The sequence below is a fragment of the Amborella trichopoda genome, chromosome 4, assembly GCF_054954075.1.
Source record: "Amborella trichopoda isolate Santa Cruz 75 chromosome 4, AtrichopodaSantaCruz75HAP2 v2.0, whole genome shotgun sequence".
In the NCBI taxonomy this organism is placed as follows: domain Eukaryota; kingdom Viridiplantae; phylum Streptophyta; class Magnoliopsida; order Amborellales; family Amborellaceae; genus Amborella; species Amborella trichopoda.
Genome location: NC_142339.1, coordinates 57,765,353 through 57,826,300, shown reverse-complemented (window position 1 = coordinate 57,826,300; position 60,948 = coordinate 57,765,353). Strand labels below are relative to the sequence as shown.

Here is a 60,948-nt window from a genome sequence, read left to right as displayed (position 1 = left end):
TTTGGGTACCTAAACACCTATATCACACCATCCAAAGATCGAATGGTCAGTGCACAATGCTAGGTTCTACGCTACGTTCAACAAAGCCCATCCCCAGGCTTTCGGTGCTATGCCTGGCTAGGGTTTTGCCCCAGGGAGCAAATGCACATTTTGCTCCTGCGGGAGCACATAGTCTTCCCGGTTTTGTCCAAGCACATGATTGCCTCTTAGAATTATTCTCTGCGCGCATGGGATTTGAATAAAAAAGTTCAAAAAAAATCCCTGAATTTCCTCTAAGAATTATCATTTGAAATTGCAAGCCAGGGCCTACCTTGAAGAGTTCTAGAACACATTGATATGGTTCAAACTTCAATCTCTCAGTTTCTCTTCAAAATTTTCATAATAGAAAATAGAAGGGATGGAAAAAGTAAAAAAGAAAAGAAAAAAGAAAGAATGAAAGAAATTCGAAATTCTCTGCAACATTGACAATAAAAATAATCCCAATTTGCAAACCAGTCCACTCAAATTTCATCCAAACTATAGATGCAGCTGCATGCTAATGTAGTTAGAGAAAGGCAGGCAAAAGGCAGGCAATGCAATAAGCACCTTACTTTCTCTTTCGTCCTTCAGAATTCTTTTAAGAAGAAGTTTAGTCCATGGTCTGTACACACCACTGTCAAGTTCGTGGACATGGTGCAGGAGGGAAAAGGAAGGGCTTCACTGATCATGTGTTGCCCCTGAACCTTCTGTAAACAGAAAAAAATTTACAAAGTCACTGCTTCGTTAGTTGTATCATTCTAACACTACCTTTTTTTTTCCTCACTCTTTTTCATGGTTAATCATTCTCACAGTACTCAATCGCCTTTTGGAAGCGAATCCTCGGAGTTGTATCCACCTCTCTCAACCACACAAAGCGATTGGCTTAGTAGTTCCTGAGCCTCGGCAATAGCTAATTCTCTATTGTCTGAAGCATATAGTATCTTTTTTATAGCCACCACCACCTATGCATGCCATCGTTGATATACATGAAAACAAAAAGCAACAAATAAGACATGAAACATGATCGGTTCGCAAAAAAAAACAAATTTTTTTTTGCAATGTTTGCTTAACTCTCACAGTAAGTCTATAGTGACATGTGAAGTCTCATGTTAAACTATTTGTTAACAAAGGTTTTTCTTTTTTGGTGCATTAATAGTAGGCAACATGTTTGACCAATAAGTCAGCGTGTTGCACTAACTGTGCATGTGTTTTTCAACTGCAAGATTCCACTAACTCTTTCGCAAGCTAACCATAGAAATTGAAAGAGAAAAGTTAAAAAAGAGGATGAATAGAAACAAAAGTTGCTCCAACTCAAGAGTCAGGGCTATGAAACTTAAAAGTATCGCAAACTTTAAGCCAGGAACATCACACTACAAAATTTTAGAAGCAAACGAACACTTACAGGTAGATTCTCCAACTCAGAGGTTTGGCAAAGAATTTCAATGTCACGTAATTTTCCAAAGTAAAAATCTCTCTCTTTCTCTAAATGGTCCATAGAAAGCTTGAGATCTGCAATCTGCACAATTTCACCAGCAGTGCATTGCTTAATTCAAAATGATGGGTGAATAGGGTGCATTCTAATTTGTAAGCATATCATTAGCTTCCTACACCACGTGCAACCAAAACTTATCCTCTTCAAGCTTAATGTTACACAGCTAGGACCCAAATTTCTCAATAAAAGAGCAATGCTGAGTATTATAAAAATTACAGTTCACAAATTGAGAGCGAAACAGTTATTGGAGCATCATTCAGACCAGATTACCTTCACTAAAAATGCTACCTGTAAAAGTATACCCTAGTCCAATGGACTACATCACCGTCCAATAAAATGAGGGACAGTGGTGCGCAGAGAGAATGGGACACACCAGAAGAGTACATACCACAATGATGACCCCCCACTCCCTCTCCATCACTGTCCATCATTACATTGCATGTTTATGATGTATCTTCTATTGGGTTCCCCTAAAGTTACAGACAAGTAAATAAATAATTGTGTGGAAAAGCAAAGTCAATTAATGAAGCCTTCAAATACACTTGCCTGCTCAGACATCGCCTGGATCGTTCCTGTAGCATTTACTGCACCTGAAGCAGTAGAAACTTTTCCTTGCTTTGTCCGTCCCACTGAAGCAATTGCAAAAATAATTAAGTACAAATATTCCAAAATGGAAAGTATATTATAGCCCAAAGGTCTATGGAAACCATAGTGCATTGGATGATGATGAAAAGAGAGTGGAACCCAGCATTGGGGTCATGTCCTGCTCTAATGGGTACCATTCTCTATCCTTAGTGACCAGCAGTTTCATCAAATTTGGATGATCCAATGGACTATGGTTTTAGCCAACTGGAGTATAGGATACATTTTCAACATCTAGAAGCATTAATATTCCGAACGCTAGAAGCAAACCCGAAGTGTTCACACCCGAATTGTCTACACCACCGACAGTGGATAAGCTGTTTGTTAGCAAGGAGTTTGAACTTTTGTTAGAACCTTTGGTAAAATTTGATGCTCCCTTTCGCTCCTTGGTCCCTTTGCATCTTCTCTCCACAGGATTGTAGTTCCTAGGACCAAGAAACTGTTCTTAGGATCTCCCACATGCCTAGCTATCAGATTACTAAAAACTCATGTGCTTTTTGATAGAAATCATTAAATAAATCCAAATCTTGTTAGGCTTAGAAGGTCTTAATACCAAGTAAAAAGAATAAAGTCTTTCAAATATTATAGCTGCTAACGAGCTAAGCAAAACACATCTTTAACTGATGAATTTGACTTTATCTACAACTATTATGAACAACTCAGGGTCCTGAGTAAATGAGCATTTTTTCAGAAGGGAACGAGTAAGCTGCACCTTCTTGTGACTATTTTGACATATCCTTCTTACCACTACCTGTAGAAGGCAGCAAGCACTACCGACCTTGAATGCAAAGAGATGACCATTACCATCAGGAAACAAAATATAATGGAGAAGAACATACTCATTCATGATACCACCATTTACTGAATCACAGTAACGCTTTAGCCATTGTAGGAATTCCAAGTTGTCCAAAGGCCGCCCTTTAACAAGCTTGTTGACTTCTATGTGCTAAGCCACCCAACAAAAAGAGAAGTCAGCTAAAAGGAATAGTTCACAGAAAATTTAGGAGAAACGACATGACCAAGATCAGATACCTTCTACAAATAATTTTAAGTAGAATAGTTATATAGCATTATTGTTGTCACTAAAAGTAATTGTAACCCAGAACAACATGAGTCCAACAAAGCTTGACGAGTTTATAGAATTCTTTCATATTTCTTACTAAATCCGCCTGCTCGTGCACCATCCACCATTATTACTTAAGCTGTCAAAGAAAGCAGCTTAAAGATCATAAAGGAACACCTTTAACAACACTAGAAACCGAATGAATGAATTCTATAGAAGAAGAAAAAAGTTTTCTGATCGAATTTTTTTAAGGGATGAAAATCAGACCAAAGAGAATACCTTCTCTATCTTTAACTTGGTGAAAACTTCCTGCAGCAATTTGTAGTTTTGGATCATATCATACTCCGTCTTTGTATCGAAGTTTACCTGGAAAAATGAGTAGTATGCTAACTTTAATTAGAAACTAAGGCTCCTCAAGGCCAAATTCACTAAAATGAAATTAAACTCAGAAGAGAGCAGTTCACAAACCTTGTGCATGGGTACAATTCCTGGATGGATCATGTCCATCATTTGGCATTGGACAGCACCAGAGGCAGCCTGCTCAAAAACAACAACCATGCTCATTCAAAGACAATTATTGAAGTCCATGAGTGTGTATAATTTGGAATCTGAAAGATTAGTCAAGTTTCTTAAAACACAGATTCAGGCTTTGGATCAGCCCTCCAATGAACCAATCCGGATCAGCCAAATCTGGAGAACATATTAATGAAAAATAAAAATGGGCAGAATCATGCTATTCTAGGGGCCGTATACCCAGATCACCCACCCACCGAACCCAACCCGGATTTGGCGAGCACAAACTGACCACGTTTCTTAAAACCTTGGGTTAGTCACAAACCAAAACTATGGACACCTGAGTACCACTTAAGTTCTTTCCACAGATTGCAATGCCTAAAACCCTAAGCAAAATACAAGAGGCACAAGATCTTTAAATACAAACTTGTTAATAAAACTTCACATGCACACACCAACGTAAAATGTAGAAAACTTTTTAACTAGCAATGGAGGTCAAGATCACAGAAGAGAAGGAGACGTGGTAAGATTTAAAAAGTCACAACTCTTCATTTAAATGCAGAAAGGATCTAGAACATTTGCATAAAATATTTAAGGCTGATGAAATTCCTATTTGTTATCCTCCATACACCCCTTCTCTAGTACTCTAACCCAAAGACTGCATCTTGATTGACCTTCCCTTATTACATGACAGAAAGGGAAGAGAAATCCAATTGCTTGCTAAACTCTTACATCTAGTACCACTTGATCATGGCATTCTACTGTTAAAGGCTTAGATATCTTTCAGAAATTAGGCATACATATCTTAATTTGTGTGCAAGCAAGTATCAGTAACCTTAAGCATGTGCAAACAAATGCAAGTCGGGAAAGGTGTATGTGAACTGGTTCAAGATTCCATTAATTCAGAAAAAATACCACCCACATATTGTACCTACCCAAAAATACTAAATATATAAACAGAAAAGGAGAAAAAGAAATACGCAAGTGATGATAGATCAACATTTAGAAATATCACAGCAATTGAACCCTATTACTACAATAATGTGAACCATTGACTAAATTCATAAATGGAAAAGGCGAAATGAAACTACAAATTCTGAATAAGATGCATGCTTTAAACGCATACATGCATCACCCTTTTCAGTTCCATGTTAACAAATACAGCACGCCATGGACTTGAATTTCAATCTAAAATTCAATAACTGAAACATGTAGACTCCAGGATTTGATCCTTCTCCAGAAAAATAGTTATAATAAAAAGAAGAATTTCATGAAATTTCACAGACTAACCGATTAGGGTGCTTTCAATTTTATTCTCAGAAAATCATACTCATACTGTAAACTTAGTTTTCTTAAAACAGTTCATTCAATGCTAAAAACTTAGCACTAACACTGCTTCAAACCTTGCCCAAATTTCAGTAAGCAATACCTTTGAAACTGTCCTAAATGAGACATGTGGTTAAATAATGTGGCAATGCCTCTTCAAGCACCTAAGAGCACTCACATCATTCTTCCAATCCCTTACAAGAAATGTTCTTTCTCTTCACTTGAATAATAGATACATGCATATGAACTAATATAAAGAGAAAATAAGGCAGAAAGAGGGGATTTTGGAGCCAATGGAAAAAAAGAGGAAAACTCCCCATTGACAAATGGAATCAAAACTAAAAGAAAAATATCAGACCTTCATTTGAAGTTTCACCAAATTTTAGCTTCTTTTTTGCCTAGTCGAGTCAAATTTAACCAAATTCCCAACTAAATTCAGAAATTCTGTCGATGATTTGGCGGAACCCTACCAATAATTCCATTAGGTAAAACAAAAAATGAAACAAACATGACCATATCTACCAAAGATTGAAATAAAACACCCCAAATTCAGCCTAAAACAACTAACCGCAGATCTCACCACTTCCACCAAAATCAAAGCAAACCAATATCTTAAGCAATGTTAGAAAACGTGCATTTTCTTCTGGTGAGACTAAATGCAATATTTATATAAAGTAAAAGAATAACGAATTGCCTTATATAAAGTAAAAGAATAACGAATGACCTTCATCTGAAGTTTCACCAAATTTTAGCTTCTTTTTTGCCTACTTGAGTCAATTTTAACCAAATTCCCAACTAAATTCAGAAATTCTGTCGATGATTTGGCGGAACCCTACCAATAATTCCATTAGGTAAAACAAAAAATGAAACAACCAACCGCAGATCTCACCACTTCCACCAAAATCTAAGCAAACCAATATCTTAAGCAATGTTAGAAAACATGCATTTTCTTCTGGTGAGACTAAATGCAATATTTATATAAAGTAAAAGAATAACGAATTGCCTTATTATGGTTCATGCAGATGTGCATCATAATGTAAAATATGATCATGCACAGTCTGTTCTATTTAATCCCATGTTAACAAGCATCTCATACCAGTGTTTAGGGCCAGGCCCTTGACAGATGCGAGTTACTCGGCCACGGCCTGTACAAGGCCAAAAATCCCTAAAAACTTTTTAAAAAATAATACCAACTATGAAAAAATAAAGGTATTAAAAGTAAAATAAAAACAAAAGCAACCTTAAAAAGTCCAAATAGGCTTAAAAATGTATAGAAAAAAATGGATTTAAAAAAAAATGATTTACATAGTTGGAGACAGGTTCAAAAAAATCCAAAACAAATGAAATATTAAAATAGGGATTATCGCAACAAAACAAACACCAAATCATGCCGAAAACATCCAAACCATCTACAAAAAAATTATACAACACACACACAACATATTTTTTGGAGTTTTTGAAATTTTTATGTGCCTTGAGTTGTACACACAACTTGCTGTAACTCAGCCTAGCCAAGGTCGAGTTTCTCGCCCGAGTCTGTGTGGACTTGGGTGAGTCCCATAACACTGTCTCATACCATGGACATGAGTTTCAATCCCAAATCCAATAAACATTTAAACCAAAAAACCTAATCCTTGTCAAATATCCTATAGTCGTAGAATAAAATTATTTTTCATGAAATTCAATATATAAACAAAATCAACATCAATTGTGAGTTCAGAATGACTAAACTAAGCCTACATTACATGCACAGACAGGTTCTTTCCTATTTTCCAAAACCATACTCACATTTGATGATAAACTTAGTTTTCTTAAAAATTTGCATTAAAGAACAACAAGTTAGCACAAGAACTAGTTCTAATCCTTCCCATATTTCGCTGAGCAACCAAATTCTCTCATTCTATGTCAAAATTTCATAAAAACCTACAACGAAAGCAACATTTACCCCGTCTATTTGAGCACCAAAGATGGGGCGCTCATAGTAATCTATAAGAATGCCATGCTTCTAATCCTATACAAGACACATCCACGTCCTCCACTTTAGTAAAATGCAAATGCATACGAAGAAACAACGAGAGAAAAATTGGATGGTAGAGAGGGAAAACATTGTAGTAAAAGGAGGCAAATAAGGCAAAACAAATGAAATTTGCACTTACAAAAAAAAAAAGTCCAATTTTTTACCAAAATGGGCATTCGTTTTTCTTAATTGAGTCAATAAATCAACTTAAATCCCAGATAAATTCGGTCCATGATTTGGCTTAACTCTTCAGAAAACTCAATGAAATAAAGAGAAAAATGAAAATTCAACAATGTTCTCAAAATTTGACCCAAATGCACAAAATCAATAACCAAACCAAAATTTCAATAAACGTAGAGAAATCAAACCTCTTCAACTTTGGTGAGACTAAGCTGGAGTGTGGCATTAATCCATGCCAAAATCTCGTTTCTTCCAACAAAGTACGCTCCATCCATCATACCAATGCTTGCCAAAGCTGATGAAGCCCTTTCCTCTGCAAATTTCCAGAGAATTTTGCATAGAACCCACGATTCTCTCAGAGAGAGAAAGAAAACTAGAAAGAGGAGAGAGAGAGAGAGAGAGAGTAAAAAGTAAAAGGAGACCGAAAGTCGAAATGTGGAAGCAATCTTGTGACACAGGGGAACAGTTGAGAGGGCGTGAGGGCCCTTACAGGGTTTTAGTGGGAGAAAGAGGGGACAAAAAAATTTAGGGTTTTCATGGAAATGCAGAGAGAGAATAAGAAGAGATGGAGATAGAGCGCATTACCTTCTTCCGACGAGTGTTCAGAATAAGTGCGCTTTTATTTACACAGGCGTGCCAATAAACTTTGAAATTTGAATACATAAATAATACACAACATTAAATATATAGAGCGAGGAGTTAAATAAATTGGCTTTGGAAAGGGACACGTTTTATTAACAACTTAGGGAGAATGACCATAATAATCAAGGGTGGGGTGCGGTTTCTATAGGGTTGCAGCCTTAAATAATAATCAAGTGTGGGGTGCGGTTTCTATAGGGTTGCAACCTTAAACAATTCAATTATGACGCACCTTAAAATTTTATAATAAGATGTAAATTTATTGTAAAACATTCATAATATTATTTTAAAATCTATTTTCATACTTAATTAGAAAATTTTAAATTTCAAAAATAGTTAAAATCAAGTAAATCTATAAATATATAAAAATCTTGAAAATGGACGGCCTAGATAATTATTGCGAGATGCACTATTTTTTAGACTCAAAAACTTTTTCTTTTCATATTCATACATTTTAATGTCGAGATGATCGACTAGAGTGTTTTGTCAACATTAAAACAATATTTTCGATATATTTTTAATGTGCATCTTTGATTCTACATTTTAAAGTTGCAATCTTATATAAACTTTTCCCAATAATCAATGTTATCAACTTCGCCTCGCTTCGGCTTGTTTCGAGCCAATTCGGCCTCTTGGCCGTAGCTTCGGCCGAAGCCCATAATTTTTTTTAAAAAATACAATTATGTACTTTGGTCTGATTCTAAATCTTTGGTAGAACACATAATTGTATTTTTTATTGTAATTATTTTATGTTTTTAAAAAAATATATTATTTACATATATTTTTATATATAAATATGTACTTTATTTATATTACATTTTAAAAAAAACTGAAATCTTCCTCCAAATCATCCAAAGCACCGAATTGCTTCATTTTTTCCACCAAACCGAATAAGGCTACGAAGCAAATTTGACAACACTGATAATAATTACTACAAATAGTTAGTATAGTTTGATTTAATGAGTAAAAGAATAATTAGAAATTTTACTATGCATTTCTACCCATGTATGGTTTATGTGTGTAAAAATCACAAGCTTTCAGCTTTAGGGGTTGAGAGCAGCGGTTTAAAAAACGGATCGATGCCCTGAATCGGGCACTCCAAAAAACCCATCCGGATTGGTGAATCGGCAGTTCAGATCGGGAATCGGCTGAATTTGTTGGATTCGATAACAACAAATTCAAAAAAATTATTAAAAATCATTATAAATGTTTTCTTTAGGAATCCAATAAAAAATAGGGTATTACATTATTACCTTTCATTTTTTTTCATCAATATGCGAATATTGAGATGTTCTTTTCTTGTATTAAGTCTAGATATATGTATAACTATTAATGATAATATAGTATTATAATATTACATCAAAACAATTTTAAAATATTAGAAAATATTTCCATATAATTTAATTGCATCACACCTAAGTAGATAGGGGATAACGTCATTGGTTGTCAAGTGGGGTGGGGGGGTACATTAAACATACTTTTTAGTAGAAAAAATAGTACGGACGCCCGTTATGTGTCGTCAACAGGTGACCCCGTGACATGAACTCGACGATTCAAGATCGAGAATCGGCCAGATCCTGTTTTATGAGTGGTTCCGACACGGTCTAGACGATTCCCGATCCGAACCGGGTGGCAGATTTTTAAAACACTGGTTGAGAGTGAATAGAACATTGGGCACAGGAGAGTGAATAGAACGTTGGGTCACGTAGAGCACTGGGTCACAATTTTTGTCAACTGTATTTGTTATGTCATGATAAATGCATAAAGTTGTTGTAAGCTTGCTTCCAATTGTCCCACGATCGATACTAATATGTAATATTATTGTCAATTTACTATCAACCACTTTTTAATATACGTAGAGACAAGAAAGTTTATCTGAATATTATAGGCAAGTTTTATCTGCCTATAGACCTATTTATTACGTCTATGGGTAGGGATTCTACAATTATTTGATCTTGCTCAGACTGGCAGTGGCTTGAATAATGGCATGTATAACTTTGGCCTGACAAAATAGTTGATGCTCCTACCATTACAGTCAATGATATCTCTGGTTTACTTATGGCTCTTGGATCTATATCAAATTGCTAAGTGCACAAATGTGGAAAAGGTATAGTATGTAGCAAATTGTATATACTGAGTTTGAGACTTTTACATTTTGTAGACAAATGTCGTATATACTCTTTAGTTATTGTTGTAAAATTGGATGGTTTGGTTGAGTCACTTCTCTACTCAAAATAAAAAGAATTTTTTTTAGTGTGATAAAAGGTATAGATCCTACCATTTGATTTCATATCCGACAAGAATAAGATATTACGTTTTATATCAAAATCACAGATAAACAATCTGGTTGCATACTTTCCCTTGGGTAGTTTCCACTTTTAAATGTATATATTTAAAAAGAAGCCAATGAAGAAATCATACTAAGGGCCCTTTTTCTGCTAGTTATGTGCTCATCTTGCATGGAAACTCAAAAGGTAAAACCTTGGAGTTTTGCATCTTCATTGATCATCTCTTATAGAGATCAATAGGGGCTAAGGTTTGTGTTTCCCCTAGATGGAAAACCATGTGAAGAAGTTAAGGTTGATATATGGTTTGAGGTGAAAAACTATGGAGCTAAAGTATATGTTAAAATTCTATAGTAAGAGTAAAGAAAAAAACATGTATATAATGAGACCATTTACTTTTGATACAAAGACCTCACGATCATTATTGACCATTAGATTTGAAATATGAAGACAGAAGATGTGGCATTGTTTGGGCAAAATCTGAAGACAGAGGATGTGGCATTGTTTGGGCACAAAGTCGAAAATAAAATGTTTCAAATGTTGTGACACACTTTTAAAGGAACAACCACAACCACTTGATTTACTTGGCCTCTTCACATTGGACTTCTCTCTTTTGTTTCATTATAAATATTTCCTTGGAATTATCATTTTATGACCATCGTAAAATAAAAAAATAAGGGAAATTATAGAAAAAACCTATTCCTTTTTTTAAATTTTAAGTTTTAAAATTGGTCCCTTATATTTTATAGTTTGCACTCAAGTCCCACTCTTTGAGAACACATAGTGTTTTTTAATTATTAATTTTGTTCATGTATAAGATTGGGCTCAAATTTTGTATGTCTATACTTTTCATCGATATGCACATATTTTTTTTAAAAAAAGAAGAAAAAGAATAAGAAGATTTACCAAATATTCAAACTACTAAATCACAAAAAAATATCCCTCTAATATTTAGTGGTATTTGATGCAAAGAAAAATAATGATTTTTAAATTTTTATTTATTCTTATATTTTTCTAGGACTTTGAATATTTGGATTTTAGTTTTCTTGAGGGTTATTGTTATCTTTTTTTTTAGTTGTAGTTTTAACGGTAGAATTGGATGATTAGTTGTTTTTTAAATAAGATGGATATGGATAAGGATTAGTATGATTGGGTTGGTAAGACACTTAGAATATGTTAGACTTGTTTTTAAGAGATAGAGTTTAATTATTATTATTATTTTTTTTTTTTTCTTGTTCCTTTTAGTTTGGTTTTAAAGAGAAGATGTCTCTTCTTTGTAGAGATGGCTATTGGATAATAAAGAAATAGTTTGATCTTTGAAAAAATATTGGTGTAGACTCCCTTGCAGACCTAGATGTAGTATAATCTCTCAATCTTTTTTATTTTATTTTTGGACTTCCTTGCAGACCCAAAAAGGGTATAGTCTCTCAATCTTTTTATTTATTTATTTATTTATTTTTCCTGCATCAATTGATATCAGAGCATGGGGATTAAAGTTCCATACACCATATAGAGTGTTTTGATCAATTTGATCAAATATTTGAGCGATTGGATCAACAATTTGAGAGACACATGGAAGACCTTCGCGGAGTAAATACAACAATATCTACAAGATCCACTTAGTAGATTACGAGAAGATAAACAAGAACATGAAGAGGTAGATCACGATACAAACGACGATGTTAACAACCCAAAAGCGCAAAAAAAATTGAAAATCAATTACAAAGAAGAAGACATATGTGATGTAGTATTCAAAATCCAATATTGTGAGTTTGAAGGAGTAAGCAAGATTAAGCTCGAAATCTCAGTGTTCTACTTCAAGTTGCGCTCAAGGTATTTAATAAATTGGTTTACCGGAAACAAAGTACTGAGAAGAATGGTGAGACTACATTATCAATTATTCCATTACCTTTGAAGGATGTAAGCTTGAAGTCGAGCTTCTCCCAACGCTGAGAGAATAATTTTATTTTTTATTTTTTATTTTTTATTTTTTATTTTTTATTTTTTTAGAAGTTAGAAAATTTGTTATTTAGATTTTTAGTTTTCTTTAGGGTTATTCTTGTCTTTTTTAGTTGTAGAGATTTCAGAGATAGAATTGAAAGTTTAGCTTAGTTTTTTTTTATAAAGATGGGTATGAAATGTATTAACATAGTTGGGCTAGTTAGGATATGGTAGACTTGTTTTTAAGGGATAAGGGAGAGATAGAGTTTAGTTATATATTTCTATTTTATTTTTATATATTACTGATTTTAATTTATATTTAAAAGGAACATGTTCTTCTTTATAGAGATAGTTATTGGAGAATAAAAAAAAAGTTTGATATTTCAAAAGATCTTGGGATGAACTCTCTAGCAGACTTAAAGAGAAGGTATAATCTCTCATTTTTTTTATTTTTATTATTTATAATTTTCCCTACATCAGTATCTTAATAATTTTATTTATTTGATATCATTTTTTTGCATTTCAATATAAGTGTGATGGTGAGAAATATCGACATATCAAATTTGAGCTTAATCTGATGTACGAAAGAAAAAAGGCAAATTAAAATACACCATACCAACTCAAATAATGGGGCTTGAGTGTCAAATATGAAATAGAAAATATCGTTTTAAAAGTTTGAAAACAAAACACGATTTTTTTATAAATTTCCCAAGAATAAAACTCTCAACCTAGTTTGATCTGTATATATGAATAATACACTGAATACATGTGTAATGCACTGACTATACATATATGTTGGAGGCTTACAAATTGTTTGCTGAAAATATTTGTTATTTGGAAAAATGAATTTTGGATCTAACATTTTGTGGGGCATATCATCAAACCACCACATTCATAAATATGGGAAAATGTATTATAAATTTTTTTAAACATGACGTTTAGTATTTTTCTCATCGTTCATTTGAATTCTTCGGAGGCCAATAGTTTACACTGTCTTTAGAGTTCCAAAATCAGGAATTTAAGACCTTAATGGACTCGTAGTAATTTAGTTTAGGAAAACTCAACTATGAGTCAGCGGGTGCAAGAGCCCGCTAACCCTTCAACATCCATCTTAAAGATGGACGTTGTATAAAGCGCACCTGATCAAATAAAATATGGCATCTATCTTAAAGATGGACGTTGTGCGTACCAGATCATGGATGGTGGCCAAAAAAAAAAATCCCCAAAAAAACAAAAATTTAATCTTTAAAAATGTATTTTTTCATATTCGTGATCAACTTGGCCTAAATCACGAATCTCTAAAACTTTGGATAAAAAATCAATCAAGGTAGATTTCGGGCCCACATGTGCATATATAAGTCTGCTAAATTATAGAATCCCCATCCTTTAGGTAGAGTTTAGGTGCTTTCAGAGACCCCTCCCAAAATTCAAGCAAGCCATGATATGGAAAAATGGAAAAGAATGTAATGTTAATTTTAAATTGATATTGGCTATCCTTTGTACAAAATATTATTCTCTTCCTCAACTTCTTTAACACTTAATACTTGGCCTCTCAATGCATAATATTTTTGTGACCGTTCGCACTTAGAATGGAAACTTTTCATAGGAGATACTTACTCAAAAAAATAAAAATAAAAACTTTTCATAGGAGATTACCAATTGTTGGGCTAACTCTGGTTACTAGAATACCGTCCTTCCACCACCAAAGATTTGTCCATTTCCAAATATAAAATAAAAAAGGTGCCCCTAATAAATTAATATCTACTTATATGAAGTTTAAATTGACTAATATAGAAATTATGCTGATTAACTTTTAGAAATTATGCCAGTCGGCCCTTTTTTTTTAAACATACATTGTGTCGTTTTATTTGGCCGGCCACAGTATGGGTGGCAAACAAGCATGTTCCAGTGCCACCCATGGGTGTGGGATGGTTGTAGAAAATTTGAGTGGATGAATCTGTCCATTTCAGTGAAATTTTTTATTTATTTCAGAAATCAATGCAATTAACTTGGACCTAGGGCAAGTCTCCAACCGGAGAACTTTTTATATTTATCTCACCAATCTAGACCGAACCGCCCAAAATCGGTGAGCCTGCTAGTCCCAGTCTTCCAGCAAGTGCCCGATTTTAGGTCTTTAAACGCTAGTGGAAACCACCTATGCAAATTGTATCCATATTCTCTGTCCATCTATACATACAGGAAAAAGTTTATACAGAGGGTCGACCTTATATTGCAAAAGCAAGGTGGACCAAAAAAATTCACTCAAAAAGCTATCCTGACATCAAAAATTTATGCAATTGATCATCTTAATACGGAGATCTTAATATGGAGATAAAAGGATTTGAAAATAAAAAAAGATTTCGAATGTTAAAAATAGCGCATTTTTAACCATAACTAGTTGCATAGTGAAATAAGTGGTCGTGTAAAATAGTCTCTCTCTCTTTTCTATCTCCCCCTCTCTCCAAGTATTTTAAGCTGCTGATTGAGCAGCAAATTTAATAAGAGTAGGTTCATTTAATAGTTTTATGGGGCTCATCAATACTCGATTCCAAACTTGTTTGCCTTCTTAAATAGACTAAAACATGCATTAAATTTAAGAGTTTCACAATTGTTTAAAGTATAAAGAGGATCGATCATTCTAATTTCCAATTATCCGTATTAGTTTACTGTGTCATTTGGTTATTTCTCTCTATATCGGATTTGAAAATACCTATAGAATGCACCAACATCTTGAAGTTGCAATACCCTTTTATGAGTTACTAAGAAGTAAGAACACATACACTTCAATGTGATCTTAGCTAACATTCATACTTCATGAAATCATAGAGACTTAGCGTTGCCCCTAATTCAAACATAGTTTGGATCTACCACGGAATATGTAAAATGTGTTAGAGCATATGTTGAGGAACAATAAAAAATCTCAATGAATATATATGATAATTTGCAAACATTTCATACATTGATAAAATTATTTTGTGAGATCGCATCTAACCAGCATCATCTGTTGTCAGAATAGGTCTCTCTTTCAATGTGTACATGGATTCCAAGTCCCACATGACTGCAAGCAGATAGAATGGAAACGAATGTAACTTCACCTGGTCTAATTCTTCTCTCTCTTATTTTGTTTAAAGCTCTAGAGCTTTTGAGCAATTGCCATGTGAACCACATGCTCTTATCATTGAGTTCCAGGTCTCTTACCTCATGTTCATAAATAGATCTTCTGAAGCCTCAAGCTTCCCACATTTTGCATAGGTAAAGATGAGAGAGTTAATGATGCTGGTCTCTCTCTAACCGAAGCTTATACATACAAGCATGGACTTCTTTTACTTTTCTCGAGAATCCGAGCTGAGACAAAGCCTGAAGGAGGGTAATGGTAGTCATTAAATCAGACTTCTCTCCAGTTATTATTTGCACCATTTGAAACAATGATATGGCTTCATCTCCATTACCTGATTACGCACCTCCAATTCTCAATCGAATCCATACTTCAATATGCAACCACGATGACATTTCTGATCTTATTCTCATTTGGCCATGCCAAGATCTTTGTAGTTGGAATTGGTGAAGTACCAACTTCCTCCGATCTCTCTCATCAGCCCCCGATTGCTCTGTTTGGGCTTCTTCACGCACTCTTCTCAGAGGAGACTCACGTGGTAAGCTCTCTCTCTCTCAAATTGTGGGTTTCTCTCTCTCTCTCTCAAATTTCGTTGCAAGCTACAACAATTACATGCAATGAATTGTAGAGAGAGATCGGTAGATATTGACCAAAATACAAACACCCAAATAATTCATATATGTAGCAAGGAACAAACTGAAACTCCATACCATGTACTTGGTTATTAGGAAATATTAGAGAAAACGTCTGTTAAAGAGAGAAAGAAAACAATGCAACAAAGAGAGAGAAGTTTGAGATACCACGCACCTGATTCTTGGAAAAGATTGGAGAAAAAGATCTATCAAAAAGGAAGGAGTGGTTTTTGGGAAATATTAGATAAAACCTCTAGCAAAGAGAGAGGAAAAATTATGCTGCAAAGAGAGAATTGACACTTAATGAAGAGAAGTTCTCTCCACTACGTATTGATGATTGATGTTTTGTATTATGAAGAAATATATCTGTCAATGTGGAGTAAAAAAGACGACTCCAGAAAGCCATTAAAGGGACTTTATATGGGATATTTCGGTAATTTGTATCATCTGCCTGTGACATTTTTTTGTAATACAGAAAAGAAGGGGTGAGAAAGGGAGCTATTGGAACCTTATTTTCCATTACCAGTAACAAGCTCTCATCTCATGTAGGCACGTTGTTAAACAATGTATATCTTTCCGTTGTGGTTTATTGTCTCTTTTTTTTATTATTATTCTTTATTGTTTCGTGGATTGTTATTTCGTTTGCACATATCTCTCTCTTAAAATTTGGGAAGCTACAATACGTGTGTACTCTGTCTCTTTCTTTCCCTAAAGATGAAAGTGTGTCCTACAATCTCTATAAAAATAGGCCTTTTCTTATTTTCACAACACGTGTCTCCTTTAACTCTGGTTTAATAATGTATAATAATAATGTTATCTAGATTCTAGATGGCTCATGTTCAAAACTTTTAAGTGTTCATTGCTCCACGTACACTATTTTTTTAGGCTCTAAAATTCATAATTAAGGATGAAAATAGAATTTTAGGTTATTGTAAGGTTTTGGGCACCAAAATACATCTTTTAAAAAAAAATCGGAGATGTGTTACTTTGGTTCTTCAAAGGTGACACCTTACACAAACCACAAAAATGCCAACTATTAGAACATCAAGGGATTTTTGTAAGTTCAATAAAGTTATATTCTCGATTTAAGGTTCATTTTACTAAGTCGAGGCAACTTAGGAGTCCTTAGATCAAATTTAAAAACAGACGTGAGTTTGAATGGAGATTGGGCAAAATATAGAAATTAGGATTTGGTCATTTATATCGGCAATAAAAAGTTTGCGAAATTTTCGGGGAAAAAAAATAGATTGTCTTAATAATTATCCAACCTTAATCTGCGGGTGCCCGTATTAGTTCTCAACACCCTTTCAATACTTCAGGCTTATATTCTTTTTACAATGGATTTGCATTGTTTTTAGTGTCACTTTACTTTTTTTCATTTTCAATAAATACTAAGTTTTTATGTCAACATGGACACGCGTAGCATGTCCAGTTTGGTATGATACCATTTAAACCAAGGATTGTATATTTCAAGACTACTTACTTTTATACAATGAGATCGCAATCATTTTTAGCCATTGGATATTTAATGGATTGAAGTATTTCATGACAATCGAAAAATTTTATTTTGACATTATGCATAGTCACTGACACATCCCCAACCTTCTCATTTCACATCTAATAGCCAATAATAGTTGTGATGTCTTTGTATTAAAAATAGTCATCATCTAATCGCCAATAATAGTTGCGATGTCCTTGTATTAAAAATAGTCTTATTGTATACATTGCTTTTAAACCAAGTGAGGGAGTTTAAATTCATATACATACACGGATTTTAAACAAAAGACATCTATATCATTTTTTTTTTGAAATAGTTAAAAAACAATGGACCAAAAATAAATCCAAAAAGTAGCTCCATGCAAACATCGTGAAATGATTTCAATCAGTAAAAGCATCGAACATTTTTATTTTGTTATTTTCCTCTAAAACATATTTCTCAAGGGTACTTAAATTCCTATATATACAATGGATTTCAATTGAGATATATACATGCATACATATATATATATATATATATATATATATATATCTGCGTGTATATGGAATTGAATATCTTGACATCATGTTATATATATGTGCGTGTATATGGAATTGAATATCTTGACATCATGTTGTAGCACCGCTCTTTTGGCCACTGTGCAGAGGGCCCCACACCCATCAAATGAAATACATCCATATCTTCCAAAATGAAATAGATTCAAAATAACACTGTGAAATATGTTTCATAATTTTTTTTAGAAAGTAAACATTGAACAAATAAATGAGGCATTTAGAAAGTAGAAACTAGTTCCATATAAATACTGTGAAAAAATTTCACTTGGTAAAAGCATAAAAAAGTAAGATATGCATGGCAATTTCAAAATTAAATGTAAAAGAACAACGAAATAAATTTTTAGACCACATAATACCGATTCAAATTTTTATCGATTTGGAAATTTTCTAAAATGAAATAGTTTGATGCTAATATAATAAATATACATTCAAATAAGATGATATTATTTTAAGAGGACTAAACACTAGAACCATATGTATAAAAATATAGCGTAAAAGAGGATTCAATAAATCATTAAACTAAACACTAGAACCATATGTATAAAAATATAGGGTAAAAGAATATTGAATAAATCATTAAAAAAAATGAATAAATTATTAAAATATATACATGCGTACATATATATGTGGGTGTATATGGAATTGAATATCTTGACGTCATGTTGCGGCACCGCTCTTCTAGCAGTTGTGCAGAAGGCCCCACACCCATCAAATGAAATACATTCATATATGCCAAAATGAAATAGATTCAAAATAAAATTGTGAAATATGTTCATAAAAAGTTTTAGAAAGTAAACATTGAACAAATAAATGAGGCATTAGAAAGTAGAAATTAGTTCCATATAAATATGTGAAATAATTTCTCTTGGTAAAAGCATAAAAAAGTAAGATATACATGGCAATTTCAAAATTAAATGTTAAAGAACAACGAAATAAAATTTTAGACCACATAATACTGATTCAAATTTTTATCCATTTGGAAAATTTTAAAAATGAAATAGTTTGATGCTAATATAATAAATATACATTCAAATCACATGATATTATTTTAAGAGGACTAAACACTAGAACCATATGTATAAAAATATAGGATAAAAGATGACTAAATAAATTATTAAAATAAACACTAGAACCATATGTATAAAAATATAGGGTAAAAGAGGACTCAATAAATCATTAAAAAAAAGTGTTTAAACCTTAAAAGAGGACTGAATAAATCATTTAAAAAAGTGAATAAATAAATCATTAAAAAAAACAGTGAATAAATAACCGTATGAAAATATAGGGTAAAAGAGGACTGCATAAATCATTTTAAAAAAAGTGCTTAAACCTTAAAAGAGGACTGAATAAATCATTAAAAAAAAGTGTTTAAACCTAAAAGTGTGTAAACCTTAAAAGAGGACTGAATAAATCATTAAAAAAAAATGAATAAATAAATCTTTTAAAAAAAAGTGAATAAATAAATCATTAAAAAAAAAGTGAATAAAAAAAAGGAAATAAATCAATCAATCATTAAAAAAAAGTGAATAAATAAATCATTAAAAACCAAAAGTGAATAAATCATTAAAAAATAAAAAGTGTTTAAACCTAAAAGTGTTTAAACCTTAAAAGAGGACTGAATAAATCATTAAAAAAAAGTGAATAAATAAATCATTAAAAAAAAGTGAATAAATAAATCATTTTTTAAAACTGAATAAATCATTTTAAAAAAGTGAATAAATAAATCATTAAAAAAAAAGTGAATAAAAAAAAGTAAAAAAATAAATCAATCATTAAAAAAAAAGTGAATAAATAAATAATTAAAAAAAAAATGAATAAAAAAAATAAAATAAATAAGAGAAGATACTTCCTTATCTCCTATTTTTAACTTCGATACCTTATGAGATATAAGAAGTGAAAATATTACTTGTAAGGAAAATGTCTCCGTCTTTTTTTTCTTACAATCCCCTAGACCCTTTTGATTATAAATTTTTGATCCAAAAAAACTCTAAAATGAGATCATATTGAAACTTCATCTCATTCTCTCTAAAACTCCATCTCTTTTTCTTCGCTCTTCGATGAGTTTACCAGCCAAGGGGTTTAGCTTGAGCTCGAACACGAGCACTAAATCATTTTTTTGAAAAAAAAGACCTAATGAGATATAGAAGTTAAAAGATGGGGTAATAATATATTTTCCCAATAAATAAATCAATTTTTAGGTCTAATGAGATATAGAAGTTAAAAATAAGGGATAATAAGATATTTTATCAATAAACTATTTTTTTATTTTAAAAATAGTAATATTTTCAATTTTTGGACCTAATGAGATATAGAAGTTAAAAATATGAAATAATAAGATATTTTTTCAATAAATAAATCATTTAAAAATATGGGATAGTAAGATATTTTCCCAATAAATAAATCATTTTTTTTAAAAAAAGACCTAATGAGATATACAAGTTAAAAGATATTCCCAAAAAATAAAATCCGTTGTTGAGAGTGGGATTTGAACCCACGCCCTTTCGGACCAGAACCTTAATCTGGCGCCTTAGACCAACTCGGCCATCTCAACCTTAGTGTTGATGGTTGGCTACAAAGGGATTATGACTGGTTTTAAAAGGGCAAATTTGTAAATTTCCTAACCTAAAACCCCGGCGTCTCCGTTAGGTTAAAAAGCCAGCTAGGGTTGCTTGGGATAGCTAAAGCCACACTCTCCTTCGTCTTCGTAGCGTGAGGCCAAACCAGAGCGGAGGAGGAGGAAGCCATGGTTCACGTCAGCTTTTACAGAAACTGTATCTTCTTTCCCCTTTCATTATATATTAGCATATGCTCTTTCTGATCCATCTTTCAGTTCCTTTTTCCATTGAAAACTTCTTATTCTTCGTTAATGGATTCTCATCTCTCTCAGTATTCGATGTTCTTTAGTTTTCATTCGTTGTTTCTATTATATTTCATAATTTCCTATCCGTAAGTTTTTTTGAATTTTTTTGCTGAGTTATTATTCTCGTTTTGCCCTAAATCTCTGGTTAGCATTTGTAACATTTTTGTTCTCGTTCTGTTTCATAATACATTCACCCTTGTCTCTCCGATCTTATATTCAGCGTCATTTTCTTCTTAAAACTTTGTATTTGTCTTTAATGGCCGTTTATTTCTATCAGTAATCCAATTTATCGAAAAATTTTAGTGGTATTTCGCGATCTTCTTTATTACCTATTCTGTTGTTGCTGTCATATTGTTTAATGCCGTAATCTTTGTAGTTATTGTTTTTTCCCTCATACTGACAATCGTTGGCAATCTGATTGTTCTTGCTTTCAATAGATTTTCAGTAGGTTAAAAAGTTTGCTCTTTTTTTTTTTTAATTTTTATAAAGTAAAATATGGTTATTATTTATGCCTTTTTTCTTACCTTGTTCATTTTTTGGTTTCTGATCATAATCTGGTGTTGTTTGCTATTTGATCAGTCAAATGCTCATAGTTAGCTTTCTTGCTTGATAAAGCTTTATTACGACGAGTATGTCGAGAGCAGTTTTATGTTATGTTTGTATATTGCTGAAGGCTTTATTTTTGTTTATTGGTTTCTGGTGTGTCGTTGTATTTTGTTTCGTGAGCTTTTTCATGCAATCTTCTAGAAGTGCGATCTGTGTAGATCTGAACTTTTTTCAGTAAAATTAATTTTTGCTTCTTTGATGCTATTTGTTTATCACTCGATAAACTCATGGTCCACTTTGAGAGAAATATTTATTCTTGGATAGTTATTTTGGTCCCTCTTTATTGCATGAATTGCATGCATCTCGTCATTGTCATCATCTTCAGAGCCATTTCCCAGCTATATGGGGTTGGCTACACGAATCCTTGTCCACTATTCTGCTCTTCACATTTTTCTTCTTTTCTGAGTAAATTTTTATAGGTCTTATTTTGTAATGAGTGCATCTATGCTTAATTTTTTGTTAGGTTTTCTTTTGGAATGATTGTGAATTTGTTTATTTCCTATAAAAGTATTGAGGTTTTGATGTGTTGAATATTGTGCTTTGTGTTCCTTTTGGTTTTGCTTTATCCCTCATAGGATCACAAAGTGAACAGTCCATAATATTCTTCCGGATGAGAAGAAACTTAAGAAATTTTTTGGTGTGTAAAAATATATCAGTAGGTAACCCAAAAACAGGTGAAACGATTTCTGGACGGAATGTACCCTATAATAGCCTTATGGACTATGGAACCATAGTCTACTAGCGTGTCATCAACATCTTGATGAATTGTTGATTGCTGATGGAGGGATGGTGGGCTCCATCAGGTTGGGTCATGCCCTGCTCCATTGGGCCCCCTTTCTCTCCATTATTAAGTCATTCGAATGGTTGGTGTTCACCCAAGTGGACCATGAGTTTATCGAGGTCCGTTTGGATTAGAGTATACTTTACCATTGAAAGTTTGTGATTAAAGTTAAACTAACAAGTAACAAGAATTTGAGTCGCTATGCTATTATTGTTATGTCTATCTGGTTTTCTGTCACTTACTTTGGATGCTTTAGCTTACTAATATTAATAACTTTTATGCCCTGATCTGAAAATTGTGCTGTGCTTTTATTTTAATGGCAGATGGAAAGACTTTCAAGAAACCTAGGCGTCCTTATGAGAAGGAACGTTTGGATGCTGAGCTGAAACTTGTAGGAGAGTATGGGCTTCGTTGCAAGAGAGAGCTATGGAGGGTGCAATATGCTCTCAGTCGCATCAGGAATGCTGCAAGAGAGCTTCTCACTCTAGATGAGAAGAATCCAAAGCGTATATTCGAGGGAGAAGCCCTCCTTCGCAGGATGAATAGGTATGGTCTCCTTGATGAGAGCCAGAACAAGCTCGATTATGTGTTGGCCTTGACTGTGGAAAATTTCCTTGAGCGCCGCCTCCAAACCCTTGTTTTCAAGTCGGGAATGGCCAAGTCGATCCACCATGCTCGTGTGCTTATCAGACAAAGGCATATCAGGTATATTTGATTGTTAAGTATGGTTCATTGCCTTTTCATGTTCTTTTTGCTTATGTTTTTAATCAATTTTACTCTCATAGTTCAATTTTTTTCTCAACTACTATTAGATTCTTTTCTCTCTGTGGGTTTAATGGGTTAGTGATGGGACGATTTTCTGCTTATTGGTATGTAATGGAATTGTTTCTTATGGTAAATTCAGTGAGATGGTTTATAATTGTCTCTAATTCCATAGTGGTTGTGACACACTTGATTGTTTTGGACTGAGAGTGGGATGATCAAATGAGGAATTTACATGGATGGGGTTGTTTGTAAGACACAGTTCTTAATTCCCTTTTTTCTTGTTCAATTCCATTTTTGGACACCAGAACAGGTATTGCTACTTGGTTTTATGACCCGAGTCAAAAACTTCGCAATAGATGTTATGTTTATGTTAGTATTTTCATTTTCTTTAGATGAGTTAGAAAGGTTGGTATGACAATTTTGTTAAAGAATAATACAGATAATACCACAAAACTAAATATTTTGTACACAGGCATATAAGATATAGCTCTGGATTTTTTAGTTTATAGACATAGACATAAGGGGTAAGGATATACCTGTGGATTTGTAGATGGATGAGAGATTGTGCCAGATGTGTTGTATGGGTTTGAATTTCTCTGTCAACCATCCTTGCAGAAAGTGAAGTGTTGCTTTCTATAGAGGGCCAAAAAAGTTGATTCACCTGGCTGTCAATTCCCTAAGGGAATCTGTTTAGTTTAGCATAGTTATTCAAACTTAAATTGCATTTTTATCTTTAAAAGAATGCTGGGATATGCAAATTGCATGTCCACTTTGTCAATTATAGATTTAAGAATAGACACTATTTCATTAGTTGTAATGAACTAATGATAGAAAGTCCCCTAATCTAACCAGAATTATCTTCAAGGGAGTCAAAAGGAATGTGGCCTTTATGAATTATACCAAGGCGGTCAATTTGCTGACTAAAAGATTACGATATTTAGTTATTTTGGCCTTTTTTTAAGACATTGGATGTTTGGTCATGCGCGTAGAGATGCAGAAGCATGATGATTTTATTCAATAGCTTTCCTCTTATCATTTGCAACCAATCACAGTATGTTCTGTTGGCTTACAAAAACTCTGTTTTTGGGCAAATACTATGTCCACAAAGAGGAGCTTTATAGATGTAAAATTCAGCATCTCTAAGAAGTGCTTGAAGCTCAATATCTTAATAAGTTCAAGACATTACTCTATGCTAAGCCTGGGCATAGGTTTAGTGACATTGTCACATTTCTTACTCTTTTGAGATGCAAGTGATGAATCAATACATCTATGATACCAATTATCAACTATTTGGAATTGGAACAACCATCATGAATCAAGGTAAGTTATGATATCTGATGAGTAGTAATACTCTCATTGGGTTTTCAATGTGTCTTCAATATTGGGGAACTCTGGATAAATGTGTTAGTTTTGATGAGCTATTGGAAACTGACAATGTGATCTGCATGAATAGTTCCTTTTATAATGGTAAAATATAACAATTCACCCACCACCTGTCTCTGATGTGTAAGACTAGAGTTAGATTCAGCATGTGGTAAATTGATTTACTAAAACTAGAATTAGATTCCGCATGTGGTAAATTGATTCACATCTCTGTAAGGGAAAGCTACTTAATAATCATGTGCATGCATAATGTAATAATGCTGTGAAATGTGGTGACTAGGTTTCATGCATCCTCAAAATTCTTATTGGGATTAAGCTTAAGATGACTCCCGTTTTATATAAAAGGAATACTCTAGCTATTTCTTAAAATCTGTCTCGCAATATCATTATTACTAATCAGAGGTTTGAGAAATTCATGGAAAACTGGGATATTTGATGGGGCCCAAATATCTAATTGAGTATTCTTATAAATCTGTGATTTGCCTCATTTCAATAAAATTAGTTATAAATATAATAATATCTAATTGAATAACTATAAAATTTTCTTCCAAAAAAAAAAAAAGATACTTCAAAGTTCAAATAATTTGAATCTTTACATTAAAGAAGACAATGGTAATGCATCAAAAAGAAAAAGTCTGGATAGTATGAATATTTCGTCCATTAACCAAACGTTCAAATGAGATAATGAAAATACAGTTCGAATCAGGGTAGAAGATGAATGTTATGTAGAATTATGCAAAGTATTTCAATATGGGGATGACCTCATCTAGAATATGCATATAATAAAATGAATTTGCTAGGGAAGCTGAAGGAGCAATGTAAGTTGAGGATGAAGTACTCACGTGTTCCTGGTAAAAGAACAGTCTGTCCACTTCATGGCCTCTTCTGATTAATTTTAGTCGATAATTAGAGAAACAACCCTTGGAAATACAAAAAACAAAAAATTGAATTTTTTATCAACTAATTGTATTACAAATCAGCAATTATAACATCATGAATTTCATTTTGATTGTACATGCTCTGTATGAGTTAATCTTTGGGCTTAATTTTGTGTCAATTTCTTCTTCAGAGGAATGAAACTCAAGAATTCTGTAATTAAAAAAGTTGTTTGTCTGGGAACCTCTCTGGTGTTTATGAAACCATTTTGGATATTATACATGGACAACATTTTGGTTTTTACTCTCCGAGGGAGGTATTTATTGTGCATTATTCATATTTAATTATGTCACATTCTTTTCTGATTTTCTCAAAGGGTTGGAAGGCAAGTGGTGAACATTCCGTCGTTCATGGTGAGGGTGGACTCTCAAAAACACATTGACTTCTCTCTCACTAGCCCACTCGGTGGTGGTCGCCCAGGACGTGTGAAGCGAAAGAACTTGAAGGCTGCTTCCAAGAAGGCTGCTGGAGGAGACGGAGACGAGGAGGATGAGGATTGAGCTTTTTACCTTTTTGTGGTAATCAGAGTAATAATTCTTACTAAAACATTTTACCTTTGCTTTCTTTACCCCGTTCTTTGGAGGAGCCAACTTTTGTTGCTTTTTTGGAGACTTTGGATTTTAGATGGGAGAGAGAACTTTAGCTCTTGTGGCTGTTTTCTTTTGTAAGAGGTATTTTTGTTCTATTGCTTTCATGCTGACTTTTGAATGGTTGAGGGAGATCATTTACTACTGGAATGCCTTTCTGGTTTGACTCACTCGATTATAAAGACAATTTCATAATTTACAGAAGAGGAATGGCACTTAAAGGATCATCATTAATTTTTGACATATATCTCAAGAAAAGTTATCACATGAGTATGAGATTTAGGTGATTGTGTTTATTGATAATTTTTTTAAAGGTCTGTGTCAAAATTTAATAGTGATCTTTTTGGATCTTATTCACATGGATGTGGGAGGGTCTCATAGTATTATTAATTATATTATTTAAATAATATGAATTATGATAATGCAGAGAAAGCTGTTTTTACACCTTAGTCGGATAGTTTTGGCACATATTTAAAGACCCCTCAAAATCACTTGGAGGTGTAAGATTAGGAGTTTTACACTGTCCATATTAGTTTAGTATTATAGATTTTGGCACTCTTGGTAGATGTGTCGATCTATAATATCCAGCTAAAATGAATGTAACTTTAAAAAAATGTGTTTTTCTACCCCCATCTAGTGTCTGGCTAAAATGAACGGTGTAGGATAGTGGTTCTTATTTTCTTCGAGATTTCTGCCTTGCACAAAATGTACTTGCCATTAATTTGCCTTATTATTTTTTTTTCCCCTAAATGGTTGGATGGAATTCTTCGATAAGTCAGCAACAGTTGCAGGAGCGTTATGTGGTTCGGTGTCTTATATTAGCTTTCTCTATAATTCGAGTACCCATAATTTTCTATGAGTATGTAGAAATTGCTTTCCATCACCAACAAAAAGTCTTAAAGAGACCTGAATGACACAATCTGATATATACCATTCACATAAAGGATGGCTCATATCAGATTTTGTCTTTGGTGAGGTGGTTCATGGGCTCTTTTTTAAACTCCTGGAGGGTATGAGAATGATAATTCGTTCTGATACTGAAAGGTCTATGAACTTGGCTGATGTGTGTCTACAGGTGTTGCTGAGGCCGCACCTGTACTTTTTGACTGCTTAAAACCAGCGTTTCTGTGATTCAATTTTGGGTGGGACGCTTATTCAATTGCTATGGTGAGAATTGTGAATGCGGAGGCCTTCCGCGTCTTATACTTTTTAGTCAGTTTTTATTGCCTTTATCCAGGGTTTTAAAAATGCTGATCTAGTTTAGATCTGCCTGATCTAGTTTGGGAATCAGTGGGACTGGTCCGGTTCCCACCATATGGTGGGAATTGGCCGGTTTTGTCTGGGAGCTCCTCGTCTAGTTTCATTTGTTACGTATTATTATTTAAGTTTCTATTTCTTTATTTTGTCAGTGGCTCATTCTCATGGCTGGATTGTTGATCCATGCCGATCTGGACTGGATTTTCATGTGGGCAATCTGGGTCACTCATTCGGATGAAAAGGTTAAAACATTGTTGGATCATGGATGAGTATAGTTACTGCCTTTGGTAAACGCTTGAAACTACAATAATATATACACAAGCTAGCTAAAAGTATGAAGAGATTATATGTTTCCGTAAATGCTTGAAACTACTCCAATAATCTATACCCAAGCTAGCTATAATTATCAAGAGATTGTGTTCCCGCAATCATCTATACCTAAGCTTAGCTAAAGTATGAAGAGATTATATGTTCCTGCACTAGCACAATGGACTTTCATTCCCTCAATAAAACCCTATCTACAATGGACATTCATTCCCTCAAAAAACCTTATCCTCAAGTATTTTTAGGACATTCATTCCCTCAAAAAACCTTATCTACAAGTACCTTTAGGATACATCACCTTATCTACAAGTATTTCTAGGATCCCATATTGATGTAGCCTCTTTACCCTAGCAACCAACTGCAAATAAGGAGAAAAAATGATAAGAATCATAATTGCATAATGTTTGAAAGAGGTTCTAGGGTCAAAAAGTGAATTTCCAATTTCTAGATACTTTATTTGTTTATGAAATTAAAAATTTAAAATTTTTATATACTCACTTCGTGAGTGTAAATTTTTATGAAATTTTAAATTTTAATTTTTTATATACTCACTTGGTGAGTGTAAATTGGATCCCAAAATTTTGGACTTGAAAAATAATCCTCCTAGGTGCAATAGAGAGAAGCCCCCTCTATCCAGCATAAAAGGCCATAATTTCTCTCTCTAAAAATCTTCAAACTTTGATAAATAAAGAGACTTGAAGACTTGCACTTTATGGGGTATAGGCAATTTCCAGATTTGTGCAATCTGAGTACAAGACCATCTCCATCTATTGTGAAAAATACGATTGTAGCAAGACTTGACCGTGAACGAGCCATCACTCTCACTCCCCTGTACCATTTGGTCCTTCGCCTCTGCAAAAACGTAGATTGTTTCAAGTAATTCCATTAACGTACACCATTGGCACCATTGGGCAAAGAGTATGTCATTTAGTCTCGCATAGGGCAAAGGAATATTCCACGAGACGGAATCACCTCTTCTCTCAATCACTTTATAGACCATGATATTTGATCTTGAATTAATATGAAATAATTCCGGGAAGAGGGACTTAAGAAGATACTCCCCCACCCGCTTGTGATGCCAAAAGGATATTTGGTTGCCACACCCTACAGACCATCTAAAGCAACCAGCAATCATAAGCCTGCATAATACAATATTCCTCCATATATGGGGGGTAGCCCCTCTTCGACTAGTCCCTAGCCAAACTCCCAACCTATCCAACCCATATTTAACCAAACGGATTTGGAACCACAACTGCTCTTTCAAATTTAGGCTTCTCCACCACCATTTACACATAAAAGCTTGATTAACCAGTCTAATACTTCTAATGCCCAGCCCCCGTTCCTTCTTGGGGTACACGCTCTCTCTCATCTAATCAAATGAAATTTCCTCTGCTCCCTAGTGGAACCCCAAAGGAAGTCCCTCATTATCTTCTCGATCTTTTTTGCGACCGAGGCAGGCATATTAATCAAGGATATCTGATAAACTGGAAGATTAGCCAAACAAAATCTTACAAGTGTCACCCTTCCACCAAGAGATAAGTAATTAGGTTTTCATAAATCCAACTTGCATTGAACTCTTTTAAGCACTCTATCCCAGACTGTTAAAGGAAGTCTAGAATTTGAAATTGGTAAGCGGAGATAGACAATGGGAAAGGAGCCAACATTATAGCCCAACACTGTAGTCAAAGACTCTATCATAGACTCAAGGCAATTAATGCCTACTAAGGAGGATTTATGGAAATTAATGCCTACCAGGGAGGATTTATGAAAATTCACCTTGAAACCAATAGTAACCTCACAGATTTCAAGGAATAATGTAATGTTCTTAATTTATAGGAGATCTGCATTACAGAAAATAAGAATATTATCCGCATATTGTAGATGTGAAGTCACTATACCTGAATTAGCAATCGAGAACCCCAAAAAATGCCCCACCCTCTCCACATTGCTTAGCATTAGGCTAAAACATTCAGCATAAATAGTGAATAGGAAAGGAGAGAGTGGATCCCTTTGGTGAAGACCTCTAGAAGCTTGAAAAAAACCAATCAAACTATCCTTGAAAAACACCGAGATATGAGCAGAAGAAAGACATCCAACCATCCAACTCCTTCATCTGTCACCAAACCCCATACATTTCAAGATTTCTAGCAGTATCCACCGCTCCACTCTATCATAAGCTTTCTCCATATCTAATTTAAGTAAGATACCATGCTTATTGCTTTGAACTCTCGAGTGGATACATTCTTGTGAGATCAAAACACTATCTGTAATCTGACGGTCCTTGATATAGACAGATTGGGTATTAGAGATAAGGTAAGGTAAGACACTTTTCAAATGCTCTGCCAACACTTTTGCTATGATTTTATAAAGACTGGTTAAAAGGCTAATAGGGCGGATATCCGACAAGCTAGCAATCGAATACTTCTTCGGAATTCGAGCAAGAAAGGTAGAGTTTAGCCCTTTAAAATTATCCCCTATGATGAAGAAACTCCTAAAAAATTCCAATACTTCACCTTTAATCAGCTCCCAAAATCTATGGAAGAAAGCTAAAGGAAAGCTATCAAGGCCTGGAGCTTTATCCCCAAGTAAAGCAACAACCGCCTTTCGTAATTCTTCCATGGAGATATCCCCTTCCAAGAAAATCATGGATTCTACCGAGAGTACTTTACAAGGGACTCTGTTAAATGATGGTAAAAGAGTGATTTCTTTGGTAAAAGCTTTCTTGAATGACTAATGACAACCCCTTGTAGTGCATCTACATTTTCCGAAACTATCCCAGGGATAAACAACCCAGAGATATCATTTTGTCTTCTTTTGACACTGGCAATAGCATGGAAAAATTTGGTGCTTAGGTCCCCTTCCTTAAGCCACTTCGATCTGGACCTTTGTTTCCAATAAACTTCCTCTGATCTACGAAGATTGTCAAACTGTTTAACCTTCAGTCCCCTCTCAATAATCAATTGTTCTGACAACAAGCCACTTGATTGAACATGTCCATCTAACGATTCTATCTCAACAAGAACACCATTCATCTTTGCTTTAATATCAAACATATTCTCTCTCTTCCATTGAATCAATTTATGTTTGATATTTAATAGATTTTTATGTAACTGAAAATCCATTGTTCCCTCCATAATGGTATTGACTCAAACTCCTTTAATCAGCACAACCACCTCTATCTCCATCAACCATCCCACATCCAATCTAAAAGGTTTCGGCCCTCATTCAGAATACCAGAAGACAGTAATAAACGACAGTGATCCGAAGATACTCTAGGCAATGCTTTGACTGAAGCAAAGGGAACTCTTCCAACCATTCTGTCGACACCAGAATTCTATCTAATTTAGACATAGCTAAATTATAAGACTATTATTGAACCAAGTAAACTTGGAGCCAATAATAGGGAGATCCACCAAAGAATTATTTTTAATAAACCTGTTAAACAACTTCATCAAAGCATTTATAGGGGTTCTAGCTAGACATTCCTCAGGCCATCGAATCAAATTAAAATCAGTCTCATCTACCACAGGATAAGAACGTGAATTAATTACAGAATGTAAATCATTAAGAAAATGTTCTTTTAAAGCAAGCATAAAAGGTCCATAAACATTTAATAAACCCCAAAAAAAGCTCACTTTCGTACGAGTAAAACCCAAAAGCAAAAAATAGTCATTTATAACTATTTCAAAATTTACAAGGACCAAAGGATCCCAAAAGACCCACAAACCTACCATAAGCACCAATGACATCAATCCCACAGAATGCCACCGCACCCGAACCCCACACCTCTTGAGCCCCACAGAGATTAGGGCTTGGGAGCTTAGTCTCTTACAACAACAATACAACCGGAGAAAATTTAGACACCAAAACCTGACATTCCTTTTCTTATTCGGATGTCCCAACCCTCTAACATTCCAAGAAAGATAAATCATTTAGAAACAAAAAGGTTACGATTAGAGGAAGAACCTGGTCCCACAGAACCATTGCTAGAAGTGCCATCCTTCAACATCACAACTTCATTAAGATTCTCCTCTCCAAGCGACGATGAATAAAAATCCTCGTTCATCACCATTGGTTCATGAAAACCAATAGAGTTCCCCTGTGGGTCTTGCATTCTTGAATTACCACGTGCCTGGATTCTAACAGAAGGCCTCACCCCTGTCCTTATCTCCTTGACTTTCTTCCCACTGTCACGACTTATAGTCGGTGTATCAAAAATATTAAGAACATCCCAGAAGTCTTTAGATAACTTCCCACTAACCATATCTCTCAACACAACTTTACGTGTTCTACGGTGCGCCTTGATTTCCTTCATAGCCACACATAGTGGAACATTTTCCATACCCATATCGTCTACTAATTTACGAATCACGGATTCCTCTGTCGCTTCATCCATAGCAATTAACCCTTTCGGATTACCAGAAACAGATGGCAATTGTAGCGACTATGACTGGGAAGTAGACTCCCCCCCACTGGAGCACCAATAGATGACATAGGTACAAGCATCGTCACAGAGATCTCAACATACGCCATTTCCGAAAAACCAGGTCCTTCCGGCATTACAACAGCCAGTGGCATAGGGACCTCCATCTCTTCATCCGCAGATTGGTCAGGGGCTGGAAGACCCAAAAAAGTAACTAACGGAGGTTCAATGACGAGAGGTTGACGATCCAAAGCCACTCCATCTTCCTTATCTAGCACCATAATCGCTTGTGGAAAAATAAGTAGAGGATCGAACCTAGATCTGGAGTCCCTGGATCCCTTAACCATTGCCTTACGAGCCGTCAAAGGATGCATGGTCGTTCTCAAACAAGCCAACTACACAGCACACCAGAAACTCTAAAACTGGGAGCCGAGCTTGGACAACTGAATGAGATTAGATAACCGTAGAAACAAAACCACCCACTGCAAAGAGGGAACTCTCCTTTTTTGAAACGACGCAGAAGATATGACTAGGGAGGACTTTCTAAAGATCTCATTCCCTACAAAACAAGGTGTCACGTTGACAGAAAGGTTATTCAGGAGGATATCGGCACGAGGTGGGTCTACCTTGGAACACGGAGATGTCGCCTCTTCGGCAAATTCTGCAGACTTGGATAAATGGGCACAAGGTATACTCGCCGGATCACCAACCTTGCTGATGGTATCATAGGAAAAAGTGGGCACATTCGTAATAACCACCGTAGGAAACGGCGCTTGCGATATATCATTATTTGAAAAACCTGCCGTTGAATCAGGGAAACGGCCAATCAGGATCCATCTTTTAATGAATTTGGTAATTTCAACTTTCTTTTGAAAATTTCGAGGATTTCTCCTGGATTTCCTTCTTGGATGGTTACGCTTAACGGCACCGGCAACAGTGTTTACGGTCATCTCTGTCAACTTTTTCGGCTGCTGCTCCGGCATTGAGGAGGCCAAAGCAGGGTCTTGGACAAACCAATGGAGAGGTCTGCCACCAACATCATCCATGATAGAGATCGAAAAGAGATTCGCATTGATACAGAGAAGGATATTCCTTGGAAAAAGCATACCTGAGCACTTGCCAACCTTAACACGAACATACCGACAATCTGTACTCAGAAAAGAGTCCCAATCCAAATCTAAATAAATACCAACATGGCCCATCAGCTTTTTTATGATGAACAGATTCCAACCAATCAGAGGCAAACCTTCCAACCTCAACCAAACCGTCTCCATCGAAATGAAGGAGGAATGATCCGATGGCTTCCAAAGATCTAAAGAGAGTAGGCTACCTCTAACTCTACAAAAACCTGTGAGACAACGCTCTTTGAACTTCATCCTTAGAGAGTAGTTTGAAAACGACTTTATTGAGACCGATAGACCTCACATTAGGAATTTAAGATAGGCCCCACCCTCGCTGCACCCAATCCGAAAGACCAAAGTTATCAAAAATTGGTGGAGAGAAAGAATTATTCTTTGAACCTCTGAGTTCAAAAATGACTCGACTGCGACTCAAACCATCCAAGTCGAAGTGCCCATTTTCAGATCCGGGTAGTCGGGGGAATTTTTAATATGGTTAATTACATAGTTTGAAAAATGGGCTTGGTCACAATCTGAGGATTGGAATCACACGGTAATTTTCAACTAGGATAAGTGATCAGAAATGGCTAACTCAGTGGTACTGCAGCTTCTTTGGAACCACTTGGCTCCTCTCTCGTCCGACTCGGGTGGGTCGTGTCGGATGGCGATTGAGACCCACTTTTTTTCGGGCGCCACCTTGAACTACTGAAAATGCAGTCCACGGTCACGTCATGGTTTTGAGACTCAGTTCTAGGTGCGATGAACTCCAAAATGTTCCCTAGTCGAAATTAAATGATTTGTAAGCATATCAGGCGGTTGTGTATGGAGTGGATGTGTCTTTCGTCTGTAGAAGTGTCTAATGTTACCGACACGCAAGCCTTTGGATACTTGTCTACAACTCTACATGCGTGTCATTGTGTCTGGAATTTAGCCCGTGGACGCATTTGGATAGACATTGCCATTTCTTATCTTTTATATGTGAATGTGTTTTGCATGGGGACCATGGATTGTTACGTGGATAAGTGCATGCATGAAGTTTGGGTTGTTAGTAAATTGTCCCAGAGAACGGGCTTTCAATATACGTAGTCAGGGTGGGATGTGCCAAATGTGACGTTTAGAATTTTATTTTTATTAGGTCAAAATATTTTTGAAAAAAATTTGAAGCAGAAGAAATTGGGTCTTACTTTAGAACGAGTATGTCGGATGGTGATTAATTGGTCTAAGCAGTCCAAATGAATTTTTTAAAAAATTATTAATTTTTAAATTAGGAAATTTTCGGATTAAATGAACCTGTTATTGTGTGTTTTAGCTAATATTGTGATTATCGTGTAATAACAGAACAAGTGTGACGTAGTTTTGGCGAATCACTTTTTTAAATGCTCTCTTAAGAAATCATTTTAGAATTAGGACTTTGTATCCCATAATTTGCAGGTCAATAATCTTGAGTCTTGACTGCTACAATCATAAGTCAGAAGAAAAAGCGGGGTTCGAATCTTGAAATAAGAGTATTCAAATATTTTTTTTTGGGACTGTTCATTTTAGTTTTGGAAAATGGTTTACTGGGGCTGCAGCCGTATCAAAATAAGTAAAACCGCACCATACAACTCATTGAAAATTACAATTTAAACATTGGAAAACCTTTACATCTATCATCTTGGCTTGAGCATTATGGTTTTAAACGGAATTTAGGATTTTAAGGTGTAAAAATAGTATATATTGTAACAAATTATCTAGACCATCTATTTCACCTTAAAAATAAGTGTTCAAAGATCTGTACCATTTTTTGAGTTTCAATTTTGATTGTCAGTATTGTTGGAAATTGCTTTTAGATACATCATAGAGATTTTTAATGCTGAAAGTATTTTTTGGACCAGGATTTGAGGTGAGGCTTTATTTTGATTTCATAAAGCCTAGGCCTTACAAAAACTTCATCCTTCAGTTTTTCATAGATGGTCAAACCACACTATGTTTTTACCAACAAAATGTATTTATCTCCAAGCCAAGCTCACCATGAGCTTTCCATAAAATATTAGTGCAGCATAAACGCCATTGACTATAACATCTCTTTCTTTCGACGGGTGAGGCTTGTATAAGGTTTGACGAAACAAGACGTTCGGCGCTGCAAAGCCTTGAAATAATATGAAAACCTATTGTTTTTTTCAACTATAAAATTTAAAATTCCAGCAATAGTACCGATCAAACAAATCTATAAACACTTAGAAAATTTTTAATACAGATAGTCCAGATAATATGTTAGAAGATTAGCTATTTTTAGGACTAAAAATCTCTTTTTTTTTTTTTTTTTTTTCTTGTTCATGAATCTAGAGGTGGAGATGACTTATTTGATGGTTTTCCAATGTAGGTTGAGTTTTTAGGTGCACCTTACTTGTATGGTATAAGGTTGACACCTTATATAAGTTTTTTTATTGTATTTTACCTAATAAGATAAGGATGGGGTTTGTATAAAGGGTCAGCCTTATACTATTGAGGTAAGATAGATGCTGCAAAGACTTGCGATAATATGAAAATATATTTTGTCCCGTAATTATGAAATTTAAAGTTCCAAAAACGGTGACGATCAAGCATATCATAAACACTTGAAAATCTTTAGAATGGATAGTCCAAATAATGTCTTAGAAGATGAACTATTTTTAGGACTACAAATCATTTTTTTTCTATTTCTATGAATCTCGAGGTTGAGATGACCGATTTGAGGTTTTTCTAGCATAAAAATAACATTCTCTAGTGGATTTTTTTAATGCACTTTACTCGTATTGACACCTTATATAATTTTTTCCATAAAATAACACTCCATAATTTCTACCACTATCGCATAAAATATTAATGTTCCATAATTCCCATCATTATAACATAAAATATTTTAGAGAAAGAAAGATAGAGACTTATTCTTGTTGGGATAGAGAGTTGATGTTGTAGAGTGTTACAGAAGGAAACAGGCTTCAGCTTATCAAGTTTTTCGTGTTTCACACAACAAATCGAATGCTCAATGATTTCCATCATGACTTTAGTAAACACCCCCTATGTTCCCAAAAAAAAGAAAAAGACTTTAGTGAACAACCCCACCCATTCAACATCCCTTTTGTAGGAGGTGTACGATTTAGGGTTCAATAAAAAAAAATAAAATAAAATAAAATAAAATAAAATAATAATAATAATAATAATAAACAACAAGAAGAATAATAATAATAATAAACAACAAAATAATAATAATAATAAACAACAAAATAATAATAATAATAAACAACAACACTAATAATAATAATAATAATAATAATAATAATAAATAAAAATAATAGTAAACAACAACAACAACAATAATAATACTGCTTAACGTAATCCAACCGCCACGTTTGTATAGATTTCACCAACACGTGTATTACATCCAAAGAATTCGTTTATACAACATCCGAAGAGAGTAAGATTGCAGTAATTTATGCCATCCACTTAACCAAAGTCAGGTGTCTGTACAACAAGAGAGAAAGAGGTGGTGCTCATAATTTCGAGCAAATGAGTGCCTATTTGGTAATTGACTCCATCCAATAGTGTTCATACAAAATTTGGTTGATTTAATACCATTTTGGAAAGAAAAAAATCCATATAAAGTTGCAATCTTATAATATAGAATTAAGGTGTACCTCAAGATACATAGATATATATAAAAAAAATTGTATATAATGAGATCATTTAATTTTGGTGAAGGGAGGTCACAATTATTCATAACTATCCGATGTGAAATTTGATAGCTTGGGTGTATCACAAAGTTCGAAAAATTTATTTTGAACTTTGAGCTTGATCAATGAAATAAATGCACCCATTTCACATCCAATGATCAAGATTAATTATGACCGCCCGGTACCAAAGGAAAATAGCCTTCTTATATACTTCCCTTATAAAAAAAGAAGAATTTCAAAGTCTTTAAAATAATGCATCTTGTAGCATGTTATTTGAACGATCTTTTCTTAAGATTTTTAAATGTTTTTAAATCTACCCTATCTATGTGCTATTTCATAAATATGGAATTTCATAATTAGGACTTAATATGGATTTTCAAATTATTTAAGGTTTTTGGCACTAGATTTACATCTTACGGCAAAATCTAGGGGTGCGCCTCACTTGTATTGTAAGAGGTGGGCATCTTATACGAATCTCACCCTCTCAAAGTATACCAAATTTATCCTTTGTTTTAAAGCTATTTATCCAATTCTATTCTCCCAACAAAACCTGGATGCTTCGATAGTGACGTGGCACCGGGTATTGGTCACACGCAACGTGGCGACAGACGATTGGCCACTTAATGACGTGGCAGACACTAGAAGATCCGTAGTTTCTCCGACGTTGAAAACTTCCCAGTAAACTTCGGCCTTTTTTAGTGGCCACCGCCACGCGTCTCTCTACCCTGCACGTGGCGTCATCCACGTGTCCTGCCAACTCCACGTAATGCGAACGGGTCCCACTCGTTCCATGCGTCTCATCCCGCCTGCACCACGATGTCACGCGCGTCATGTGAGCCGTGAATTATTAGGAAACGAAATCTCCCGCCATTTAGGGTGGCCTGGTATATATAGCTTTTGCTGCCTAATTTCCTTCTCGTTCTCTCTCTGAAATTCTCTCTCCCTCTTCTGAATTATTTACTCTCTCTCTCTCTCTTCTGTTTTGGTCGTTGATTTTCTCTCTCTTCTATAATCCCTTCTATGTGAGGGTATAAGTTTTCTTCTATAATCCCTTCTATGTGAGTGTATAATTTTTCTGTCTGTTCTGTAATCTCTTCTACGTGAGTGTATAAATTGATCGTGATTCCCTAAGTTATCGTTCTCATTTTGGAGTTAGTTTACTTTCTTTTTTTTATCATCTCTGTGAAATTTCGCCATGGAAACGGAGCAGCGTCCAGCCTTCTTCAGAGATTCCGTGGCTTCTTCTAAAGAGCTTTTTTCTGCTAAATCGGACGTAAAATGTAGTAATCTAAGCTATTCAAAGGGTTTTATGGCTCCATCAGATCGTTTTCCAGGTAAAAATGAGGAAAAATCCGCCAACCTGAGTATTTCTGGCGATTTTCCTGCATCTGTTATGCAATTTCCCTCCATAACCATCATGGCAGCTAATGATCATAACCAGAGGTTATCTGGTGATTCTGAAAAGTTTTTCCCCGTCAAAAGTGGCATTAAGTCTGGTGATCAAAGCGTTCCCAGGGGCCCTCTGGCCTCTGAAAAGTTTCTTCCCATAGACTCAGAACAGAGGTTTTCAGGAGCTAATGTCGGATCTAAAGATCTCCTCTTAAGAAAATCGGGCTTGGAATCAGATGATCAGAGCACTTCTGCCAATTATCAGAGACCTTCAGAGCTTTTACCAGAGGAGTCCGCCATTAAAACAGGGGGAAACGCTTTCTCAGGCGGTTGTATTAAATATGAGAAGTTTCAGCATTTAGATGGCGAGTTTCAAGGGCACAAGGAGCTCCGTTCTCTGAAATCGGCCGTCCGAAATCATAAAGAAGCCGTTTTCGACCTTTCCCCTGTTTCTTCTGAGCTCAGCTTTTTCAAATCAACACCGAAATCAAATATAGAAACCGATCCATCAAAGAACAGCAACCTTAAAGACCAGCAAAAGATATTTCACAGTCAGGTCTTAAAGATCAGAGAAGAAGACATGCATTTAGGCAAGGACCTAGGTGAGGGCTTGAGCACAAAAGACAAGCTCGCGTTTCTCCATCTCGATGTCTTCTTCTATTCCAGGCCTATCCTGCCGTCCCGCCTAGGAAATAAGACGGCGATCCATTAAGGTTCTTCTTGTCCTTAACTCGCCGATCTTTTCTCTCTTAGTGCCTATCTTCTTGATCTGAACTCTGGTCCAGAGCTCACAACCATGGCGCTTTTCTACTAGGAAGCTCTGAAATCCCTTTTCTCTGTTTTCTCCCCTGTATATAAGGCGAGATGTCAATACTATTGGCTCTTTTTCCCGGATTCTATAATCCATAAGAGAAAAAAACATAGTCTTGCATGCTAAATCATCTAACAGTGAGTAATTAGCTCCTTGATCTCGTTCTTACAGATTATTAAGAAGTAAAACTGGTTTTGGAGTTGAATATGGATTTCTATTTGGTTTTCGTTTTCATGAAAGTTTCTTTTGTTTGCCTTTGTTATATGGAAAATTTATTATAACACCCGTTGCGTCATATAGAAGAAATTGAGAAGAAGAGGCAACAACAGAGAAAAAAATACTTAAGACTTAATCCACGGTTAAAGGGCTATCCACTTATGCCCTTACATTCACTTTCTATTTTATTTAAGATAAGTGATAATAACAAAATAAAAAAATATTTCTCAAATATTTTTTAAATATATTCCAAGATATTTTTCAAATTTACTTATCCAAAATATGAGATTTGGGATTGAGCTTACAATTCATGTTTCTATGTTATTTGAGTAGCTAGCGGTACACAGATTTTTTTTTTTTTTTTTGGGGTTAAGTAGCTGTGCACAGTTATAGCTACACTCTGGACTCTTTAAGTTCTTGCGGTCTTTTATGCAGATTTTTTAAAATTAAATTATTGTTATTATTATTGGAGCTTTATTCTAACTATTTTAAAGTTTGAACTAGCTATATACATTTTCATTTCAACGCATTATTTGACATTTCACACGTAGATAACACTCTGGACAGTCGGATTATAAGTCATTGTCTCTCTCCTTGGAAGTCCATAATCCATACATGTTCGCTTTTAGGATTCACAGTGGCAACGGAACCCATCGGATCTTGGATTTGGTCCGATCCATTATTCTTATTATTTTTTATAATTGTTATTTTTTTTTTTTTTTACTAGCATGTGGCCGTGGCTAGTGTTTTTTTTTTTATTATTTGCCAATAATATTGTAACTGTTGTCAATGGACTCGAGGTCGGATATACCCGTAGGCTCTTGAGTCTAATCGGGTTCATTATGATCCCTTTCACATATAAAAGGTTTTATGGTGGTCGTCTATGTCATACAATCTTCCTCTTAAAGCTTGGGGACCTGACTTGGACCGTGGCAGAATTATTTTATAAAATAAAAAATGAGAGTTGTGATAAATTCCTTTTATTATCGACTAGTGAGCTAGGAGCCGCATGAGAACTCGACGCCTTTGACAAACACATTTCGATCTCAAGCATGAAAACCTTTTTCGTACGGTTAGTTATGGAAATATTTTAGCTAGTGGTCTAAAAAACGGATCGGTAATTCGGATTGGGCATCTCAAAAATCCATTCGGATAGATGAATCGGTGATTCAGATCGGGAATCGGTCGGATTAAACGTTAAAAAAATTCTAAAAAAAGTATTAAAATTCGTTATAAATATTAGCTTTTAGGAATCCAATAATAAATGAGGGTATAATATTATTAACTTTTATTTTTTTCATCAATTTGTGAATATTCAGATGCTCTTTTCTTGTATAAACTTATGTTAACTATTAAATTTGCATCACATAAAAGAAAAATCATAGAATTATCATGGATAAAATATATAATTAGACATGGACTATTATAAAAAGTAGACTAAATCAATGAAAGAATGGCCATTAAAATCTCGTTTTGGTGAAAAATCCTAATCCGTTAAAAAAACCCCAATTATTACAGCCTAACTAACTATAATCCAAAATTTTTATAATACTAAAATTATAATTATAGTTTACATTTTATAATTATTTTATTAGATAAATAATTACAAATTAAAAATATTTTATAATATTATATAATTTAAAATGTACTATTGACAACTGTAAGAAAAATAGTACATTACATGATTTATAATGTAAAAATTAATAAATAAAATAAAAGATTTGGTTATCAATGTAAAAATTAATAAATACGTATACTACATGATTTTATTTTTTATTTTTTTATGCGTTTCATGTTATTTACAAAAATAATTATACCACTATATACAACAAAAATTAACTGCTATACAAAAAATTAAATTTTTTTATTTTTATTTTTTAAAATATTTATACCACTATATACAACAAAAATATAACGCCCAAGGGGATTCGACCTTGGGAGGTCAAAAGAAATAGCAGAGGTCATAACCATCACACCGCCTTGCTGCGTGTGATTATAAGTTGCTGATTAATATAATATATTTACATTCCGTTTTCATTTAATGATGTTTGAGAATTATCCCATATCGAAATATGAGTATTCAACTTTGCTATATAAATACCCATGTAATATGAAATAAAGCATGCGCGCGGAAACATTGGGGCAACCTGTGATATGTGGCACGCCGGTGTTTTTGTAGAATCGGAGTGGTGATGTCAGAACTGGATTGGAGTGGTGACGTCAGAACTGCCCGTTGATGATGTCATCGAGGGGCTTATTGTGTCCGTGTGTCTGTGTAGAATCAGAGTGGTGACGTCAAAACCGCTGTTTTTGTAGAATCGGAGTGGTGACGTCAGAACCGTCGATTGATGATGTCATCGAGCGGTTTACTGTGTCCTGCCGGTTGATGATGTCATCGAAGTGGTGACGTCAGAACCGTCGGTTGATGATGTCATCGGGCGGTTTACTGTGTCCCGTCGGTTGATGATGTCATCGAGCAGCTTACTGTGTCCGTGTCGGAGTGGTGCGTGTTTGCGTAGAATCGGAGTGGTGACGGTTTACTGCGTCCGTGTCGGAGTGGTGCATGTTTGTGTAGAATCGGAGTGGTGATGTCAGAACCACCGGTTGATGATATCATCGGGCGGTTTACGGTTTAAAATCGTTTAAAACAGCCTGGTTCTCTCTAGACACGGGTGGTTCCCGTTTTATGTCACCACTGTTTTTGTAGAATCGGAGTGGTGACGTCAGAACCACTGGTTGATGATGTCATCGGGCAGTTTACTGTGTCCGTGTCGGAGTGGTGCGTGTCTGTGTAGAATCAAAGTGGTGACGTCAGAACCGCCGGTTGATGATGTCATCGGGCTGTTTACGGTTTAAAATCGTTTAAAACCGTTCTGTTCTCTCTAGACACTGGCGGTTCCCGTTTTATGTGTGGAACTTTTTAAAAGAACTTTTTAAAACCGCCTGGTTCTCTCTATTTTTAAAACCGCCGGTTTTCTCTAGACACGGGCGATTCTCGTTTTATGTGTGGAACCGGCTCGTTCTGTGATGATTCTCGAGTCGAACCGGGCGAGTCCGGCTCAACTCTCGTTTTCTTAAACCCTGATTTTAACAAACATTGGATTGCCCCAGCATTAGGGAAGTCTATTGTTAGCAACATAGGACAAACCCAAATTGATCTCGCACGCTCCCCTCAACTTCAACGAAATTAAAAAAGAAAAATAAAGATTCGGTAGAATATTTGCAATATCAGACTAGAAGCAAAACTGATAAAAAAAAAAAAGGTGAAAAAAAGACCTCTACATAAATTTTTTAAAAATATGGAGCATCGAGTTTTTTTTCTTTGATGTACATATTGTTTATTTATTTATTTTGAGATTGGCCTCTAGGTTCCTTAAATATGATTAAATATTTAGGGATTAGCTCGTTGAACCAATACACATAATTTTTTCTTTTTTTTTTTAGCTTTTTTTGAGACTGGTCTCTAGATTATCTTCATACAAACATGACTGATTATTTAATGTCATGTCATTTTCATAAGATTGATTGTAAAATTGTTTTTTTTATTTATATTTATCTAGTAGATATTGAAGCTTATCTTTTAATTTTTGGAGGGCTAGTGGAAGTTAGGAAGGATGGAGCCGAGACTACCATTAAAAAAACTAAAATAAAGAGCCAAGACAAAGCAAAATCCATTAATAGTTTCGCTTTCAATATAACAGTACCTCTATATGCTCCAAATCAAGCCCAATAATACCCGTAATATTGAAGGACACGTAGTCCTACCTATTCAACCATGTTTCCTAATATCCGGAGAAATGTGTCTGTTCAATCTTACTACGAAATGTATATATAGATCCACCCAAGCCCATTACACTGTCCTAATCTAAAGCTCAAAGGTGTCTTTATGTGAAGGAAAATGGTTTGATAGGGCCGCAGCCAGTAAAGCCTGCCTCACCACATAACTATCGAAAGTTACAACTTAAGCATTGGAAAACTCTTACATCGATCATCTCGGCTCACCACGTGACTATCGAAAGTTACAATTTAAGCATTGAAAAACTCTTACATCGATCATCTCGGCTTGAATGTTATGGTTGTAAAAAAAAATTAGGATTTCACATTCTAAAAATAATGTATATTGTAACAAATTATCTAAATTATAATGTATATTGTAACAAATTATCTAAATTATAATGTATATTGTAACAAATTATCTAAATTATAATGTATATTGTAACAAATTATCTAAATCGTCAATTTTACCGTAAAATAAGTGTTCACATATTTGCAAGATCAGTACTTTTTTGAGTTTTTATTATCCATATTAGAAATTGATTTTAGAGCTATCATGGAGATTTTTGTGTTGTGGAAAGTACTTTTCGGACAAAAATTTGAGGTGAAACTTTATTATGTTTTTCATAAAACCTAGGTCTTAAGATGGAACCAATTCTAGAGAGAGAGAGGGAGAGAGCATTGAGTGTAAACTCTCATAATGATTTGTTAGAGAGTGAGCATTGAATATACTTTCACATTTTGAGAGAGAGAGTGAGTTGACTATACGCTCCTAAAGTGAGTTGTATAAGACTGCAAGCTCTCTACAGTCAAGAAAAGGTGTCAAGCGGCTAAGATCCACGTTCCCATTTTGGGAGCCAAGCAAGAGTAAGAATGGAAATATTTTGATTCCCTATTGAAACAAGTAAAATCTCACTTCAAAATTCCAAGCTGGGAGTTGGAAAACCTTCATCTTGGCCTTGACCATTATGTTTGGAAAAAATAAATAATAAATAAAATGGTGAAGTTAGTATATATTGTAAAACATTATCTAGAATGTCTATTTGGCCCTAAAAATAGGCGTTCACAGATCCGCAAGTGGTTCAAACTAGCTAGTGCTAAGTGTGTTGCATGAAACTCTAATTTATGGTATTTATACTTTATATTTTAAATTATGATTTTGTTATTTTATTCTCAACATGCCATGATAAAATAATTGGATTTTGAATAATTCTTTAAAACTTCATTTTTATCATATATTTATATCATTTTCTTATAGTTCTAAGTTATATAATTTTTATTTTAAAACAATTAATTTGAAGTAGATTCAAAATTTTGGAAAAAAAACTTATGATGAGAAGGTGGCCTACTTTCTGATGAGAGAAGATCCAGGAAATGGTTGGAATTGGAGAGAGAGGTGGATTTATTCGACATGGTGAGAGATAAAAATTGAGAATAACTATGAGGGAAAAGAAACGAGGGAAAGATGAGATCCAATTTATGGGAGGATCAATGTCACCGAAAAAAATGAAGGAAAGAAACAATTCTCTTGCTTCCTTGCTTGACTTTCTGAAATTGAAAGAAGTATATTGGAGGTAGAGATCTAGAGTGAAATGGCAAAATGAAGGAGATATAAACACTAAATTCTTTTATGCTATTGCTAATGCTAGAAAAAAGGGTAACTCCATGAGTAAAATTAAAATGGGAGATGTAGAACTTACTAAACCATGTAGTATTGAAATGAGTTTAATTAACCATTTCAATGAAGCTTTTACAAAGAAAAATAAAATCATTTTAGTCTTGAGAATGTCATCTTCGATAGATTGCCTTCAGAAAGGGCTTTATGGCTGGAAAGATATTTCAAAATGGATGAGATAAAATGTGTTGTCTTATCCTTGGGGAGGGATAAGGTACTGGGGCCAAATGGTTTTCTTTTAGCTTTATTTTCAAACTTTTGAGAGCTTCTAAATGATCATGGATGAATTTTATCATCGAGGTAAAATCTCGACCACAGTAAATTCTACTTTTATTGTTTTAATACCCAAAAAAACTGTTATAGAGAGTGTGAAGGACATAAGAGCCTATTAGTCTACTGGGGAGTGCCTATAAAACGTTTGCAAAGATTTTGGCAAATAGATTGAGAGAAATATTGCATCTGGTTGTGAAAGGTCCTCAATTTGTTTTCCTCAAAGACAGACATATTATGGACAATATGTTAATGGCACAAGAATGCATACATTCAAGGCTAAAAGAGCAAAAACCAGGTCTTATATTTAAAATAGATTTTGAAAGGGCATATGACAAAGTGGATTGGCATGTTCTACATGAAATCTTAGGAAAAATGGGTTTTAGATCATGTTGGAGAGTGTGCATCTAGGGATGTCTAAAATGAACTCATTTATCTATCCTTTTCAATGGAAAATCTTGTGGTTATTTTAAAGCATAAAACAACATTCGGCAAGGAGATCCTTTATCCCCATAATGATATACTATTGTGGTTGAAAGTTTTAGTACAAGCTGAATTTTGTGGTAAGTAGATGCTTTATTTCTGGATTTAATGTTGGTAGACTAACAATCTCTCATTTGCAGTATACAAATGATACTATTATCGTTAGTAGCCTAGAGGAACAAGAAGTGAGGAATTTGTGGTTGTTCTTAAAGTGTATGAAAATAGCAACAGGTCTCCAAGTGAATTTAGAAAAGACAAATTTGATTGGGATTGGAGTTTTAGAGAACGTCTTACATCTTTGGTTGAAATTCTTGGAGGTGGGGTTGGCAAGTTTCCCTGCAAATATTTGAGTATTCCTTTATTTGGAGGAAACCAATCGGTATGTATTTGGGATCCTATTATTGAAAGATTTAATAATAAATTGGATCTACGGAAGTTTAAAGTATTGTCGTTTGGAGGAAGATCTACTCTTATCAACTCTACTTTGTCCAACTTGCCCATCTATTTATGTCCATTTTCAGAATGCCAAAGCAGGTGGTGAAGACTTTAGAAAACATTATGAGATCTTTTTTATGGGGCAATGTAGGAACTTGATTAAAATGAGATAGTAACTTCATTAAAATTGGATAGCAGAAGGAAGGCAATTTAGTGGATCGTTGAGATTGTAACTTGATTAAAATGGAACTCGCGGAGAGAGGAGTTCAGAAAAATTTCTTGCGCGGTTATGAGAGACTTTGGGTTGTAACTTCTAACTTGTATTAAGTGTTGAAATTAACTGGTGTTAATTTCTAGACTTAGATTGTTACTTCCAAATTTTATAATTTCCGAAAGGAAATGAAATTGTTTAAAATTTTGAGCATAGTTGTAAGTTGTATTGACTCTTGAACTCTGGATCAAAGAGATAAAAATGTCCTCTGTAATTCATAAAGAGGAAAGTTTATATAGAGCCAGGCTCTAAACAATCAAATTTGAGCCTATCTCAAAAATTTCACTAGAAGAGGTTGCTTTCGTGCTCAAATATCCTCAAATTGATTGTCTCGACATCAAAATGTATAGACATAAAAAAAAATAGATTTCAAGTTTTGGAAATAGGGTATTTTGTAACGCATTTTTGGACCGTCAATTTTCAAGATTTTCAAGTTTTTATAGATCTATCGATCTACACTAATTTTGCAACTTTAAAATTCATAAATAAAGACGAAAAAATATTATAAGACTATAACAAAGATTTTCATTACTGAAACCACATTTCTCAACACTATTTGAAGGTAGGCTCTAATTTGATGGTTTAGAGCCTAGGCTCTAGACAAACCGCACCCATTTATAAAAGCTCCAAACTCTGGTTGTAAGTCATATGAACACCGAGGAGTATGGAGATGTAAGTTAAGCTTGGTGAAACTTTGTGTAAAATTTAGAGAAATTTATGATAATATCCACAAAATAAGCTTTATTACATAACCCCCCTCAAATCATTGGGACGTTGATGACATATGCCCCCTCATTTTTGGTATTTTAAGTGTGTTTTTTTTTCTCTCTTTTTTTTCTAATTTTCAAATTGCTGTCGGATTTTAAGCGACAAAGATACGTCCTGACTTTGGATATTGAATATTTGAAATCATGTTCTTATATACAAAATCAAATGTGATTTAGGATATTTATCTCGAAATCATATTTGATTTTATATCCGAGGACCTGATTTTGGATATTCAAGATCCAAATCTGAACTTACCTTTGATCGGTCTCGAAATTAAAGTTAGTTGCAAGGCTAAAGAGAACATATCAATAAAAGTTTTGATCCTCGAAATACTCCTATACCGAGATTTACTTGTGGGAATAAGTGTATTGTATGCTACCTAGGGACCATAAAATCATCTCAGGGTAGTTCTACTTCTTCTTGCTAAAGATGTTAAACACCATAAAGCATTTGGATTTTTTCTTTTTCTCAATAAACATACACTGAAAAATGGGTCCGTCCTTCAAGTTTGGGCCATTAATCTATTTTTAATTCAGAAAATAATATATTTTTACTTTAAATTTTCCTAATTTAATGTCCTTCCCCCTCGTCTCTTCTTATAATTGGAAAGAATAGATAAAATGAGATATGAAAATGAGAAGGTCATATTTATGGCCATAGTTCTATATTGGAGAACTAATAAGATTACTTATTGGTCCAAAAATTGGTGAGAACCAACTAAAAAATGGGTGTATCTGCGTACTTGTGAACCCAGAGGAGGGTCTGGACCATAAAGTGTGGCCCGAGGGCAGGGTCGGCGAGGGCCATTAGGGCCCGAGTGCGGGGCATGGCTAGGGCCACGACATCCGCGGCCTAGCCCAGCCTTTTTTTTTTTTTTTTTCTTTTTATCTAAGCTGGCCTGGCCTTGATAGGGTTGAGGCTGGGCCAGGCTCAGACCCACCTTATGGGGACTAAGGCTTGGCTAGGGCCAAGTCAGCCAGCTAAGGCCTGGCATGTTGCTAGCCCTTATTTCATATAATATATTTATAATATATTTATAGTAATATAACGAATCAGACTTTGAAAAATCATGTTAGGTTGCTCGGTTTGACCTAAGTCTTTAGGGGATGATTGGAATTAACCTTAGAAGGATTTTTTACTGGATTTTAGAAACACTGAATCAAGTTTTCACTAGAGTTACCGGACTGGCCATTGAATTGGTTGAAGAGTCTAGATTAATTAAAACTAATATGATTATTAGTCGACTCTATTTAACTGAATTATAAAAATAATAAGAAAAAATATAAATAGAAGATTAAATATATTTAATAATTAGTTACCCACTTTGGTTAGTCAAATTGGTTAAAACTAGCTAATCAATCTCACAAAATTGGTTCAATATTAGTTTTAGTTGAATTTCACTCAAACTTAGTTTTTACTCTAAACTAGAACAATCAAGACAGTAATGATTTGACCACCACCACATTGGTTCCCGTTTTAATAAGGAAAATGGTTTGATAGGACCCTATCAAAAAAAAGTAAAACCATATCTCATGACTCATAAAAAAATTGTAATTCAAGCATAAGAAAACCTTTATAACAAATATCTCGGCTTGAACATTATGGTTGTGAAAAAAATAAGGATTTCCAACTCTAAAAATAGTGTATATTGGAAAAAATTATCTAGACCGCACATTTCATCATAAAATAAATATTCGTAAATCTGTATTATTTTTTGAGTTTCAAAATTTGTTTTGGTGTTGAAAATTGATTTTAGATTTGGATATTTTTAGTGTTGAAACCAGAGTTCGCAAAACCGGCCGGTCTGAACCGAAACCGGCTGGTTATATCGGTAATGGAAAGGTACCGATTCCGGTTAAGACCAGTTTTAGGGTACTAGTAAAAAGTTGAGAATCTCTAAAAAAAGTGACTACCAAAACCGGCCGGTTCGATGGTGAATCGGCTGTTTTAAGTCAAAATCTGCCGGTTTCCTCTAATCGGTCAGGTTTACTATTATAATAGGCGATATAATCGTCATAACGGTATCCTATTAAATAACGACTGTTATTTGACACATAGGCCGTTATTTTAAATAGAGCATGTGATTCTCGTTTTGCAACCTTTTTTTTATTCAATTTTCTGGCTGTTTTTTATTTTTTTCGGTGAATTATTACGCTTATGCAATTGAAATCTTCTATAAATAATTGTTTATTGAATAAAAACTCGATGAAGACCTGTTTTTGGTGGATTGAAATGGCGGATTTTTGAAACTACAAAATTTCTGCCATTTTGTCAATCAGAGCTTCAATACTCCATAAATATGGTAGGGCCTTGATTCATTACTGAAGCCTTAAACTTTTTCCTATTTTGATTTGTTGAAAACGATGAATTTTGGAGGTTGATTTCGACCGAAAATATTGCTGCTCCAAGAATTGTATCTGATGAAAAACAATTTGATTTTTGATCGATGTATTGATCGTTTTTTTATTGAATTGATCAGTTAATTTTGATCATCAAGGCTTCATAAATCAAATACGTCAGGTATGTTGATTTATCATTGAGTACATTTATTTATATGGATTTTTTTGTTGCGTTTTTTTGTTGAAAATTGTGTGAAATGAAATATCCGCCATTTTTTGAAGAACGATCTCAATAGTAAATTGATCTTCATAATATTTGGGGCATTTTAATTGTGATTGAAGTATCTATCATATATCTATGTCAATTTGTTCAAAAAATGAATGATTTGGGGTTGATTTTGACTCTAAAGAATCTGTGCCTTTGGCTCGATTTTAGGGTTCTTAAAAAAAATTTGTTTGTTAATAAAATTACAATTTGTTTATAAAAATATGTTATTTATGATGAATATGAGAAAAAAATAGATTTTTTTTTTAAATTTTATATATTTTTGATGAGCTTGTTTGATTGTTTTTAATTTTATATATATTTTTGCACAAAAATATGTTTTTTTGTGATGAATATGAGAAAAACATTTCTTTCTTTTGAATGTTATATATTTTTGGTGAGCTTGTTGGACTGTTTTTAATGTTATATTTTTTTTACAAAAATATGTTTTTTTTTTTATGAATATGAAAAAAATATATTTCTTTCTTTGAAATGTTAAATATTTTTGGTGAGCTTGTTGGATTGTTTTTAGTGTTATATATTTTTTTTTACAAAAATATTTTTTTTTATGAATATGAGAAAAATATATATCCTTCTTTTTAATGTTATATATTTTTGGTGAGCTTATTGGATTGTTTTTAATATTATATATATTTTTTTACACAAATATGTTTTTTTTGGGATGAATATGTGAAAAAAATATTTATTTCCTTTTAATGTTATATATATTTTTGGTGAGCTTGTTGGATTGCTCTTAATGTTACATTTTTTTTTTTATAAAAGTATTTTTTTGTTCTAATTTCTTTTTCAGTGTGGAAATGTGGGATGAGTTGGTGTTCCTAAACAGTGTTAAAAACATTCATGTTTCTTGGTTAAGTTTCCTATATAAAACAATTAATTTTTTGGGCTTCCAATAGGAAATCATAGTACGTGGTACAGGTACTCTATTTTTTGCTACATTTATTTTTTTTGGGCTTTTGATAGGAAATCATAGTACGTGGTAAAGGTACTCCATTCTTTGCTATATTTTATCTTTCAAATCGTATCATTTGCAGTTGGCTTGAGTACATTGCAACATCTAATTTGGACTTTAGAACAGTTACGACCTTGTTATATAACATTTTATTAAGCTAGACTTTATACGTGCCGATATATTTATTGCAATACTACTTATTGCTATTAAGTGAAAATCTATGGAATTACTGTAGAAGTCTTGTGAACACGATCTTGTTATATAATATTTTATTAGGCTAAACTTTATACATACCCATAGATTTATTGCAACAGCATTAACTGCTATTCAGTGAGAATCTATGAAATTACTGTAGAAGCCTCATGAATTTACCAAAATTTTCTATTGCTCTATTGAAGCCATGAATTTTCTGCCCTTATAATGCAACTTGATCCAAATGACCAATATATGATCGGTCTAGAAGACGAAAGAAAAAAAAAAGAAGACTTTTATATGATTTAATCTATATTTTTTTATTTTTTAAAATAATTTAAAAAATTTTAACCTATATTTTTTTTAAAAAAATCTACTTAATCGATTAGTCTGGTTAACCACTTTATTAGTTCGATTCTTGTTCGAACCGCTCCTAAGCTCTGAACCAGCGTTTTAAAAAACACCGAGTCGAACCGGACTCGCCCGGTTCGACTCGAAAATAGTGAAAAAGGAACCGGATCGTCCCGAAAATCTGAAATCGTCCGGTTCTAGAGAGAACCGGACGATTCTGTACAGTGAATCGCCGATTCACTGTACGGAATCGGCGAGTCCGAACAGTGAATCGGCGATTCCGTACGGATTTTTTTTTTTTTTTTTTTTTTTTTTTTTTTTTTTTTTTTTTTTTTGGTAATCCATGATAGATTTTTTTTGTAATCCATGATCGAATTTTTTGGTTTTTTGTAACCCATAATAGAATTTTTTGTAATCCATGATCGAAATGTTTGTTTTCTTTTCTTGTAATCCATGATCGATTTTTTTGTTTTTTTTGTTTTTTTTTGTAACCCATGATAGAATTTTTTGTAATCCATGATCGAATGTTTTGTAATATATGATCGAAATGTTTGTTTTTTTTTTGTAATCCATGATTGAAATGTTTGTTTGTTTTTTTTTAATCCATGATTGAATTTTTTGTTTTTTACTTTTTTTGTAACCCATGATAGAGTTTTTTGTAATCCATGATTGAATTTTTTGTAATCCATGATCGAACTATTTTTTTCTTTTTTTGTAATCCACGATTGAATTTTTTGTTTTTTTTGTTTGTTTTTTTTTGTAATCCATGATCGAATTTTATGTAATCCATGATCGAATTTTATGCAATCCATGATTGAATTTTTTGAAAATTTGTGATTTTTTTTGTTTAATCCATGATCGAATTTTTTTTTGTAATCCATGATAGAATTTTTTGAAAATTTGTGATTTTTTTTTTAATCCATGATAGATTTTTTTGAAAATTTGTTTTTCTTTTTTTTTAATCCATATTATTCAAAGAGAAAACGAGAGAGATGATGATTCTGAGGCCACCCTATCCCAACCATATTATTCACATATCGAGTCCCAATAGCAACAGTGTAGGGATGAGCACGAAATACTGTAAATTAAATGCTGAATGGCGGTTCATGCAGGGAAAGAACATATCAATATTTGCATATTCATTCAAAAACATGAAAATTCTTAATGGAGTACCCTCATTTTTTATTGAATTCCTAAAAACCAATATTTATAATGAATTTTAATAATTTTTTCGGATTTTTTTGAAGCTTTATTCTGACCGATTCACCCGATTCCGATCCGGATCGCCGATTCGCCGATCCGGATCGGTTTTTAAAAAGCCCGATCCGGATCACCGATCCGGTTTTTAAACCATTGCTCTGAACTGTACTGGTTCGCTTTTGTGAACAAAGGTTGAAACTTAAAAGCGATTTCCAAATGAGGATTTGAGGTGAGGCTTTATTTTGTTTTCATAGCGTACGGGCCTCATAGAAACTTCCCTGACCTCTTGAGGAGCCGTTATGACGGCAAGCCATGGCTCGAAAAACCCTAATTCCTTCACAAACATTGCATTGCAAAACAGAGAAATTGAGAGTGCAAAATAGCAAAGATTATACGGTTAAAGACAGCACAAAGCTAAAGCAAAAGTTTAAAGTTTTGCAGAAGAGAAGTAAATCGAAGCTACTGATTCTCTAATTCCAGGTATTCCCTCGCATGTTTTCTCTTTGATACAGTTTCTTTCAACAATGGTGAAGTTCTAACCCATTCAAAATCATGGGTTTGACAAAGCCCTTCTTTCTCTACAAAACCCACTACATACTTTCCGTCCTCGTCCCCCTTCCTCTTACTTCCTCCCTTCAACATTTCTGCACAAAAAGCCCTTCTCTCTCTAACCTATCTTCTCTCACTAGTGATACCAAAGCCTTAAGCACTTCTTCAACCATAAATCATCTCATTGAATGGATTGGTCTCTCGAAAGAAGCAGCCATTGCAGCTTCTTCCATCTTTCCCACCATGAAAACTCCTGGAAACCATATCGCTGTAATAAATTTGCTCAGAAATTCTGGTTTCCATGACACCCATATCCATAAAACTGTTATCAGAAACCCTCGTATCCTTTCAATGGATGTCGAGAATATTATCAAACCCAAGTTGAAGTTATTCGAAGATTTGGGTCTTTCTGGATCTGAACTTGGGGCCGTCATAGCTGCTAACCGAAGTCTTTTGTGTGCTAGTCATGATAAACGCCTTCAGCCGACCATCTTGCTTCTGAAAAACTATTTGGAGAATAAGGAAGACGTTCTAAGGGCAATTAAGCGTTGTGGTGGTCGGATCCTCTGCTATGATCCGGAGAAGATACTTCTGCCGAACATAAAGTTTATGCAAGAGTTAGGAATTGTGGGTCCAGAGCTAGTGAAATTCTTGTCAAGGTATCCTCAGCTGTTTAATGGACATCCCAAGAGGACTGAAGAACTCGCAGAGAGAGTTAGAGAATTGGGTTTCCCTTATTCAAATATGTTTTTCTATGCCATGCTTGCATTGAGCTCCATTAGCAAAGAGACATTGCAGAGTAAAGTCGAGTTTTTCAAGAGTTATGGGTGGTCAGAAGATGATGTCTTTTCAGCTTTCAGGAGGAATCCCCACCTGTTATCTCTCTCTACAAAGAAGTTGAGGAAAGGTATGGACTATTTCACTAAAGAAATGAAGTTCGATAAGCCTTTTCTGATTGCTCGTCCAAAGCTTTTCTTTTTTAGTTTAGAGGGAAGGGTTATTCCTAGGCGTAAAGTGACGGAAGCTTTAAGATCTAAGAATTTGTTGGAGAAGGATGTGGATTTTCAAGGAGTTTGGTCAAAGTTGGAGAAGAAATTTTTGGAACAATATGTTTATTATTATAAGGATGAAGCAGAGAACTTGCTTCGAATCTATAACGAATGCAAAGAAAACCCATTAATTGGCGTTTAAGATTATTGGCTTCTCAGAAGTCATGCAGTAAGAAATCAAAAAATTGTTTTTGGTTGATCGGCTGAATTCAGTAATTTTTTACATCAATTTTGTGAAATCTCGCAAGTGTGACTTTTAACATCCATTTTGTGAGTTCTTACAATTGCGAATGATTATATAGTTCTAGTTATGAACTTTTTATTTGGTTTCTGTATTTAATTTTATCTCTTTATTTTTCTTGGAATTCTTATTGGGTCAGCACTTCTTTAGAGATAGAATGGCTGCTAACATTGAGATGCTATTAGGGGATTTGAGTTTTAGGGATAAAGTTGGTTTGTTTGTCTGTTACAGCGAAATTTGTCTTCCTCATGGCTTAAAATAACATGCTTTATCCATTTTTTCACCCTTATTATTGATAAAAATGTTCACCACCTTTTGATTCCCGGAGTCAGTGAGTGAGCTATTTAATTTGGATGTTCAAGTTTTCCATATAATCGATTTTATGAAATTAGAAATGTGACGCAATTGTATTCACTATACATAAATGTGGTGCAATCTCGAGCTGCCTAATGGTGCATTCTGTCATGAATTCTTATTGAATTTTGTGGGACTAGCTTTCAATTTGAAATTTGACACTGTTCTTAACTGAAAACAAATGCATATGATTATCTCAATGTGTCATGGAATTTGCTAAATGTGAACATATGGAAAAGTGAGAGGAATAGGCATGGCCTTTAGCTATCCATAATTCATTATTGATGAATGTGACTCCTAAATCTAAAAGACCTTCAACTAAACCCCATACAATAAATTTCCATGTCTCTCTCTTTCTTAGGAAAATCATATATTTCAAAATCTCTCTCTCTCTCTCTCATGGTCTCTCTCTTCATAAATATTTTTGGATATGTATCTCTTGTGATCTCCATTAGATAGAATTACATATAACCTTTTTGCCCCATTATATGTGTGCAAGTATTAAAATATAACATACGAAATCTATGGATAGGGCAATGCAATAGGAAATTAATGTATGTATCGTATTTCTTTGCCGATCCTTCCATTCCATCCATAACCTCCATTGGCAGAGACAAAGCTCCTGGGCCCGACGGATTCCTCATCGCTTTTTACACCCACTTCTCATAAATCCTTCTCCCTGATATCTCAGCCTTTATCCAATAATTTACCATAGAAGCATTATGTACAGAGACATGAATAGAACTTTCATTGCCCTAATCCCCAAGATTTGATTGAGTTTATGATCTTAAGGATTGTAGGCCCATCAGTCTTCTGAATTTCTCCTGCAAAATTCACTCCAAAATCTTGGCCACTAGGCTTAGAACAGTGCTTGATCGAATCATCTCTGAAATCCAAAGTGGTTTCGTCCAGAGCAGGTAGATCTTAGGTAGTGCTGTCATTTTACCCATGAAGCATTACCACCACCAGACTAGGAAACCTGGCCTCATCCTCAAACTTGACTGGGAGAAGGCGCATGATCATGTCGATCGGTCCAATCTCCTCTCCGTCTTCTCGAAAATGGGGTTTCATAAAAGAATGGATCTAGTGGATACATGCCTGCACTTCCACCACCTCCTTCTCCATCCTCATCAATGGCACACCTAAAGGCTACTTCTCTTCTGCCAGAGGTCTCTACCAAGGTGGCCGTTGTCATCCTTGTTGCATCATTGCATGCTAATTTTCGAGATTCTTGGCAGATCTTTATCTTGACTCTACCATAGGCGCACATTGGAGGGTTTTAAGATCCTTTAGGCTCAGCAAAGATATCTGCAGTATGCAGACGACACTCTTGTTTTCTTGGATGTCTCCTTTGAGCAAATTGACAAAATTTGGACCTTCTTTGATGTTTCGAACTCGCCACAGGTATGAAGATCAATTTGGCCAAATCCAAACTTATGGATATCCATTTCACTGGATGACCTAATTCATCTCCACGCTGATAGATTGGTATGTGGTACCGACAATCTTCTGACCAAATAACTTGGCCTTCCACTTAGGAAATCCCCATGGGACCTTATGGTTGACAATTTTCATAGACTGGCATCCTGAAAATGTTGTTTCCTCTCTCTAGGTGGCAGGATCACCCTTATCAAAGTTCGTTCTCTAGCATTCCAATTTATGCCATGTCTCTCTGCATCATGCTGGCCTCCACTGTAAACATTCTCAACGGACTGATGAGGAATTTCCTCTGGCTGATAGACAGCTCCAAGAATAGATAAAGCCTGCCAACCCAAAAAAGCTGGCGTCTAGGAATCTGTGATACGAGCCTCCTTGGCAAATGGTGGTGGCGCTTTGCCACCAACCACAACTCCCTCTGGCATCGCAGTCTCAGCCAAAAGTACGGCGCTGATAGCATGGGACTGGTTTCTCAAAGAGAATCCTAGGACAGCTACCCCTTCTGCTCTTTTCAAAAGCATGTTCTCTTGCCAGGAAATTTTTATGCTGCTAATTTAATACAGGGTTATTTCAGGTACCAATTTTCTCTTTTGGAACCATCTATGGATTGGGGACCACGCCTTGAAAGACCTTAGCCTCTGACCAAAATGCTACTCTTGCAACTTATTTCCAACAAAACACCAGCCAACTCATTTGGACGCACATGAAGAGCCTTACCAGACCTCCTCAACAACCTATCCACCTTTTTCATCAAGGAGAAGGGCCGGACAAACCTATTTGGTCCAAAAAACATTCCGGAATCTTCCTTGTTTCTTCGTTTTACAAAGCCATTGACCCTAACCAGACCCCAACACCATCCTCTCGCCTCAAAGCTTAGGTCACTGAAACCCCCTCCTAGGGTCCGAGCGTTTTCTTGGCTATCCATCTCTTACAGAAACCTCACCCTCGATCAACTCCAAAGACGAGGCTTTAACCTTACTATTAGATGCCATCCATGTAAAGAAGAGGAGTCTCACTCGAGCCTGTTCATTCACTATCATTTTCCATACCCAGTGTGGAGCAAACATATCAGCAATTTCAACTATTGGTGGATCACCCCACTGAGTATCCAACCCATTCTCAACCTACTTCTCCCCACCCTTTTCTGTTGCGATCTTATTCCTTTGGAGAGCATCCATCCAAGCCACCTTATGGTATATTAGCAAGGAATGAAATGCTCGTATTTTCTGCGACTCTAGAAGCAGCACAACCGCGACAGCTGAGAAAGCTAAATCAATCACTATCTTTTGAGCTTCTAGCTGCAAGTTATTCAAGGGTGTCTCAAGTTCCAACTTTGAAAATAATTGGCTGGAAATCTCCAGGTCAAAACACTCCAAAGTTTCTTGCTCGAGCACTTGGAACCCCTCTCAATGTGCCATATAGGGAAATATTGATGGATACTCCTCGGGCAACCTCATTCTATGCGGAGCTGGAGGAATTTTCAGAGATCCCAATGGAAATGTTCTGCTTTCTTTCTCTCTACAAATCGGCCATGGAAACTCCAAACTATCTGGTGGAGAAGATCCTCTTGCTATTACCCATATAAGTGCCTACTGAATTTCAAGAGTGTCTCAACATTGCGATCGGTTCATGTCCTCTGACTTCTTTGCACAAACCCACTCTCTCTCCTCCACCTCCATCCCAACCCTGTGCTTTTTTCCTTCAGTATAATTGTTGTACGGCTCTCTACGGCTATGGTATCACAACTATTATGGCTCTCTACAATGTTGGCCATCGTATCACATCTAGGCATACATAGTTTATCTCCCATGGTATCACCTCTAGGTGTATAGACTTTACCTCACTAAGGCCTGTGGCATGCAGCCATGGCATTCTGTGCTGCCTTGTTTTTGATGAGATATACGATAGAGATAATTTCTCCATTTTCAATCCAGTCACTGCCCAGTGTAACCGTATTCCAAAATTCTATGGTAATTTATGTGTTTTTGACTTTTGGTTTTACTTTGACCCCAAGAACTGCATTTTCAAGATCTTGGTCCAATTCATGAAGTTGTTGTAGAACTGGGACTCAGGAAAAATCGAATGCTTAATACTTGATTCATCACTAGGAGCTTGGAGGGAGCCAAAGAACCCTAAACTGATATGCCATCTATCATCTGATTGGATACATGATTGGAGGATATCACCATGTATGCTACATCCTTTGCTTTCGACATGGAGACAAAGAAGTGGGAGATTGTGAAGAACCGACAACCTATAGGAAAATACACACACATTAGGATCCTAGAGTGGGATGGTGCCTCTTGTATTGCATGTATAAACTTGGGTTTGGAACCCGAGTGTTGTCTAACCAAAGAGAGTAAGTGGGTGGGGGCACATCTCCTTGCAATTGTGCCTGCAAATGTGAGTAACAATTCCAATCCACTCCGTTTACTAGGAGAATTGTTTATCTTATCCGAAAATGGTGAGATATTAACATGTGATAAGAATGGCAAGTTGAGTGAGATATTAACATGTGATGAGAATGGCAGATTGAGAGGGGACGGTCCTTGCTATAACTTTGCCCATTACAAGCCTACTTTATATTCTTGGGAGTTTGGTCAGAAGATTGAGGGTGCTAGCTGAAGATCATTAATGTAATTGTACATTACAAGCCTACTTTATATTCTTGGGAGTTTGGTCAGAAGATTGAGGGTGCTAGCTGAAGATCATTAATTTTGTACATTACAAGCCTACTTTATATTCTTGGGAGTTTGGTTTGTTTCTTGGGAGTTTGGTTTGTCGAGCTTATGCAAGAAATTGGTTCTTGTCTAGATAAGAGTTCAGAGAATTGGGTTTCATCACTTATTCGAATAATTTTGCTATGCCATGACCGCATTGAGCTCCATTAGCAAATAGACATTGCAGGGTAAAGTCGAGTTTTTCAAGAGTTACGGGTGGTGAGAAGATGATGTCTGTTATCTCGCTCTACAAAGAAGTTGAGGGAAGGTATGGAGTATGGACTATCTCACTATTGAAATTAAGTTTGATAAGCCTTTTTTCATTGCTCGTCCAAAGCTTTTCTTTTGTAGTTTAGGGAAAGGTGATACATAGGTGTAAAGTGATGGAAGCTTTGAAATCAAAGCTTTGAAATCAAAGCTTTGAAATCAAAGAATTGGTTGGAGAAGGATGCGTATTTTCATGGAGTTTGTTTGAAGTTGGAGAAGAAATTTTTGCAACAAGATGTTTATTATTATCAGGATGAAGCAGATTGACTTGCATCTAAGATTATTGGTTTCTCAGAAGTCATGTTATGAGAAATTGATATCTTATAATATTTATTATTTATTTTTTGGTTAGTCGGTCGAATTCTATAACTTTTGATCAATTTTGTGAATTCTTTCAATTGTAACTTTTGACATCAAATTTGTGAATTCTCGCAAATCTGAATATTTAATAGTTCTACTTATGAGTTTTTTATTTGGTTTGTGTGTAATTTTTGTTGTTTTATTTCCCTCTTTCTTGTTAGGTGAGCATTGCTTTAGAGATTGTACGGCTGCTAACATTTGGATGCTATTAGGGGATTTGAGTTTCAGGGATTGAACGGCTGCTAAAATTTGGATGTTATTAGGGGATTTGAGTTTCAGGGAAAAAGTTTTGTTTGTCTGTTGCAGTACGTTCTAAACTTCTGTTTTCCTCATGGCTTAAAATGGATTCATTTCTTCACCCTTATTACTGATAAAAAAAATGTTCACCACCATTTGGCTCAAGGAATCAGAAGGTGAGTGAGGTTTTTTAATTTGGAGTTTGACTTTATTAATTTGGCTAAAAAATAATTTTTAAGATGCTTCTTCAAAATTTTCCTTTTTGTGATCATTCATAACAATGAAAGGAGTATATATTTAAAAATTAGGTCAAATGAATGACCTTAACATGGTTTTTGAACATTCTTTCATTGTATTACTATAGAACCTTTGTGCCCTAAATAATCAAAGTAAGGCCCACCTTCAAATAGTGTTGACAGATGTTTCAGTATTGGAAATCTTTGTGATGACCTGAAAATTAATTATAAAATGTAAAGCTTAAAAAATAGTGTAGATTAAGGAGATCTATGTACAATTGAAAATCTTGAAAATCAATGGTCCAAAAATGTATTACAAATTGTACTATTTCAAAGACTTGAAATCCAGTTTTTCTCATGTCCATACATCTTGAGGATGAGATGATCGATTTGAGGATTTTTGGGCATCAAAACACCCTCTTTTAGTGAATTTATCAAGTGAGCCTTAATTTGATTGTTTAGGGCCTCACCTTTATATAAACTTCTTCCATATATCTAAGGGCATCTTGTAACAAGGTATCTTGACCTTATATTTTCAGGAGTATCAAGTGTTTATGGGACTTGACCTTATATTTTCAGGAGTATCAAGTGTTTATGGGCCCACTCGATGTGTAGTGTTTAAAGTTTTAAATTTCATAACTAGGATGAAAATAGATTTTTAGCCATCATAAAGTTTTCGATACCAGAAGTACCCTGCCAAAAAATTCAGAGGTGCTTCTTACTTGTACACTATAAGGATGACACATTACATGAACATCATCTATAGGGGAGTGACTTATTGTAATATAATGAAATCATACTTTTAGAAAATTATATTCGTAGCACTTATATGACATCAAATTTTATATAGGCACTCTTTTCATCCCAACAAATAATTCAAAAAAATAAAATTCAATTTGCGCCTTAGATATGATCAAAATAAGTCCCCCTCTAGTGATGAATCTAGACTGTTTATTTGGTGAATTTTAAGATCTAGGTCTTTACAAGTTCAAAATAAAATTTTTCCTTTCTTAACATTATTCATCTTATGATAACAAAGCCATCTACAAAATTTGAAAAAAACAAAAAACTCCTTCTAGGGCTTAGATCTAGCCATTTCACTAACATATGACCCATGCTAAGTGGGTTAAAAAGACCTAAAAGGTTTGTTTTATTTTATTTTCTTTTGGGTAATTGTTCATCAAAATGAAAAGAGTTTATGTTAACCTTGAATTAAAGAATGTGAGTACAAGAGATTGGACAAACCACAAGCGGGTGCCCCAAGGGAAAGAAAAAGAAAGAAAAAAGAGTCAGAAGGCCTTTTTTTTAAAAAGGTTACAATCGAAAGAGCAACTTAAAAAAAGATACCGATCCAAAGAGACATGCTAGTTTTCTATCAAAGATACCATTGCTTTAGCAAGGGTGTCGGCTTCCTGGTTTCCTTCTCTCCAAATATGCCT

General features: G+C 34.6%; 3 protein-coding genes and 1 non-coding gene across 18 annotated transcripts; 2 read left to right on the top strand and 2 right to left on the bottom strand.

Moving 5' to 3' along the window:
- Window positions 1–266: 266 nt before the first annotated feature.
- Window positions 267–8,033, bottom strand: LOC18422443 (microtubule-associated protein RP/EB family member 1B). Of its 11 annotated transcripts, none has more exons than XM_088866002.1 (10): window positions 7,837–8,030; window positions 7,440–7,564; window positions 3,684–3,752; window positions 3,495–3,581; window positions 2,992–3,098; window positions 2,438–2,577; window positions 2,057–2,139; window positions 1,421–1,534; window positions 829–980; window positions 267–725 (listed from the first exon to the last, which is right to left on the bottom strand). In XM_088866002.1, the coding sequence occupies exons 2-9, from the start codon at window positions 7,527–7,529 to the stop codon at window positions 834–836; spliced, it is 837 nt and encodes a 278-aa protein (XP_088722128.1). In that variant the 5' UTR covers window positions 7,530–7,564; window positions 7,837–8,030; the 3' UTR covers window positions 267–725; window positions 829–833. The 11 variants fall into 11 exon arrangements, with proteins under 11 accessions (XP_088722128.1, XP_088722124.1, XP_020521965.1 ...); XM_088865998.1 differs by having other exon boundaries at window positions 2,423–2,577; window positions 7,837–8,029; XM_020666306.2 differs by having other exon boundaries at window positions 267–980; window positions 2,423–2,577; window positions 7,837–8,033.
- Window positions 8,034–20,385: 12,352 nt separating this feature from the next.
- On the bottom strand, window positions 20,386–20,466 carry TRNAL-AAG (transfer RNA leucine (anticodon AAG)). Its single transcript has one exon. It is a non-coding gene; the product is annotated as a tRNA-Leu (tRNA).
- Window positions 20,467–20,576: 110 nt separating this feature from the next.
- LOC18422441 (small ribosomal subunit protein uS4y) lies at window positions 20,577–26,037 on the top strand. Its single transcript, XM_011623718.3, has 3 exons — window positions 20,577–20,686; window positions 22,486–22,867; window positions 25,563–26,037. Exons 1-3 carry the CDS (start codon window positions 20,659–20,661, stop codon window positions 25,744–25,746), a joined length of 594 nt encoding a protein of 197 aa, XP_011622020.1. The 5' UTR covers window positions 20,577–20,658; the 3' UTR covers window positions 25,747–26,037.
- A 26,404-nt stretch (window positions 26,038–52,441) lies between these two features.
- On the top strand, window positions 52,442–60,399 carry LOC148782635 (transcription termination factor MTERF8, chloroplastic-like). Of its 5 annotated transcripts, none has more exons than XM_088865996.1 (2): window positions 52,442–53,515; window positions 60,049–60,399. In XM_088865996.1, exons 1-2 carry the CDS (start codon window positions 52,612–52,614, stop codon window positions 60,072–60,074), a joined length of 930 nt encoding a protein of 309 aa, XP_088722122.1. In that variant the 5' UTR covers window positions 52,442–52,611; the 3' UTR covers window positions 60,075–60,399. The 5 variants fall into 5 exon arrangements, with proteins under 5 accessions (XP_088722122.1, XP_088722119.1, XP_088722123.1 ...); XM_088865993.1 differs by lacking the exon at window positions 60,049–60,399 and adding an exon at window positions 59,198–59,428; XM_088865997.1 differs by lacking the exon at window positions 60,049–60,399 and adding an exon at window positions 58,221–59,146.
- The last annotated feature ends 549 nt before the right edge of the window (window positions 60,400–60,948 follow it).

What these genes read in the sequence shown, in the direction of transcription:
- LOC18422443 (XM_020666306.2), bottom strand. Translation starts at nt 7,529, where the DNA reads ATGATGGATGGAGCGTACTTTGTTGGAAGAAACGAGATTTTGGCATGG. An exon ending in CCAAGTTAAAGATAGAGAAG is followed by an intron (nt 3,099 to 3,494) that starts GTATTCTCTTTG and finishes TGGGTGGCTTAG; the next exon opens with CACATAGAAGTCAACAAGCT. An exon ending in TCCAGGCGATGTCTGAGCAG is followed by an intron (nt 1,535 to 2,056) that starts GCAAGTGTATTT and finishes GAAATTGTGCAG; the next exon opens with ATTGCAGATCTCAAGCTTTC.
- LOC18422441 (XM_011623718.3), top strand. Translation starts at nt 20,659, where the DNA reads ATGGTTCACGTCAGCTTTTACAGAAACT. An exon ending in CGTCAGCTTTTACAGAAACT is followed by an intron (nt 20,687 to 22,485) that starts GTATCTTCTTTC and finishes TTTTAATGGCAG; the next exon opens with ATGGAAAGACTTTCAAGAAA. An exon ending in ATCAGACAAAGGCATATCAG is followed by an intron (nt 22,868 to 25,562) that starts GTATATTTGATT and finishes ATTTTCTCAAAG; the next exon opens with GGTTGGAAGGCAAGTGGTGA.
- LOC148782635 (XM_088865992.1), top strand. Translation starts at nt 52,612, where the DNA reads ATGGGTTTGACAAAGCCCTTCTTTCTCTACAAAACCCACTACATACTT. An exon ending in TACAAAGAAGTTGAGGAAAG is followed by an intron (nt 53,516 to 57,797) that starts GTATGGACTATT and finishes ATTCATCACTAG; the next exon opens with GAGCTTGGAGGGAGCCAAAG.